This window comes from Rutidosis leptorrhynchoides, chromosome 1 (assembly GCF_046630445.1).
Source record: "Rutidosis leptorrhynchoides isolate AG116_Rl617_1_P2 chromosome 1, CSIRO_AGI_Rlap_v1, whole genome shotgun sequence".
Taxonomy (NCBI): domain Eukaryota; kingdom Viridiplantae; phylum Streptophyta; class Magnoliopsida; order Asterales; family Asteraceae; genus Rutidosis; species Rutidosis leptorrhynchoides.
In genome coordinates this window covers 136,198,437-136,270,525 of record NC_092333.1, presented here as the reverse complement: position 1 = coordinate 136,270,525, position 72,089 = coordinate 136,198,437, and the positions used below count along the sequence as shown (strand labels likewise).

Genomic DNA, 72,089 nt, shown 5'->3' with positions numbered 1-72,089 from the left:
TTGATGAAGGAACTACCTCAAAAACGATTTTCTAAAAAGAGTTGCCCCAGACCGGGCTCGAACCCGAGACCTCTCATATATCTCAACACCCTCACAACCATTCCTCTACCTTTCCATTTCTAATTTAATTACCCTTATAAATTTATTTAACCCTTTTCTGTTTCATTGCTTCTTCTTCTTCTCAAACTCAACATGGAATCAATCAGGGATTAAAACTCGTAAACCAGATGAAGAATTAAGATTGGAATTTTATTGAAATCACAACATCTTGCATTTGTTGTTTCCATTTATAAAACGCAAAAAAAAAAATAAACACAAGAACAGCAGCTGTTCCTGTCGCTGCAGAAAATAAAAAAAAATTGAATTTGATTTTTAAAACATTTTTAGATCATACTTCCTTCATGAAATGTTTTCCAAATCACTCCTAGGAACTATTGGATTCGTTGATTTAACTTGAAACACGAGAATGAATTCAAATTTTAATGAAGAACAAAAGTTGACTTTTTACTCTCAAAACTTTGACTCAAAAATTAGAATTCGATATCAAAAATTGGAACTCGAAACTTTGCAGATAGTTTAAAGACATGATTTTTAACCAAACTGCATTTTTAGATTTTAAAATGAATTCAAATTCGAGTTTTTGACTATAAAGTTGAAGAACGGAGGTTTTGTGTAGATATATTGAAATTAAATTTGATTTTTGCTGTTCTAATTCGATTTGCACTTACAGTGTATTATATAAAGACTAATAGATATGATTGCAGCTCAATTTACTAAATTACCATTTGTTATGTAGCCGCAGTTGTCGACACACATAGTTGATCAAGTACAGAAATATAAAAAAAAATATAAAAAGAGGAATTTGATAGCTAGTAGATTTTGGATATATATGTAACTGAATTTGTTGTAGTAGCAGATTTTCAAAGACAGGAGAATTAGATTACGAAGAAAAAAAGTAAAGCTGATAGATATGTGTAACAACTTGTACCATTTTTCTATTTGTTTATAAATTAAATATGATTAATATTAATAATCAATAAATATATTAATAATATTAATAATAATAATAATAATAATAATAATAATAATAATAATAATAATAATAATAATAATAATAATAATAATAATAATAATAATAATAATAATAATAATAATAATAATAATAGATATCATAAAAATAATAAAAATGATAATTTTTAATAGTTATGTCAAAAATGATAATTTTTACTAATAATATTTAATATCATAACTAAATTATAATCTTAATTATTCTTGTAATAATCCTTATATTTAGTATCTTTTATTTTGATAAATCATAATCTTAAAGTTATTAAAAGTTTATAATTCTAATGATAATAATAATAAAAATTTAATAATACTAATATTGATAATAGTATTAATGAAAGTAGTAATAGCATTTAATAATAGTATTAGTAATAATAAAGATATACATGTTACACGTATCAAATTTTACATCTACGTATTCATTATTGAAAACAATAACATTACTAATACCGATACTATCATTAATTTTAATTTTAACAATAATAATGAAAGTAGTAGTATTGATATAGTAATTATATTTTAACTTGTAAGTTAATATTTTAGTATTACATATCACTGATTATGTAATATTTAGTAATTATATTACGTATATTATATAATAATCTATATTGAGTATTAAATCTTTATATATTTTAATATACATCACAATATACATAAGTTAATAAATATGTATAGAGATCATATATGTTTATATTTAGTTTTACATAATAACAACATTATTATCTTGCATATTATTTTACATACCTGATTCTAATGTTTCAGTTATATCTTATTATTTCTAATTATTATTTATACATACATTTATATACACATATACATCTTTATCTACAAACAATTGTTCGTGAATCGTCGGAAATGGTCAAAAGGGCAAATGCATTCATGTAACTGTTCCAAAGTTTTCGAGACTCAACATTACAGATTTTGCTTATCGTGCCAAATTCATATAAAGATCATATAAAGATCAAGTTAAAATTTGGTCGGAAATTTCCGGGTCGTCACAGTACCTACCCGTTAAAGAAATTCCGTCCCGAAATTTGAGTGTGGTCGTCATGGTTAACAATAAAAATGTTTTCATGACGAATATGAGTTGATAATTAGAGTTTTATCATCATTGAGTAAAATAGATGAAACAATTCGAGTACGCGAAGAGTATAAGTGAAACTATCACAAAAGATTGAGATAGGATTTGGCTTTTGACATAGTCACGGTGAATTTCGAAATAAGGTGCGTCTTAACTTTTGACGTTGTCTTGCTTGAATTCTGGAATTCAAGGGATTTAAAGAAAATCTTCGTAATCTAAAAGATTTGACTCTTCGGCGAGTAAGGAAATTAAGAACTCTATAATTAAATACGGTGATCTGCCTCGATTAATCTGTCTGATATTTCCATTCTAAATTAAGCTCTTCCGTTCCATTATTCTCACCATTCTTATACTTTCTTTCTTAGTTCATACATCCAAAAGATTTTGCAATTGCTTAATCCTGTTCTAATCCTTGATATTTTCCTAACTATCATTTCTGTCATCCTTCTTTTCAATCTTCCATTAGAAAAATCTGTTTACTTCTACTATTACCTTAGGGTGATAATATTCTTAGTTCTATCGTGTCTTTATGTTGCTATTCGTATTAATATCCACGGTTTGTAACCTTCATGTTGTTATTGGGCTTTATATTTTCTCTTATATTTTGGATCTCTTTGCCTTTTTATTCTACTCTCGACCTCTAGTAAAGCGAGTAATAGTCCAGAATTCGTAAGTATGGAGTTTCAAATGAACTTAATGTTCTAAACAAGAAGGAACGTAATGGCACGATTTGATTTGTTAAATTACCAGAATCACTGAGAATAGAACTATCAAGAATATATTTTCTTGATATGTTCAGAAGTTACTCATAATGAAAGAGTTATGTAACATGACACATGATGACGTTATAATCTGTGAATCATCATGTTCCATTTAGAAACTCAGCATGATTTACATAATATAATCACGTTGATCAAGTGTCATTATATTATACTAACTCATGCATCAGTTCTCAACATTACTTCAATAACATTCATATTTTAAGCTCGAAAGTTTACAGAATATAGAAATTAACAGTTTCTATATGATGTAACACTGATAGTACGAAGAGATTAATGATTTCAGATAAGAGTAGTTATAAAAATATCTTCAGAAATATGGTGGATATTTATAATGGAAGATACGATGATATCTTGGAATTTATAATATCGAAGGATGGTGAAGAAAATTTGTCCGCAAGAGTTTGGAGTCAGAAGCAAGGTATTCGCTAAATATTTCATCAGAAACAGAATCATTAGGATTTTTAATGTACAAGTTTAGTCCTTGTGATTCGTTCAGAGACTCCTTCATGGTTTGCTCAATCTGTTTTTCAGTACCAAATTTTCTATCGAGCGTTCTTAACACTCCCTTCTTTATCATCAAACTTTTTGCCGTTTAGACTATCTATAATTTTTCTATTTCCTCTACATTTAATGCTACCATATCTGAGTCATCGATTATCAATCCGAGGTGGTTTCAAGAGAATTGTGTTTTTAAATGATTAAACGATGAGGGTAACATGGTGGAATATAAAAGGTTCCCCGGTAACAATAAAAGAGTACGCATATATATCATGGTTATAATAAGGTTGTTTCGAACAAAAAGTCGAAGTTGATTTGCTGGAGCTGTGATAAAATTTTCTAATTTGAAAAGGAATTGCAAAGTTATTTTCGGTAATAATTACGCTAAGGGAAATAGCACAGCTACGCGTTAAAGGTTTACTCAATTTCTGAGAGTTTTCAGGTGCATAACTATATGCATCAATCTTTTTTTCTGTAGCTGAAGTGTGGTTGGTTCATCCTCTCGATTGAGGTGTTTTCAAGAATCATGAAAGGTTTGCACGCAGATTGTAATCGTCGAGATACAAATGAGGTTTGAGATGAAATCAAGTGGCAAACTTGAAGAATTGTTTAGTTTCATATGTTATAATCAATATTTTAATTCATTTTAATTGTCCAATGTTATTAGTCCTCAGTCGATAGTCCACAGTTGACAGTCCAATATTTCATATATAGTTTAATATATAATATTCGAATTAATTAATACATATCGTGACCCGTGTACATGTCTCAGACTCGATCACAACTCAAACTATATATATTATTGTAGAATCAACCTCAACCCTGTATAGAGAACTAAATCATTACTGCATATAGAGTGCATATAGTTATTCCAAATAATATATATAGATGCATCGATATGATATGTCAAAACCTTGTATACGTGTCCCGATATTTAAAGTGCGTAAAATAAATAACAGAAATTAAATAACAATAAATAAAATTGCGAGAATTAAAATAGATAAATAAAATGCGATAAATAAATTGCGATAAATAAAATGTAATACGAAAATAACAGTTAGCTAGGAACATTTAGCTAGGATTTTGTTAGCGTGGATTCTTAGCAAAATTTCTCATAGTTAATTAGTTTGTTTCTAACAAATTTTATTTTGTCAAATGTTTTCTTCTTTATGCCACTTGTTGGATTCTGATAGGTCAAAATCCAAATATGAAATTGAATGAAAATGGTTATTCTGTGGTGAACGGATAAGTATATCTGTGGATGTAAGTAGGATAGTAAACGACTGTTGAATAAGATTCGAAGAATGTACAATGTAACTTATTAATGTGAAATCTAAATATTCCTCGGGTATTACCTAACCGTTAAAATATTTTCATCATTAACGGTTTGTACAAAAGAATTTTTAATTACAATCTTTATGAAAACATATATACATATATATTTTCTCCAGATGTAATTATGAATTTAATGAGTTAATATGATATTAATCTCATTTGATTTTCAGTTTGAGCTAGAATAAATAATCTCTAAGACTTTAGAGATTACATAATCGCCATGAAGAACGAAGATAATTGATATAGAACGATTCGTAGAACGATGATTATACTCGAGGTACAGACTGAGATGTTGAGGCATGGATTGTTGAAACTTGGGTTATTGGTGGTACTGGTGCCATTGGTGCTGAGGTTGGTGATGTTACTGGTGTTGGTGATATTGATGGTGCTTGCAAATTGTATACCGTGCTCTCTAAAGTTAATACTCAAGCTCGGAGTTCTCTAACTTCTTCTACTAATCCTGGTTGATTATCAGTGTGAGGTAGAGTTCAGATATCTTCTCTAGTTCCGTTATTGGTAACTTCAAGACGAAAAATTCTTGCAAAAAGGGTATAAACGGTGTTGCGAACGGGTTCGCCGGTGAGCGGGTCAAGTACTCCAAGGTTAGGTGGTAGATTCGGTTCATGATATGGACTACCTTCTTCCCTTCTCCATAGGGTGAGTATGTCGCGAACCCACCCCCATTTTCTCCAGTAATCACGGTAGTTGATTGGTTGATGTGCTCCTGTCACGCTGTCTTCGGAGTCAGAGGAACTTGGTCGATTCGTAGAGGCCATCTTACGCGATCACAGAAGAGATTCTTGGTATGAAGAGTTTAGTGACAGCATTTGATAGTTGGATGTATTCTCAATGCATAATATGCATATATATATATATATATATATATATATATATATATATATATATATATATATATATATATATATATATATATATATATATATATATATATACATATATATATATATATATATATATATATACACATATATATATATATAGTACCAGGATCCCTTAAATTACGGAAAAATTTACGAGAGATATCAGGCAAAGTCTATAGTAACAGATACGCTAAGATATGAATTGTCAGATACGCTAAGATATGAATTGTCTATACACTATTCATTCAGTCAATGCAGTAAAACGTATCTAGACTAAGAATAATGAGCAGGTAATTTCCTAAGGATGATAAGCAGATGATTTTCGACAAAAACGATAAGCAAAACATTTGACATGCAGACACGGTCGAAGTCCAGACTCACTAATGCATCTAAACAACTATCAGTTAGACACACTAATGCAAGACCTGGTTCGCTAAGACCACCGCTCTGATACCAACTGAAATGCCCGTCCTAATCCATCTGGACGAAGTACATATCGATTACAAACGATTCACAATAGTTGATTACATCGCGAGGTACTTGACCTCTATATGATACATTTTACAAACATTGCATTCGTTTTTAAAAGACAAACTTGCTTTACATCGAAAGTTGACGGCATGCATACTATTTCATAATATATTCAACTATAATTGACTTAGTAATAATCTTGATGAACTCAACGACTCGAATGCAACGTCTTTTGAAATATGCCATGAATGACTCCAAGTAATATCTCTAATATGAGCAAATGCACAGCGAAAGATTTCTTTCATACCTGAGAATAAACATGCTTTCAAGTGTCAACCAAAAGGTTGGTGAGTTCATTAGTTTAACATAAATAATCATTTCCATCATTTTAATAGACCACAAGATTTTCAATTCTCATAAATATATGTCCCATGCATAGAGACAAAAATAATCATTCATATGGATTGAACACCTGGTAACCTGCGTTAACTTAATGCATAGAATATCCCCAAAATAGAACCTCTTGTCTGTATAATAATCTCGAAGTACTAAAGCATTCGTACCCCGAATGGGACTTGTCAAGGTCCATAGATCTATCTTTAGGATTCGCGTCAATCAGGGGCCATTTCCCTAAATTCTTAGGTTACCAGACTTGAAGGACGATATTCAGTTAATAATCCAACCATAAAATGTAATTTTAAGTACTTGTGTCTATTTCGTAAAACATTTATAAAAGCAGCGCATGTATTCTCAGTCCCAAAAATATATATTGCAAAAGTACTTAAAAAGGGAGCAAATGAAACTCACAATACTGTATTTTGTAGTAAAAATACATATGACGATATTGAACAACTGAACAATGCAGAGTTGGCCTCGGATTCACGAACCTATATCATTTATATATTTATTAATATTCATAGTTGTAATTGAACACACACACACACACACACACACACACATATATATATATATATATATATATATATATATATATATATATATATATATATATATATATATATATATATATATACATATACATATATATATACATATATATATATATATACATATATATATATATAAATGTATTAGTTATATCATTTTTATGTTAATAATATATATATACGTATGTTTTATATGTTCATTTTGTATATATATAAAAATATTAAATTTGGTTATGTTATATGTGTTAAATATATATATTTATGTATGTAGTTAATTTGTTTATCAAAACAGTAGTTCTATTATACTAAGTTAATATTAGCAAAAATAATTAATGTTAATAACATTAATAATATACATATGTATATCTGCTTAGTGTTATATTATGAATACCTAAATTGTTATATATGAATATTTCTAAGAATAATTTGTTATTATATACTTATAATCTTAACAATGTCGTTAGAACATTTATTTTCATAGTTATAATTATTTTGAATAATAATACTTACATTAATCTAGTTAATATTAATAACAATGATAATAATAATAATAATAATAATAATAATAATAATAATAATAATAATAATAATAATAATAATAATAATAATAATAATAATAATAATAATGCATAATACATAATGATAATACAAATAATAATCATAATCATAATAATGTTAATAATACTAAAATGACACATTTTATAATAATCTTACCTATAAAAATATATTAATGATAAATAATGTTCCTAATACTTATAGCTTTTAAATACGATATTATAATACTAACAATATCCATAATAATAATTAATAATAATAATAATAATAATAATAATAATAATAATAATAATAATAATAATAATAATAATAATAATAATAATAATAATAATAATAATAATAATAATCCTAAAGTTAATACTTTGTAGGTAATAATAATATCAGTAACAATTTACTTAGCCTAATCATAATAATAATGTTAATAAGTGTTAATTAATAATACTAATAAAAATTATAATTCTAATACTTAATGATAATAATAATAATAATAATAACAATAATATTAATAATCATAATAATAACAATAATTAAAATTTATATTAATAATAACAATAATAAAAATTAATATTAATATTAATAATAATAATAATAATTTGATGAAGGAACTACCTCAAAAACGATTTTCTAAAAAGAGTTGCCCCAAACCAGGCTCGAACCCGAGACCTCTCGTATATCTCAACACCCTCACAACCATTCCTCTACCTTTCCATTTCTGATTTAATTACCCTTATAAATTTATTTAACCCTTTTCTGTTTCATTGCTTCTTCTTCTTCTCAAACTCAACATGAAATCAACCAGGGATCAAAACTCGTAAACCAGATGAAGAATTAAGATTGGAATTTTATTGAAATCACAACATCTTGTATTTGTTGTTTCCATTTATAAAACGCAAAAAAAAAAACAAAATTAACACAAGAACAGCAGCTGTTCCTGTCGCTGCAGAAACTAAAAACAAAAATTGAATTTGATTTTTAAAATGTTTTTAGATCATACTTCCTTCATGAAATGTTTTCCAAATCACTCCTAGGAACTATTGGATTCATTGATTTAACTTGAAACACGAGAATGAATTCAAATTTTAATGAAGAATAACAGTTGACTTTTTACTCTCAAAACTTTGACTCAAAAATTAGAATTCGATATCAAAAATTGGAACTCGAAACTTTGCAGATAGTTTAAAGACATGATTTTTAACCAAACTGCATTTTTAGATTTTAAAATGAATTCAAATTTGAGTTTTTGACTATAAAGTTGAAGAACAGAGGTTTTGTGTAGATATATTGAAATTAAATTTGATTTTTGCTGTTCTAATTCGATTTGCACTTACAGTGTATTATATAAAGACTAATAGATATGATTGCAGCTCAATTTACTAAATTACCATTTGTTATGTAGCTGCAGTTATCGACACACATTGTTGATCAAGTACAGAAATATAAAAAATATATAAAAAGAGGAATTTGATAGCTAGTAGATTTTGGATATATATGTAACTGAATTTGTTGTAGTAGCAGATTTTCAAAGATAGGAGAATCAGATGACGAAGAAAAAAAATAAAGCTGATAGATATGTGTAACAACTTGTACCATTTTTCTATTTGTTTATAAATTAAATATGATTAATATTAATAATCAATAAATATATTAATAATATTAATAATAATAATAATAATAATAATAATAATAATAATAATAATAATAGATATAATAAAAATATAAAAAAATGATAATTTTTAATAGTTATGTCAAAAATGATAATTTTTACTAATAATATTTAATATCATAACTAAATTATAATCTTAATTATTCTTGTAATAATCCTTATATTTAGTATCTTTTATTTTGATAAATCATAATATTAAAGTTATTAAAAGTTTATAATTTTAATGATAATAATAATAAAAATTTAATAATACTAATATTGATAATAGTATTAATGAAAGTAGTAATAGCATTTAATAATAGTATTAGTAATAATAAAGATATACATGTTACACGTATCAAATTTTACATCTACGTATTCATTATTGAAAACAATAACATTACTAATACCGATACTATCATTAATTTTAATTTTAACAATAATAATGAAAGTAGTAGTATTGATATAGTAATTATATTTTAACTTGTAAGTTAATATTTTAGTATTACATATCACTGATTATGTAATATTTAGTAATTATATTACGTATATTATATAATAATCTATATTGAGTATTAAATCTTTATATATTTTAATATACATCACAATATACATAAGTTAATAAATATGTATAAAGATCATATATGTTTATATTTAGTTTTACATAATAACAACATTATTATCTTGCATATTATTTTATATACCTGATTCTAATGTTTTAGTTATATCTTATTATTTCTAATTATTATTTATACATACATTTATATACACATATACATCTTTATCTACAAACAATTGTTCGTGAATCGTCGGGAATGGTCAAAAGGGCAAATGCATTCATGTAACTGTTCCAAAGTTTTCAAGACTCAACATTACAGATTTTGCTTATCGTGCCGAATTCATATAAAGATCAAGTTTAAATTTGGACGGAAATTTCCGGGTCGTCACATAGGGTGTATGTTCCCTAATTCTTAGATTACCAGACTAAAAAGGAGCATATTCGGTTTAATAATCCAGCCATAGAATGTAGTTTTCGATTACTTGTGTCTATTTCATAAAACATTTATAAAAGCAGCGCATGTATTCTCAGTCTAAAAAATATATATTGAAAAAGCATTTAAAAAGGGAGCAAATGAAACTCACAATACTGTATTTCATAGTAAAAATACATATAACGGCATTGAACAAATGCAAGGTTGGCCTCGGATTCACGAACCTATATCAAATATATATATTAACACATATATTTGTAATCGGACAAATTCACATATAATTATTAGTGATATAAATTATATGTTTCATATATATATATATATATATATATATATATATATATATATATATATATATATATATATATATATATACATATATATATATTATTAAATTGTAATTTATTATAATGTATTCAAATTAATATTATATTTATATATATGTTATTATTACTGATGTGCGTAGAGGTGTATACGAAATAGTTATATATTTATTATGAAAAACTATTAAATACGATACAATTTTACACAAGTTATAGGCAGTGTACCTAATCGTATAGTAGTGTAGTTTTTAGTAAGTCTGGTTCGTTCCACAGGGAGCTAGCCAAGTTTAACGCTATATTTTTAAAACTATATTTGTATAAATATAAATATATGTATATAAATATTATTATTATTATAAAAGGGGGTTTTTACCCTTTAATGACCGGTTTGTCGATTTTAAAACTTTAGTCGCAGTTAAAACCTAATGTGAAATATTATATATATAAAAGACTTAATTTAAAGCGTAAAGTAAATGACAATAATTAAAGTGCGATAAATTAAAATGCGAAAGATAAAATGACAATAAATAAAGTTGCGATAATTAAAAAGTACGATAATTAAAAGTGCAATTAAATAAAATGACAGTAAATAAAAGTGCGATAATTAAAAGTGCAATTAAATATGAAATAAAGGAATTATGCTTATTTAAACTTCCGTAATCATGATGTTTGACGTGTTGATTTTAGTTTATTACCATGGGTTAATTGTCCTTTGTCCTGGATTATTCAATATGTCCATCTGGTTTTTGTCCATAACAGTCCATCAATCATAAATATAAAGTGCGAGTGTCCTCGTCAAATTATCCTTATATCCGAAGTCAAATATTCCAACTAATTGGGGACTTAAACTATAATTACACCAATTTTCCTTGTATATAATTCACCCCTATTTTAATAAGTCCATTGACTATTAATCCATCACCGTGTCCGGTTAAATGAACGATTATTAATACTTATAAATATCCCGCCCATCGTGTCCGATCGAGTGTATATGGTTATTTATAGGTACGTCCAATTGTAAATCTTTATATTAAATTAACAAACTATCATTTAATTAAAAAAATATAAAGCTCATTAATAGCCCATAGTCTAATTTCCACAAGTGTCGTTCTTTTGTCCAAACCCCAATTATGGTACAAAGCCTAATTACCCCGTCTTTAATATTTAGCCCAACATCATGATTACTTCAATTTAAATAAGCATAATAATAACTTACCTACGAGACATTAATTTAACAACAAAATTAAACATAACTTACAGTGGGTGTTATTAGCGTAGCGGTACACGGACATAGTTTCGACTTACAAAACCTAACATCCGACTAACCTAACCTTATTATTATCACTAACTTAAAATTAAAATTACAAATTGAGATTAATATTTGGAGTGATAATTGATACATATATTATGTATATAGAGTAGGAAATAGAAAAAGATGTCGATGCCTGTTCTCTGCATGTGGTATTTATAGCCATATAAATTACTGTACCAAGTTTGAAATTTGGTAAAGTTGAATAAATCAACTTGTTCATATGCACGTTCCTAATTCTCAATTTGTAAATTGAGATATTATTATATATTATTATTATATTATTATTATTATTATGAATTATTTAAATATTATATTATATTCTTGTGCATAGTTAACTTGTACTTTCAGCTCCGTTGCGTCGCGCGTTGAAAGTTGGTTCATATCTCAGTTCCGGATTTTCGAACGCCTTTTCGTATGCTTAGATATCTTGTACTTTATGTTTCACGGCTTGTACTCTTGTCAATTTTAGATGTTATTCATCAATAAATTGAACCACTTGGATTGTATCTTGTACTTTTTAGCGTTTTGGACCTTTGCGTCTTCAAATAGTCGAATCTGTCTTTTGTCTTCACCTTTTATTATTTAAACGAATATCACTTGTAAATAGAACAATTGTAACCAAAAGCTTGTCTTTCTTGAAGGATAATGCTATTAAATGTATGTTCGTTTTTAGCATTATCAAATATTCCCACACTTGAGCGTTGCTTGTCCTCAAGCAATATAGTCTTGAAATAAAAATACTAGAATCACTTCCTTATTCTTCACACTTTGTACATCAGTGATTTCTATACGGCGGTATGAACAATGGTAGTAACGATGTGGTTTACAGTCCCACATGACTATGAAAATTTAGATCCTTTAGGAAATTGGATCTTTATGAAAATATTTGATCTTTTAAAAATTTAATCTAGTTTTTACCCTAGATAAGTTTTCCGGAATAACCCTTCACCGGTGTTTGCAAATTGTTTTTGTGGGTTTGGTGGGTTTCAGATTTGAAAATTTTAGCTCAACACTTGCGGTTTTGTGTCACCCACTTGCTAACCTTGTATTGGGAAAGCAACACGTCCAGTTTACTTACTCTGTATATTACCTTTCGGTAAACTACCGTCCGGTTGTAAAGGAAAGCGTTGAACAAGTAACTGTTAAGGCAATGTCCCGTGACATGCTTTTGATTATGGTCTATAATGTATCGGATGCAATTACTATCCTTGGTAGGAGCAATAGTAAAGATCACCCTATAGTTTTTCGGTCTGGCACAAGGTCCTGTCTTTGACCATGCTATGCAACCACCGTTCTTACGGTTGACACCCGATTTGGTTCAGGTGACCTAATGAATTCCAGGTGAATTCCTAGGATTTTTCGTTCAATGGTAATGAACGCATTAAAAATGGGTTTTCAGAAAACAAATCGGTTTGTAATTTTGATCAAAATATTTTCTCGTTCAAGCTCGAGTTTAGATATCATCGAATTCCATGAGTTTGTAATTCTCAATCTTTAAAGTCAGTCTCAAGGATTGAGTAATATCAGGCTTAAAAGCTGATTTTTAATCTTTAAGGAGATTATCCTTTCTGGGGGTCTGATTCATTAGTCTTATCAAGCTAATTTGCACGACGCCCTCCCCATTTTACGAGACAGATCCTCTCATGGTTAGGATAAGTCTGACCACTTGGCGACCCTGTTTGATGCTGAGGTCCATAGATTTTCAGCTGATTTTCGAGAAAACTTTTCAAGGTTTTTCGTAGACTCTACAACTGGTCTGGACGACAACTTCCTGACCTAAATCAAGAAGCGCGTGTCTTTTTCGAAAGACTTTACTTCCTTTTAATGATGGAATTGATTCATCGTGTAGATCCATCTTTCTTTCAAATATCTTACAATTTACCGGGTAAAACGGTTAATTTTGTCCAAAACAAAAGTATCTTCAATTATTTGTACAAAAATATGTGATATATGTTTTTAAATAACTTGGTAAATTTTTCTCACACTTGGCTTTTATTTTCGTTTTTATTGTTCTCTATTCCATTTTAAATGAATTCTAACATTTTGGTTTGTTTCTCAATTTATGTCCTTTCCTAGGTAACAATAATTTCGGTGTTAACACCTAGTTTTATCGTTCATAAATATGTATAAACATAATTTTGAGTTCATTTAGTTGAAAATTTTCCAAATTTTCACAAAATTTGGAAAATAAACTAAGTGTATAAATTAAATATTTAAACCGAAAGAATTTAACCCCTTCCCACACTTGAGATCTTGCAATGCCCTCATTTGCAAGAAATCAGTAAAAATTTAAATTCATGAGGGTGATTAGTGTAGAAAAATGATTAAAAATACCGAGTTTGCAAACCTATTATTTTAAATCACATTTGATATTTTACGTCTTGTCGTTAAAATTAGTAGCTTTTGCTGAACTTAATGCCAGTTTTTGAAAGTGTGCTATTTTACCCTGTTTTGTACATAATATAAACTACAAACAAATATATATATAATATTTTCTTTTTATAAAACCTTTATTTATTAAAACAATTTAAATGAATAATTTTTAAAATTTTGTTTGCTTTTACTTTAGGTAGAGGTAGTTTCGGTACTTTTACCTAGTCCGTCCCTCAACAAAATTTAAAATTTGTCATTTTAAAGTGATTGTTTTAAAAGCAAAGATTTTCAGGTTTTTAATGTTTTTGGCATACTTTAGATCAATAAGATTAAAAATAATGATAACAAAATTTCTCGTCCCGCCCTCGGGTAAAGCAATTTCGGTTCAACGACCTAGTCTTCAACTTACGACGAATTTTTAGAAATCAATTTTTAACTTAGTGAAATAAAGTAAATTTTTGTTTTTAAATTCTCACCAACTTAAATTTAAAATGCATAAAATTAAAAATTCATATTAATATTATTAAAAATTCACACCAAATTCATATTATATTTTTGTTTTTAAACATACAAACTTATATTAAAAATATTAATTTTTCAAATATTTACAAACTTAAATATATTGATTTTAAAAAGTTTACAATATTAATTTAATATTTATTTTAAAAACAAAGTAAAAATAAAAATTAAAAATCTTTTTGGTCTTTTATCCCACTTTAATCAATCAAATATTATCAAAAATATACACCCCTCTTTTCGGTAAAGTAATTTCGGTTCCATAACCTAGTTTTACTCCTGACGAATTTCTGAAATATTTTGGGTTGATTGATTAAAGATATTTATACCTTATGAATAAACGGTAAATTTCGCAGTGATGTAATAAATTTTTGTATGATATCAATAATTTCGATTGCAAAACCTAATTTTATTGAATATTAATTTAATACTTTATAGCGAACAATTTAGCGTTTAATATCAAAAGGTTGAAAGCAATAAAAATAAAAATAAAAACTGTACATACTTACATGTAAGATAGAATTCTCAGTGACCTGCTTTAGCCGACTCGTAGTATAGTCGGAGTAATTGGTTTTCCATAGCTACGTAGGCATAACCTCGAGCATTCAATAACTTTTCTTCTAAACATATGTACGGTCCTTCTCTGCATAAAGTAACGAACTCGGTATTGGAATATGTCTGATTCGTCGAGCATTTTCCTTCGTGTGACCATTTTCCGCATTTATTACATCTTTCAAGGTGTCATGCTCTTCTTTTCACTGCGGATTTCGATTTTCCTTTACCAAAATGTGTCTTATTATGATTGTTCCTGAGTTCTTTTCTTACTTCGTCACATCTGGCTCTTATTACTGACACCAAGTCACTTGGGAGGGTGTCATTATTACGTTTAGTAATCAAAGCGTGTAGCATTATACCATGGTTTAAATCAAAGGAATTCTTCATCTCGTAAAACCTAAATAAAAATAAAAATTCAGAATGGGGGGAGAAGACTAGTTCTTTAGGTTCTGCTAGGGAAAGACCATTCGGATTCCATTCTCGAGAACTACACGAAAACAGAACATCTAACTCTAACAGAAATACATACTACCCTAAAAAGATTCGAACCTTCCCACACTTAATTAGCTGTGGTGTCGAAATTGTGATTAACTTCGTTGTCAACTTCCATCGGACTATCTATGTAATGTTTAACTCTGTGACCATTAACTTTAAATTCAATCCCATTTGAATTTATTAACTCTACTGTTCCGTACGGGAAAACTCTTTTGACTATGAATGGTCCAGACCATCTTGATTTCAATTTTCCAGGAAATAGCTTGAATCGTGAATTGAAAAGAAGAAGTATGTCTCCTTCCTTAAATTCTTTTGAACTTCTGATTCTTTTATCATGTCATTTCTTCATTTTTTCCTTATAGGTTAACGAATTTTCATATGCCTCATGTCTTAATTCTTCTAATTCATTTAATTAACTTAATCGTAGACGTCCAGCTTCATGCAAATAAAGATTACATGTCTTCAAAGCCCAAAATGCTTTGTGCTCAATTTCTACTGGAAGGTGACATGCTTTTTCATAAACGAGTCTAAAAGGTGTGGTTCCAATTGGAGTTTTGTAGGCTGTTCTAAAAGCCCAGAGTGCATCCTCCAATTTCATGGACCATTCCTTCGGATTTGATCCTACGATTTTCTCAAGAATACGTTTTAATGCTCGGTTGGTATTTTCAACTTGTCCACTTGTTTGTGGATGATAATCGGTAGAGATTTTATGAGTTACTCCATATCTTTTGAGAACTTTCTCAAGTTGATTATTACAAAAATGAGTACCCGATCACTTATTAAAGCTTTCGGTGTTCCAAACCTAGCAAAAAGACGTTTTAAGAAGTTAACTACAACTCGTGCATCGTTAGTTGGGAGAGCTTGTGCTTCCGCCCATTTAGATACATAATCAATGGCAACGAGAATATAGAGATTATTATGAGATTTTGGAAATGGACCCATAAAGTCAATACCCCAAACGTCAAATACTTCACATACTTGAATGACATTTTGTGGCATTTCATCACGTTGAATTATTTTTCCGGCCCTTTGACAAGCATCACAGGATTTGCAAAGAAGGTGTGCGTCTTTGAAAATTGTAGGCCAATAGAATCCAGCATCATAAACTTTTATTGCTGTGAGTTGAGGCCCATAATGCCCTCCTGTTGGTCCTGTGTGACAATGGTTTAAGATTTGACTGGCTTCATCCCTAAATACACATCGGCGTATTATTCCATCGGGACAACTTTTAAACAAATGTGAATCTTCCCAGAAATAGTGTTTTATATCACTAAAGAATTTCTTTCGTTTTTGGTACGATAATCCTTTTTCAAGGAATCCACATACTAAGTAGTTTGCATAGTCTGCAAACCATGGAATTTCATTATAATCGATTTTCAAGAGATATTCATCAGGAAAGCTATCTTGTATGGCCGATTCATTTAGAACTTCTAATTCGGGATTTTCAAGACGAAAAAGATGATCAGCTGCGAGATTTTCTGCTCCCTTTTTATCTCGGATTTCAATATCGAATTCTTGTAAGAGTAAGATCCAACGGATTAATCTTGGTTTAGCATCTTGTTTTGAAAATAGGTATCTAAGAGCAAAATGATCGGTATAGACCATCGTTTTAGCTAGAACGAGATATGAACGAAATTTGTCAAAAGCAAAGACAATGGCAAGGAGTTCTTTTTCAGTAGTTGTGTAATTTGTTTATGCTCCTTGTAATATCTTACTAGCATAATAAATAGGTTGAAATCGTTTTTCAATCCTTTGTCCTAAAACGGCTCCCATTACAAAATCACTTGCATCGCACATAAGTTCAAACGGTAGATTCCAATTTGGAGTTATCATGATTGGCGCATTAGTGAGTTTCTCTTTAAGAATATTAAAAGATTTGATGCATTCATCTGAAAAGATAAATGGAGCATCTTTTTCAAGGAGTTTGTTCATAGGAGTGGCAATTTTAGAAAAATCTTTTATGAAACGTCGGTAAAAACCGGCATGCCCTAGAAAACTCCTAACTCCTCTAACATTAGTGGGATGTGGAAGTTTAGCAATTACATCTACTTTAGCTCTATCCACTTCAATTCCTTCCTTTGAAATTTTATGACCAAGAACGATAGCTTCTTTAACCATGAAATGGCATTTCTCCCAATTAAGTACTAGATTTGATTGCTCGCATCTAATAAGCATTCGTTCAAGATTAACTAGACATGATTCAAATGTATCACCGAAGACTGAAAAGTTATCCATGAAAACTTCCATGCATTCTTCTATCATGTCGTGAAACATCGCCATCATGCACCTTTGAAAGGTTGCAGGGGCGTTGCAAAGTCCAAATAGCATGCGTTTGTAAGCAAAAGTACCATAAGGACACGTGAACGTGGTTTTCTCTTGATCCTCGGGTGCGATTAGAATTTGAAAATATCCGGAGAAACCGTCAAGAAAACAATAGTAACTGTTTCCGGCTAATCTTTACAACATTTGATCAATGAAAGGTAAGGGAAAGTGATCTTTTCTGGTGGCGTCATTTAATTTTCTATAATCAATACAAACACGCCATCCTGTTACAGTCCTAGTAGGAATAAGCTCATTTTTTTCATTTGTGATGACAGTCATTCCACCATTCTTAGGTACGCATTAAACTGGGCTTACCCATGGACTATCAGAAATTGGATAAATTAAACCTGCATCTAGCAGTTTAATTATTTTTTTCTTAACAACATCTTGCATACTTGGATTTAGTCTTCGTTGGTGTTGTACATAGGTTTTATGATCTTCTTCCATAAGGATTTTATGTGTGCAATACGAAGGACTTATTCCTTTAATGTCATGAATCTTCCATGCAATAGCTGGTTTATGAGCTTTTAGCACAGAAATGAGTTGAGATTTTTCATTTTCAGTAAGAGAAGACGATATTATTACAGGTAATTCATATTCACCATGTAAATAAGCATATTCCAAATGGTTTGGAAGTGGCTTTAACTCTAATGTCGGTGGTTCTTCTATCGATGATTTGTATCGATATCTGTCTTCCTCTTTTAGCATTTGAAGTTCTTCTCTTGTTGGTTCATAATTATTAGCCATGAGTGTAGCTAACATTTCAACTTCATCAATTGGTTCAGTTCCTTCTCCTAAAGAACATTCTCCTGTTCCTTGTAATTCTGGAAATTCTTCTAACAATTCTGCATGTTAATCTATAGTTTGAATATAATAACATGTATCATCTGCAGATTGCGATTGTTGCATGGCTCTATCAATAGAAAAGGTAACACTCTCGTCCTCTATACTTAGGGTCAGTTTCTTACCAAACACGTCTATTATTGCTTTGGCCGTGTTTAAGAATGGTCTTCCTAATATGAGAGGAACTCGAGAATCTTCTTCCATATCCAGAATAACAAAATCTACTGAAAATACTAAAGCACCAACTTTAACTAGCATGTTCTCCATTATCCCTCTAGGATATTTTACTGATCGATCGGCTAGTTGTATACTTATTCGTGTTGGTTTCAATTCTCCAAGGTCTAGTTTAGTATATAATGAATACGTCATTAAATTTATACTAGCACCTAAATCTGCCAATGCTTCTATTGAACTAAGACTACACAGAAAACATGGAATTGTGAAACTTCCTGGATCAGATAATTTTTCTGGTATCTTATTCAACAGTACTGCAGAACAATTAGCATTCATAGTAACAGCCGAGAGTTCTTCCATTTTCTTTCTATTTGTGATTAAATCTTTCAAGAATTTAGCATATCTAGGCATTCCTGAAATCACATCAATGAAAGGAAGATTGACATTTATCTGTTTAAACATATCTAAGAATTTGAATTGCTCGGCTTCAAGTCTTTCTTTTCTCATTTTACTCGGGTAAGGAAGTGGTGGTTGGTATGGTTTAACATAAGGTTTAGCTTTAACTGTGTTATCTTCATTAACCTTTTCAACTACCGGTTCTGTTTCCTTATCTTGCTCAGGTTGTGGTTCTTGTGGAGTAGGAATAGCTTCATCAGAAATTACAGGTATTTCAGGTGGTTTAAGTGTAATACCACTTCTTGTGGTAATGGCTTTAGCTGTTTCATTCCGGGGGTTAGCATTTGTATCGCTAGGTAGACTTCCCGGTTTTCTTTCACCTATTAACCTTGCTAGGTTGCTCACTTCTTGTTTCAAATTTTGAATAGAAGCTTGTTGATTTCTAAATGCTTAAGCATTTTGTTCATTCGTTTGTTTCTGAGATGTGAAAAACTGCGTTTGGGATTCAACTAGCTTCGACATCATATCTTCTAAATTTGGATTTTTATCATCGGTTTGTGGCGGTTTGTTTTGAAAAATAGGTCTTTGCTGATTGTAAGTATTATTAGATACTTGTTGATTGCTAGGACCTTGTTGATTGTTGTATGGAACATTTCGGTTATAATTCTGATTTTGATTGTAGATTGGTCTTGGCGGTTGATAATTATTCTGATAATTATTTCCAGGCCTTTGGTTCATGTATGAAAAATTCTCTCTTTGTTCCATCATTTGTTCAATACTGAGACAATCTTTTGTCAAATGTGGTCCTCCACACTGCTCACAACTAATTCGTATTGAGTGAATATCCTTAGTCATCTTTTCCATTCGTCTCTCGACAGCATCTATCTTTGCAGAAATGGAATCGAAGTCATGGCTAGAATCGGCTCTAGCCGCTTTAGATGATCTAACGATATCTTTTTCTTGGTGCCACTCATGTGAGTGGGATGCTGTGTTATCAATAATTTTGTAAGCTTCAGTTGCGGTTTTCTTCATAATGGAACCACCAGCTGCTATATCGATGTCTTTTCGTGTAGTGATGTCGCATCCTTGGTAGAATATTTGTACTATTTGATAAGTGTCTAAACCATGTTGCGGACATCCTCTTAACAACTTTCCAAATCTTGTCCACGCCTCATATAGAGTTTCATTTGGATTTTGTGTGAAAGTAATAATTTCTCCTTGAAGTCTCACGGCTTTAGATGCCGGAAAGAATTGTTTAAGAAATTTTTCAACTAAAACATCCCATGTATCAATCGCCCCTTCAGGTAACGATTCTAACCAATCTTTGGCTTCTCCCTTTAAAGTCCAGGGAAATAACATGAGATAGATCTGTTCATCCTCCACTTCCCTTATTTTAAATAGAGTACAGATCCTATTAAAGGTTCGAAGATGTTCGTTTGGATCTTCCTTCGGCGCACCACTAAATTGGCATTGATTAGTTACCATGTGTAGGATTTGCCCTTTGATTTCATAATCTGGCGCATTAATGTCTGGTTGAGTAATTGTGTGACCTTGGCCAGTGCGTTTAGCTCTCATTCGGTCTTCAATACTTAGAGGTTCCAGATTTTCCATGATTGAGTTTGTTGAATCTGAATCACTAAAGGATTGTGACTTAATGGTTTCTTCCTCGACAATCTCTGGATGAGTGATTTGTGGTTCAGGAGGAATGATTAGTGGTTCAGGATCTCTGAATTGTCCTTGAATATCCTCCGGATTCTCAATTGTGTGGTCGGGTTCAAAAAATAGATTATCAGAAATTTGAATTCGTGTACTTGGTCGACTTGATGACGATTCTAAAGAAAAATCAACGGCGACAATATTGGCTTGATGTCTTGATCGAGTTATAGGTGGTGAACGTATAAAAGGTGGTGAACGTTTTGCTCGGTGCATTCACTGAATATCCTATTAGTTATAAAAGATAAAAATTATATAAGTTATTAAATTAATAGACTTTTCTGATTTTGCCCACGTTTCGAATAGCCAATAGATGCAGCAGGTAGCCAGGACCCTTTAAATCGGAAGCCCACAACTCGCCACTAACAAATCCAACTATTACTACAAACCAGAAAATTTAGGATGTCTATCAATTTAACCACTTAAAATAATTTTTCGTTGAAATTTTAAGAAATTTTAGAGAAGAAAAATAAAATTCTATGTCCTAAAAACTAGAGCGTCGAAAAATAAGAAAGAAAAAGAGCGCGTTGAAAAATGTTGAAAAATAAAAGGCCGAAAAATAAGAAAATTGTAGCGCGTCGAAAATTAAAAAGGGATTCTAAACGAAAAACAAAAATTACTTAAAAAGATACTAAAATTTTAACACGGCGTCGCAAAATTTTAAGGCACCTAAATCTTAGTCTAAAGAAAAAGCACTTAAGGAATTTTACGGCAAAGCCTAAAAATCTAAAAGTATATATAAATAACTATGGCAAAACTAAACTTAACACTAAAAGTTGTGACTAGAGTCTAAAAATTTAAAGGTAATAAAACTTAAAATAAAAACTTTTTTTTATAGACAAAATCTTAAAAATATATATATTTTTTTAAAATTTTTTTTTTAAATTTGGAATTGCATGTGTATATTTTTTTTAATTTTTTTTTAAATTTGGAATTGCATGTTCAAAACCGAAATTGGGTGTGTAAAATCTGAAATTGCGTGTTCAAAAACTGAAATTGCGTGTTGAAAATATGAAATTGCGTGTTTAAAACTGGAATTGCATGTGTAAAATCTGAAATTGCATGTTTAAAATCTGAAATTGCATGTGTAAAATCCGAAATTGCATGTTCAAAACTGAAATTGCGTGTGTAAAATCCGAAATTGCATGTTCAAAAACTGAAATTGCGTGTTGAAAATATGAAATTGCGTGTTTAAAACTGGAATTGCATGTTTAAAATCTGAAATTGCATGTGTAAAATCTGAAATTGCATGTTTAAATTCTGAAATTGCGTGTTGAAAATATGAAATTGCGTGTTCATAACCGAAATTGCGTGTGTAAAATCTGAAATTGCATATTCAAAACTGAAATTGCGTGTTCAAAAACTGAAATTGAATGTTTAAAACTGAAATTGCGTGTTCAAAAGCTGAAATTGCGTGTTGAAATTTTTTTTTTTAAAATTATTATTATTATTTTGTTACGTTTTAATTTTTTTTAAAAATTTTTATTTTTTTTATTTTTTATTTTAAAAAAAACACGAGCTCCCCGGCAGCGGCGCCAAAAATACTTGATGTGCGTAGAGGTGTATACGAAATAGTTATATATTTATTATGAAAAACTATTAAATACGATACAATTTTACACAAGTTATTTATTTATTTATAGAGTGGATATACCTAAACCTTGCTACAACACTTATAGGCAGTGTACCTAATCGTATAGTAGTGTAGTTTTTAGTAAGTCCGGTTCGTTCCACAGGGAGCTAGCCAAGTTTAACGCTATATTTTTAAAACTATATTTGTATAAATATAAATATATGTATATAAATATTATTATTATTATAAAAGGAGGTTTTTACCGTTTAATTACCGGTTTGTCGATTTTAAAACTTTAGTCGCAGTTAAAACCTAATGTAAAATATTATATATATATAAAAGACTTAATTTAAAGCGTAAAGTAAATGACAATAATTAAAGTGCGATAAATTAAAATGCGAAAGATAAAATGACAATAAATAAAGTTGCGATAATTAAAAAGTACGATAATTAAAAGTGCAATTAAATAAAATGACAGTAAATAAAAGTGCGATAATTAAAAGTGCAATTAAATATGAAATAAAGGAATTATGCTTATTTAAACTTCCGTAATCATGATGTTTGACGTGTTGATTTTAGTTTATTACCATGGGTTAATTGTCCTTTGTCCTAGATTATTCAATATGTCCATCTGATTTTTGTCCATAACAGTCCATCAGTCATAAATATAAAGTGCGAGTGTCATCGTCAAATTATCCTTATATCCGAAGTCAAATATTCCAACTAATTAGGGACTTAAACTATAATTACACCAATTTTCCTTGTATATAATTTACCCCTATTTTAATAAGTCCATTGACTATTAATCCATCCCCGTGTTCGGTTAAATAAACGATTATTAGTACTTATAAATATCCCGCCCATCGTGTCTGATCGAGTGTATATGGTTATTTATAGGTACGTCCAATTGTAAATTTTTATATTAAATTAACAAACTATCATTTAATTAAACAAATATAAAGCTCATTAATAGCCCATAGTCTAATTTCCGCAAGTGTCGTTCTTTTGTCCAAACCCCAATTATGGTACAAAGCCCAATTACCCCGTCTTTAATATTTAGCCCAACATCATGATTACTTCAATTTAAATAAGCATAATAATAACTTAGCTACGAGACATTAATTTAACAACAAAATTAAACATAACTTACAGTAGGTGTTATTAGCGTAGCGGTACACGGACAGAGTTTCGACTTACAAAACCTTAAAACATTCGACTAACCTAACCTTATTATTATCACTAACTTAAAATTAAAAATACAAATTGAGATTAATATTTGGAGTGATAATTGATACATATATTATGTATATAGAGTAGGAAATAGAAAAAGATGTCGATGCTTGTTCTCTGCATGTGGTATTTATAGCCATATAAATTACTGTACCAAGTTTGAAATTTGGTAAAGTTGAATAAATCAACTTGTTCATATGCACGTTCCTAATTCTCAATTTGTAAATTGAGATATTATTATATATTATTATTATTATATTATTATTATTATTATTATTATGAATTATTTAAATATTATATTATATTCTTGTGCATAGTTGACTTGTACTTTTAGCTCCGTTGCGTCGCGCGTTGAAAGTTGGTTCATGTCTCAGTTCCGGATTTTTGAACGCCTTTTCGTATGCTTAGATATCTTGTACTTTATGTTTCGCGGCTTGTACTCTTGTCAATTTTTGACGTTATTCATCAATAAATTGAACCACTTGGATTGTATCTTGTACTTTTTAGCGTTTTGGACCTTTGCGTCTTCAAATAGTCGAATCTGTCTTTTGTCTTCACCTTTTATTATTTAAACGAATATCACTTGTAAATAGAACAATTGCAACCAAAAGCTTGTCTTTCTTGAAGGATAATGCTATGAAATATATGTTCGTTTTTAGCATTATCAATTACTTATAATTTTTAAGATATATTTATACACTAGATGTAATTTAGTTATTATTATAGTTAACAAAAATATAATATGTAATATACTTTTTATATATAAATCTCTTTTGTTTATAAGATCAATAATTATAATAATACTAAAATATAGATAATAATACTAATAATAATAAAAATTATAATTTCTATAAAAAATGATATGATAATAATAATAATGATAATAATATTAATGATTCTATTAATGATAATAATAATAATGATAGTAATAATTTTAAAAATAAAATGTTAACTTTTATAATGATAATTTTAATAGTATCTTTAATAAAAAATGATAACTTTACTAAAAATGATTCTTTAAATAAAATAGTTGTAATAATGATAATAATGATACTAATAGTAAAAATGATAATAATAATAACATAGTTGTAAAAATAATAATTTTTAATAATAACAATACTAATAATGATGATAATAATGTTATTAATAATAATAATACTTATAATGATAATGATAATAAAGATAATAATACTAAATACTTAATAATAATAATAATAATAATAATAATAATAATAATAATAATAATAATAATAATAATAATAATAATAATAATAATAATAGTAATAATAATAATCATAATTGTAATGATAATAATAATAATAATAAATGATAACTAATACTTATGTTAGTAATTATAATAATAATAATGATTATAATTCAAGTAATAATATCAATAATTAATAATAATAATAATAATAATAATAATAATAATAATAATAATAATAATAATACTAATAATAATAATAATGATAATAATAATAATAATAATAATAATAATAATAATAATAATAATAATAATAATAATAATAATAATAATAATAATAATAACAATAAAAAAAATAAGAGTGTATACCCCTTTGAAATATTTTCCTAAAAATAAATGCCCTTGACCGGGCTCGAACCCTCGACCTCTCGCATACCCGTCAAACACCCAAAACCATCAGGCTACTGCCCGTTTTTCTGTTTTGTAATACCACTCAATTTATATAAATCGTATATCTGTGTATCCTATTTCTTCTTCCCCCTTTCAAAATCTTCAGTCGACCAAAGTGATCAATTGACAATAATAATAAATCAATTGTTTGGTTTTAGGATTTATAGTCAAAACAAAATTCATTTGTGGTGATTGGGATTTAACAGAAACAAGTAGAAACAACAGCAGCCCCTCATGAACACCGTATGAACTCCAAGATTGAAGTCGATCTTCTGAACATTTTTAGCTTATGACTATAACATGAAATACATTGTAATTCACCTCTAGAAGCTTTCTGGTTCCTCAATTGATCTTGAAACTCCAAAACAAATTCAAATTTTGCAAAGACAACCTGTTTGATTTTTTAAACTCAAAACTTTTACTTGAAAATTCGAAGTCGATAGAAAGAATTGGTACTTGAAATTTTGAAGAAAGTTTGTGTAATGGATTCCTAATAAGACTACATTAATAGATTTTGATAATGAATTCGAAATTAAGCTGATGTAATCTGAGTTCAAGAACAGGGGAAACAAACGGTTTTTACTTTTTCTATCTAATTTTTCTGTTTTAGTTTTCAATATGAATCAATTGCAGGTTGTTTATAAACTATAATAATGTTGTTAGACGAATCTTTGGAGCGGTAAATCGGTTTTTATTTTGTGATAAGTCACGGTTTGGAGAAGGACAGGGAAGAAAAAAGAGAACAGACAGGATATGAAGAAATCTGATAATTGATATAATGACGCGTATGATTTTGTATTTAGTATAAATATATAACTGTATTTATATATAAATATACATATATCTGTATATACATTTACATTTATGTATATTGTAACACCGGCCATTTTTTTTTAAATACACAGCGGAAGACTTTACTAATAAACACAACATAAGACACGTTATTACATTAATCCGTGTAATTAAGTTTAAGTTTGCACAACGGTGTTACGTTATTACAAAACATCATTTAAACAAAAGTCCACATCAGAGTAAGGTTGTTAAACATGTCTTCTGCGTCAATACCCATCCCGACTAACAGTACCTAGACCTGCAAGGGGGAAAACATGTGGGGGATTAGCGCACCGCTAAGTGAATGGAATCTATCTAACAGATATAGCTTAAGCCACACACAAGCTATTTACATCAACAATACCTGCTAACTACCAACTAGCATACAATAAGACAATACAAGGATCGGCGGCTTGTACGAGCACACGACTCTCAGCTGATCGGGCATGAGTCTACCGATAGTCCTTGCTACTCAATTCACAGTATAGTTATCCAGATGCAGGGGATGCATCATTCACACTATACTCCACAATCAGTAGCCTATGGACCCAACCTCCCCTAGGCACGGTTGACCTCATACGGACTCTAACCTCTCCTAGGCACGGTCTCGAGTCCCCAGTCTCCCTAGGCCCGACTGGTGCCATTCACACAGTGTACACATAATTCACATACAACATCAGGCATAATATATTATTCTAACATGGCAATTTCTACACTATGCATGGTAAAAGAGTCAACCACAGTAGCATGATATGCTACTTAAACTCTATCCGGAGATAGACCCACTCACCGAATACCAGCAACTAGCTCATATAATCTATCACTGAGCGGCTTCCTTATCCTTATCACCTGAATATAAGGCAAATCAAGTTAGTTTCTGTCTGATAACATAAAACAACACATTAAAGAAATCAGTCACAAAAAGCGCCACAAAAGGTCTACTTAACACTTATGCATTTTCAGAATTTACATCCTGAAAATCATAAAAACATACGGACAGCATAACAGCTATAATTCAACACTTAGTAAAAATTTCACTGCCTTAGACCATCGGTCGATGGTCCCATCCATCGGTCAATCGTCAACACACCATCGGTCGATGGTCTCCCCCCATCGGCCGATCGTCAAAATTACATCAGCTGGTAAGAAGTCATACACCATCGGTCGATGGTCCTATCCACCGGTCGATCGTCCCTCACCATCGGTCGAGGGTCAACGACCATCGGCCGAAGGTAGTTCATCAGCTGCAACAGCAGCAAAGTGACGGGTTTCAACCCAAAATCACCAAATCTCGACTTTGGACACGTTTTTGACCTCAAAACTGAACACAACTCGTACAATAAACTTTTTGGAACATAAACCCACAACATTCAAACATAAACAACATCAATTTCTACCAATTTGACACAAAACCCCATTTTAACAAAAACTAACTTAAAAACCCATTTAATCACAGATTTGATCATGAAATCTTACAAATCTTACCTTGTTAGAATCACAATGACACAAGGAACGTTTTGACACCAAAATCAAGCTTCAATTCGAGATCAAATGATTTAGGGTTTGAGATGGTGAGGTTAGGTTTAGTGAGAGAGAGTGAAATGAAAAATCAGGATACTTCAAGAAGGGAGCTGGTCACCAGCTCTTATTTGTGTTAAAACACAATACCCCATCACACACGGGTATTTGCCAGTTATCTGATATCTTTCGCACAAGATTTGGTAACCCAAACGAGGTCCAATTAAAATAAACAAACCTGTTCTGGGACCCTTGTCACAAACTGGTCACAACAAAAATATAATAAAACACTAATTAAATAATTAAAATAAAAGCACTTAAGACTAAGCACAAACCCTAAGGGCAAAATAGGCCACTTACAACTAGCCCGGGTTTCAGTCTGTTACAAATCCACCCCCTTAAGAAGATTCCGTCCTCGGAATCTGGTCTTGGTCAAATAAACGATGGTAACGAGTCTTCATCAACTCTTCTGTCTCCCACGTAAGATTAGATCCTGATTGACCAGATACTTGCCCACCTTGTTGTAGCACATTACCAAACATTCTGTTTCTGGCGGCCTGAACATCACTTTCTACCATCTTAGCCATCACAACAGCTTGAGACAACGATGTAGCTGTTCTAACAAAAGTGCGGCACTCTGGCAAAATGATATTAACAAAATGTTGGATACGAGACGCTTCGTCTGGTACCCATTGTTGTACAAACCACAGTTTATCTATATACTTTTCTACTACCTCATCGATCGTCATTTGAGGGGTCATCTTCATTTCAAGAAACTCAGTCTTGATTCGGTTCATATCAAACGGGTTACAATACTGTTCACACACCTTCCCATAAAACTGCTCCCATGTGATCATACTCACTTCCTCTTTCGGTATACTGGAAATCAAAGAATCCCACCAAATCATAGCTCTACCTTTCAACATTCGACTAGCATATGTTACTTTCAGTTCAGGTTCACACTGACATGCTTCAAATACCCTTTCAATTTCTCGCAACCAATTAAGAGTTACAGTCAGATCAGTACTTCCAGAAAACTCGGAGGGTTTGCAATCACAGAAGTTCTTATAAGTACATCTTTTGGGTGGTTGCATGTAAGGTTGTTGGAACATTTGCATTTGGTATGGGTTCATCATCATGAGATTTTGGTAAGTAAAAGTGTTTTGCGGTGGCATATAGTATTGGTTAGGTATTTGATTCTGAAACTGGTTCTGGTGCACATTAGGTATCATTTGAGATTGCGCGGTTGGGAATTCAGGTGGTGTATCATCATTTCCAGAATGCCTCGCCAATTCAAGCTCATTAATTTGTCTTCAGCCTCTTTTAGCTTACTTTCTAACTGAAGGATGTAACTATTCTGATCATCATCAGACTCAACACCCTCTTCTGGTGCTCTGAATGTTCCGGGGTTGGATGGACCAGTTGCGTTTCTATCAACCATACCTGTGCTACAAAACAGCTCACACAAAAGCTTAGTGGATAACAGTTAGTTCAATAACAACTAACACAAGTATATCCTATTTGAACTTAGCCACCACTCCCACAGACATGTTTGACTTGCCTCAGGGTTTGGGAATAATGTACGCGCACGTACTTTCTGCCAAACCATGCTCTGATACCAACTTGTAACACCGGCCATTTTTTTTTAAATACACAGCGGAAGACTTTACTAATAAACACAACATAAGACACGTTATTACATTAATCCGTGTAATTAAGTTTAAGTTTACACAACGGTGTTACGTTATTACAAAACATCATTTAAACAAAAGTCCACATCAGAGTAGGGTTGTTAAACATGTCTTCTGCATCAATACCCATCCCGACTAACAGTACCTAAACCTGCAAGGGGAAAACATGTGGGGGATTAGCGCACCGCTAAGTGAATGGAATCTATCTAACAGATATAGCTTAAGCCACACACAAGCTATTTACATCAACAATACCTGCTAACTACCAACTAGCATACAATAAGACAATACGAGGATCGGCGGCTTGTACGAGCACACGAATCTCAGCTGATCGGTCATGAGTCTACCGATAGTCCTTGCTACTCAATTCACAGTATAGTTATCCAGATGCAGGGGATGCATCATTCACACTATACTCCACAATCAGTAGCCTATGGACCCAACCTCCCCTAGGCACGGTTGACCTCATACGGACTCTAACCTCTCCTAGGCACGGTCTCGAGTCCCCAGTCTCCCTAGGCCCGACTGGTGCCATTCACACAGTGTACACATAATTCACATACAACATCAGGCATAATATATTATTCTAACATGGCAATTTCTACACTATGCATAGTAAAAGAGTCAACTACAGCAGCATGATATGCTACTTAAACTTTATTCGGAGATAGACCCACTCACCGAATACCAGCAACTAGCTCAGATAATCTATCACTGAGCGGCTTCCTTATCCTTATCACCTGAATATAAGGCAAATCAAGTTAGTTTCTGTCTGATAACATAAAACAACACATTACAGAAATCAGTCACAAAAAGCGCCACAATAGGTCTACTTAACACTTATGCATTTTCAGAATTTAAATCCTGAAAATCATAAAAACACACGGACAACATAACAGCTATAATTCAACACTTAGTAAAAATTTCACTGCCTAAGACCATCGGTCGATGGTCCCATCCATCGGTCGATAGTCAATACACCATCGGTCGATGGTCTCCCCCAATCGGCCGATCTTCAAATTACATCAGCTGGTCAGAAATCATACACCATCGGTCGATGGTCCTGTCCACCGGCCGATCGTCCCTCACCATCGGTCGAGGGTCAACGACCATCGGCCGAAGGTAGTTCATCAGCTGCAACAGCAGCAAAGTGACGGGTTTCAACCCAAAATCACCAAATCTCGACTTTGGACACGTTTTTGACCTCAAAACTGAACACAACTCGTACACTAAACTTTTTGGAACATAAACCCACAACATTCAAACACAAACAACATCAATTTCTACCAATTTGACACAAAACCCCATTTTAACAAAAACTAACTTAAAAACCCATTTAATTACAGATTTGATCATGAAATCTTACAAACCTTACCTTGTTAGAATCACAATGACACAAGGAACGTTTTGACACCAAAATCAAGCTTCAATTCGAGATCAAATGATTTAGGGTTTGAGATGGTGAGGTTAGGTTTAGTGAGAGAGAGTGAAATGAAAAATCAGGAAATTTCAAGAAGGGAGCTGGTCACCAGCTCTTATTTGTGTTAAAACACAATACCCCATCACACACGGGTATTTACCAGTTATCTGATATCTTTCGCACAAGATTAGGTAACCCAAACGAGGTCCAATTAAAATAAACAAACCTGTTCTGGGACCCTTGTCACAAACTGGTCACAACAAAAATATAATAAAACACTAATTAAATAATTAAAATAAAAGCACTTAAGACTAAGCACAAACTCTAAGGGCAAAATAGGAAACTTACAACTAGCCCGGGTTTCAGTCTGTTACATATATATCATATTAAATTTTGTATTTTTACTTAATAATATAAAACTATTAATGACTTTAAGAATTTTATTAATTTTAACAAAAATACTAATACCAATAATAATAGAAATATTAATAATACTATTAATAATAATTTTATCGAGATTATACTAACAATAATAATAATAATAATAATAAAAGTAATTATAAAATGATAATAATAATATTATTTATGATACTAATAATAATACTAATTAGAGTAATATTAGTAATAATAATATAACAATTTATTTATATATATCTATTTTCATATTTATATTACTAATATAGATGTTAATATTGAAAAGTAACAATAATATTATTATTACAACTATAACTTATAATTAAACTTATTATATTAAATATCTATATTACATATTATCAATTATGTAATATATATACACTTAATATTTAACATTCAAACATAGAAACTTATATATATATATATATATATATATATATATATATATATATATATATATATATATATATATATATATATATATATATATATACTCATTTTGATAACAACTTGATAATTCTATATATTATTTTACATTTTTAATTTAAATGATTTATTTAAAATATTATATACATATCTATACACCTATGTTTATATTTATATATATGCACATTTATTTACAAATAATCGTATCGTGAGTCGTTGGGAATAGTCGAAGGTCAATTGAATATATGAAACAGTTCAAAATTTTCGAGACTCAACATTACAACTTTGCTTATCTTGTCGAAATCATATCAAGATTAAGTTTAAATTTGGTAAAAAAATTTCGGGTCGTCACATTTGAAAGGATTAATCGGCAATTCGGAGATTGATCGGGGATTAATCGGACTGTACTTTATGCATTTAAATATTAAATTTTAAAAATTATATGTGTATATATAGAACAAAATCATCAACATGAACATAAACTATAACATAATTGTCTAAATTTGTTCATTTTGTTCAAAAATTATAAATTTCCACTTTAAGTACATGTTAAAATGCTGACCAAATTTGACTTTGACCGACTTTGATTACCAAATTTGATTTTGACCAATCAATTGACGTTGACCGATTAATTAAATGAATTTTGAAAAATCGGAACGGATTGCTCTTAAAAATGATTAATTGGGGATTAATCGACGAGTAATCGGGTTTTTTTACAACACTGCGTGTATGTATATGTATAAAAAATAGCCCGAAATATTTAGTGGTTTTTAAAAAGCGCTCATTTCGCGTATAGTTAATTGCATTGTGTTCGTTAAATTATTTCGAGTTGAACGGTGATGTCGGAAAAATTTCACGTATGGCGAGCGGGCATATACGGACCGCTAAAAATTTAGGTGAAGTTTGTTTAAGTTTTTTAATAAAATTAAAAAATTAAATTTCTTACCCTTGAGACGTTGACAAACATAGAAATGTTGGGTCAATTTTGTAAATTTATTGTTGTTGTCGTTTGAAAAGTATAGAATGGCAAATACGACTTAAATCCCCATCTCATTTAGTAATGTAGGAGTAATGTGAAGTAATGTGAAGGGGAAAAAGGAAAGGTAAATTGCCATAAATGTTTAAAAATGAATATTTTGACTACTTTACCTATATTAGTTCTTTAACTATGTTCGTACAAAATCGAAGTATCAACCGTCATAGTTAGATGCAAGTCTTCGCCAAATTAAACAACTACCATTATGTAGGTATTAACTTCGACATTTAATCAGTGAATTGAAAAAAAGTCGTATATTATTTTATTTAAACAAATTACAAATTGTTATTGTTGAAGAACAGTTGTTAGATTAATTTGCTATTTCGTATACTGTAATTTGTACGAGTAATATGTATTTGTATGATATATATAATCAAACTTAAAACTAATATGAATAAAGCTAACAAACATGCGATTATTTATGCCTTAAAATAAACACATGGGATTATTTATGTATTACGATTACGATTAAAGTAAAAATAAAAAATAAGATGAAATAAAAGATAAAAATTAACAAGGTTAGTCAAAGAAGGAAAAACAACTCGTTCATCCAAACGGCGCAACATACTCCTTTGCAACTTGGATAACGTCATATGACGCATTCCGCACGTGAACCTATTATTGTTCTTGTCGTTCTTTTCACCCTCACGTGTGATAATTTTTTATAGCCTACTAATATTTTCACAACTAAAACTACAAATGTAGTAATATTTATACTCAGTTACGGAGTAAAACATATGTATCTTTTATTCTGGCAAAAATAATTTTTAACAATGAAGTTAGGAGTCAGTGTCGGTGATCATCATAGGAACTCTCATCACCCGATTATATCTGTTTCACCTGTCAAGAAATTTTTACCGAACAATATCATAGGACAGATTGACCTTCACCTTGTGTGTTGGGGCTGAGGCTTAGGTCATGGGTTCGAGCCTCGCTCTGCCCATCCTATTAATTAATCTGCCTGAAATATGGATATACAGATTGACCTCAGAGGGGTTTTCTCCCGGATCCATTCAGGATTCAAACCCGGTCCGCCTGCCCCTCGGGATGGTTAAAGGATCGGGTTCCTGTAATGCTATTCGGGTTTCCTCCCGAACGCGCGTGTGTGTGCAAATGATGAGTGTCGTTGAAATAAATGATACACTGATGCAAGCTTGCCGTTCAAAAAAAAAAATATATCATAGGACAGACTCTGCGTGTAATCACCATTGAGAAGCACCCCCTAAACAACTGCTTATAGGACAGACTTAGACTGAAACTCCGCCAACGTTTTGCACCATGAACCCGGATATCCGAGGTACCAATGTCTACTTGATTTTTTTTAATAAAATAATGAGAATTAATACAAATTAGAAAATCAATAGTTACAAAGTGATACAAAATAATTCAAAAAGAGCCATAAATAAACTAAACAAACCACAACTAAACAGTCTCGCCACCATGGTGAAGACACGTTCTCCTAGATTTCATAGCAAAACTAAAGCTATAACAAACAGAATTTAGAGTACCGATTATACTCAACAAAGCAACAACTCAAAGAAAGCTGAGCGGTTACCGGAAGAACATCGTACACCACCGCAATAAGTACAAAGAGGAACCAGATCGCCACAAGCCAACACAAATAGCCACACAAAGGAATCCGTCTACAAAATACCCGTCCCACCCCGAGGAAGAAACCTGATCCCCAACAGGAAGATCTTCGACTGGCTCATCCTCGATCGTATAATCGGAAAAAACTGAATTAGTCAAGAGAACCACGACTATAGCACCACCACCACCCACAACCAAAACTTGCCTACCACTGTCGTGCATTGCCCTCAATTGACAATGGAGATACACACCAACGACGTAGTGGATAGATCCATTAAATCAACGGAAAGAGACAATCATCGCAACCACCGCAACCACAACAACCGGCCGCCTTATAAGTTTTACAAGTATTTAAAGCATTCTAATTTATCTCTCCCGATTACCGGATCATTCTATTTTTCTAATTTTCAGTTTTGAGACAAAAAGTTAAATTCGTTCAAATTTAAAATGTATTGAATTTAATGATAAAAATATTATTGTTCTCTAAAATATTCCCATAAATTTATTCACTATATATATGCTTCCGAACTTTTTTTTTTTTTTTTTTTTTTTTTTTTTTTTTTAAGACTATTTCTATATAAAAGTTGAATGACATAGTTATATCATCAAGTTTATCATTTTGGTAATTAGAAAATGAGCGTTATATTGTTCGTGGACGTTTAGAATTTGAGCGGCCATATTCCCAATGGCGAATTTAGCTTATGTTCATGGAGTCACGGGACAACGCTAATTAAAATTTTTATACAGAAAATACGCTTTAAATTGTACTCCAACCGTCCCATATTAGTAGTCCAGTATTCCATTTTGAGATTTCTCAAATTAATAGTCCACTTTCATAAATAGAATAGAACAAGAAGGTGGGTCACGCGCTTCGCGGCTAAGAAACTTTTGGAAGTGTTTCATTGCGTATTCATTAAGAATTAAGTTGAAATTGGCAAAACATCCTACGCTTCAAAAACTAAGACCATAAGCTACATTGCTAAATATTTCATAGCCAACATTGTTGGAGAATTTACAGATCAAATTGTTTAACAATCACAAAGTTAACTTACGTAAAATACACGGTTTAAAATATCTCTTAATTATAGTTTACTTTTTTAGAAATTAGAATCAAGAAAAAAGAGTGAAAAATAGATATAGGATTTAAAAATAAAAAAAACAAACATGAATATGTGTGCGCTGCTGCGGATTTGTAAACCATTGAAATGTAGGTTCGGTGCAGTCGTATTTACATTACAAAATATATCTAAATTTGCATGGTGTGGTCGAGTAAACCTGAATTATTAGCGGGAATAGTTTGTCAGTCAAGCATGGTGTGGTCGAGTAATTCAGCTACCTGCAAATAATATCAATTACTTTTTAAAACACGAATCATAAAACGTGCAAGATTATCGTATAGCATGGACCACTTAAACATAAGCAACATTCAGAATATTTATATGAAGCTACAAACAACACATTATAATCCTGGAATAGAGTTGTTGAAACATCAATTACATACTTCATACTTAATTTTGTAGCTAATACCAATTTTAACTTAAACGTTGTAAAAAGACAAAATAGAATACCTCCAGGTTTAAACACGGCATCAGAAAACACGGAAACAGGAAGTTTGTTTTTATTTATTTGATATTTATTAAATGATTTTTTTTCATATATCAGTCAAGTATCTGTATTTTTTTTTATTAAAGCCTCACGAAAAAGAAAGAAAGAAATCACCAAAATGACATGCAAAACATGAATAGTAGCTGTTGACCAATCAGAGGGCACGATTTCCTACTACAAATAGATGAAGTTTGTTTTTATTTATTTGATATTTATTAAATGTTTTTTTTTCATATATCAGTCAAGTATCTGTATTTTTTTTTATTAAAGCCTCACGAAAAAGAAAGAAAGAAATCACCAAAATGACATGCAAAACATGAATAGTAGGTGTTGACCAATCAGAGGGCACGATTTCCTACTACAAATAGATAGTTGGTAATTAGGGTTTGCAGCTGACTCGTGTACCCACTTACATCCATCACAGTTGAAATGAAATAACCACATGATAAAAACATATAAAAAACTAAAGATTAATCAGAACTTCTAAACAATAAAACAAAGAATCTAATTTCACAAAAGTTAAAAGTTGAGTGACAGATAAATCATACCAGGGGAGGCAACTACAACATTATCCATCCATCGTTCATCCAAATTACTGATTTTTAACAGGATCGTAATTGTTATGCGCTAGCTGATGCGGACAGGCTGCTGCATTTTCAAATTAGCAGACTTACCGACTTACCGTAAGTCGGTAATACATAAAAAAAAACAATGAACAAAATCCATACTATAAATAATAAAACTTTTAAATAAAAATTACCAAATGGTATGAACTAATCACCAAGCAAGAGAAATACAAAATATACACTTTTTAATTGCTGTAATGTGAATCCATATAGTATGTGATATTGTAAATGAATAAACTTACTCTCTGGTATCTCCTATTATTAAAAACTCAACAAACAAAAGTCACATGTACAATGGTTCGGTAGGATGTGGATCTACAAATGTCAGTTCTGCTAATATTTATTACTAAACTTGAGAATTACACTTTCTATTATAATAAAATTAGAGAAAATCTAATTATACTTTCTATTAACTATTTGAAATAAAAACATTATCGGGACTCATCTTCAACATTATCATCAGCTCGAAGGACTATGAACACGTATTTCAATAACGGGCCGAGTGTTAAATTCCAAAAAATGAATGAAAGTACACTGAAAATCTCTTCGTTTGTTTCCGAGTGATGAATATCTTCAGGAAATGTGCTTTTGTAAACATAAAGTGGTGAAATGCTGAGGTCACCATAGATCACACCAAGACTTTGATAAGCCAACAACAAAGTCGTTCTCCATGAGTCCTAGAGAAATTTAACAAACACGGCATCAGGAATGGCTCTAAACATGGCATCAGGAAACACGGAAACAGGAAGTTTGTTTTTATTTATTTGATATTTATTAAATGAATTTTTTTCATATATCAGTCAAGTATGTGTATTTTTTTTTTATTAAAGCCTCATAAAAAAGAAAGAAGGAAATCACCAAAATGACATTCAAAAGATGAATAGTAGGTTTTGACCAATCGCAGGCCACGATTTTGCACTACAAATAGATAGTGTATACAAATAGATAGTGTATAATAAGAAGCTTAAGTTTTATTATGCACTTAATGTATGTGGATAGGATTAAAGGAGAAAGAAAAGGTAAGACTAAAACTGGAAAGTAACAAAAAGTACATTACTTTTATAACATTTCTTTAAACCTTATTTTTTTGTCTGTGGACTAATAATATGGGAGGGAGAGAGTATAAGACACCACTAAACTTAACTACAGGACCCCATATATTTAGATTTATAATTTTTCTTTTAAATTGTATACGACATCGTTGAATTTAACTACTCGACCACATATATTTATCGAATTTGTAGCTTAATGAAGGTAAATAACGACTAAAATAACATTAAAATATTATTAGTACTGAAAAAAAATTTGAGACCCCATTAAGACCTGATCTTAAAATCGCCACTGCATGTTCCATTAGTAGAATATTAGATGGGTTATCCCGCTTCGATTGTTGATTTTTCATATGACTGGTATTATGGCATGGGCGTTAACAACAATAAGTTTTGAAGGATGATTGGGCCGGTCACTCTTTGGGCTATCTGGCTCGCTATAAACGATTTTATCTTCAACGGAAAATTCACTTGTCGACGGCTATAGTGCGGAACATCAAACTTACGGTCTTTCTTTGGGCGAATACTATTTATGTTTTACTCATCATTTTTATGTATGGGAATATAATCCAAACTTATTATTGTATTTGGCGAAGTTTGCTTCAATTATTGTTAGCGGTTTGCTAGTTAGATGATAGTTAGTCGATTTAATGTTTTTATTTCTATAATTTGTTAATGATATCCTTCATTTTTTGGTGAACTTACTTTTTAATATGATTATGTTTTCTCGCAATAGGAAAAGAGTATAAGTATGTATGTTTATAAGGTTAATTCAGAAAGTATAATACAGTAATTAATACATCATGCTGTAGAAGTTAGATGCTAATGTTAATATTACCCATATATACTACTACCGATTAAGAACGTCATTGTTTGTATGTGAGATTTTTTTTTTTTTTTTTTTTCTCTCTCTCTCTCTCTCTTTATTCTACCCTATTCGCATTTTTTCATCAACGCTTTTTTGTTTCGATGTAGATATCGAGTATTATTTTTAAATATTTTTACATTATCTATATATGAAACAACAACAAAAATATTATTCAATCTCAAGTATGCCAGGCAAGGTTGCAAAATTCGCTATTCGTGGATTAATCGGTTAGGACTTTAGAGGGATTAATCGGTAATTCGGGGATTAATCGGATTGTACTTTAAACATTTAAATATTAAATTTTAAAAATTATATGTGTAAATATAAAAAAACCATAAATATAAAAATATAGTTTAACATAATTGTTTAAAATTATTCATTTTGCTCAAAACTATACAGTTCTAGCTTAAATAAATGTTAAAATGTTAACTATTTTTTACTTTGACCGACTTTGATTACTAAATTTGATTTTGATACGTCAATCAGATTTTTAAAAATCGGTACGGATTGCTTTTAAAAATGATTAATCGAGGATTCATCTGCGAGTAATCGGGTTTTTTACAACACTGATGCTAGGTATTTATATATGAAAGTTAATGTTAATAAACCAATTAAATCAATATATATATATATATGTATGTATATATATATATATATATATATATGTATATATATATATATATGTATATACATATATATATATATATATATATATATATATATATATATATATATATATATATATATATATATATATATATATATGTATATATGGGTGAGGATCCAGTGAGAACTGTTTTGGTGTGAGAACTCAAGGAACTCAAAAATACACTGAAATTCGAACAAAAAGGGACACGGACGGAAAAAAATACGAAATTTAAGCAAAAATAAAAACACGGAAGAACAAAAAAATGTTTTTTTGTTCAAATTACAAAAATGTAGAACACATTTTGTTCGACTATGATGTGTTCTACATTTTTTTGTTCGAATTCAAAAATGTAGAACACATTTTTGTTCAAATTTCACATTTTTGTTCAGCCGCCTTTTTTTTTGTTCGAATTACAAAAATGTAGAACACATTTTTGTTCAACTATCAATGTGTTCTACATTTTTTTGTTCGAATTTCAAAAATGTATAACACATTTTTGTTCGACTTTCGCAATTTTTGTTCGAATTTCAAGATTTTGTTCGGCCGCCAACTTTTTTTTGCTCGCCTTTGTTGTTTTTTGCTCGAATTCCCCTTTTTTTGCTCGCACGCCACTTTTTTTTTTATTGTTCGAATTTCAATGTATTTTTGAGTTCTCAGGGTTCTCACACCAAAAAAGTTCTCATTTGATCTATCTAATATATATATATATATATATATATATATATATATATATATATATATATATATATATATATATATATATATATATATATATAGTGGTAGGATCAAGAGGGAAGTAACCATTCTGGGGGAAGCGGGGGGAAGCAAAAACTTTTTTTTTTCTTCATTTTTTGAAAAAACTTTGTTCACGAACATTATAGATGAGATGAAAATATGAACATTTAGTAGAGACACTTTGTGATAAATGTTTTTATTTTGGCGGAAAAATGCTCGAAGAAGTAATATATAACAATTGTCGTGTTTTTCGAGCGTATTTTGAGGTTTTAGCTATTGGGGTTTAGTTATTAGGGTTTAGATATTAGGGTTTATAGGGTTTAGATATTAGGGTTTAGAAATTTAGGGTTTAGGGTTTAGATTTAGGGTTTAGATTTAGGATTTAGATTGAGTTTTTAACACGGGCGGTTTAGAGTTTAGGGTTTAAGGTTTAGGGTTTAGGGTTTGGTGTTTTGGGTTTATGGAATAAACCCAAAACACCAAACCCTAAACCCTAAACTCTAAATCGGGCTAAATTTTACTTCACAAAACATGAAAAAAAAACGTTCATATTCTTCACGAACAATATTATCTTGAATGTTATTTTTGTCGATCGTTTTCCCGCCTAAATAATAACATTCATCACGAAGTGTCTCTTCTAAATGTTCATATTTTCGTGTAATCTTGATGCCGGGAAAAAAAATTCAAAAAAATGAAAAAAAAATTTTTTTTGCTTCCCTCCGCTTCCCCCCGATTGGTTACTTCCTCATTGATCCTGCCCCTATATATTATATATTATATATATATATATATATATATATATATATATATATATATATATATATATATATATATATATATATATATATATATATATATATATATATATATGTATTTGAAAATGATTTTTCACCGTAATATATGTCCTATCTATCCTATCTACAAAAAAATAATATTTAAGATGTAAAGTAAAATCATTTTTCGTTATAATATGTTACCACGGAGTATATTTTTGCTAGTAACTATAGTTTCCAGCTTGTTGTTGACTTTATGTTTGGTAATGTTCAGAAATTGAGGAAAGAAATTGAATATTTGTGTTGTAAATTTGTAATCCCGATACTATGTACTGGTTAAGTTAAATTGATTAATAATTAATTAATTGTTTATTAATACGGAGTACTAAATAGCATGGATTCAAAACAAGGCCAACTCTTGCGGCACTTTAATGGGACGCTCTTTCAATGTTTGGAACAATATTTGGTCTACCATGTGACCTTTGCCACTTCTTTATTTATCTACACTCCCTTTCACTTCTACTTACTTTCAAAATACCTCCTTCAACTTTATTATTCTTATGTAGTTACAAAATTTATCACACCTTACTCTTATAGTTATTGTTCTAGGACAATATACATATTTTCTTGTTCTTACTAATAATATATATATAAAATATATATATTTTTTAAAAGCCAAAATTCTTATTCATATAAACAAATTTTCTTATTTAATTTAGCCATTGCTAATAATCTCCAATACTAACAAATAGAATTCCGTTTTTATTAATATTATATTTAGAATCCCTTTTTAGAGAGTGCAAGTAAGGTATTGTTAGTTTTTAAGATGTTTTTATTTGAAGATCTGCGAACCAAGTCTGTAGAGAAGATGTGGTATAAAGGTATGTATGTTGAATAATGAAGACTGTTTGTTTTTTATGTCTCCAACATAACTTAATCATGTCTCCAGCATGTAGAAGCATATTTCTAAGTCTGCGATATTGAAGACATAATAAGACGTTATTTTATCTTACATCCTCATAAAAACAAAACAGTCTGTGGTGAAAACGCCTACAAACGTGCAAACATAAGACATAATAAAGTCTACATAAAAACAAACACAACCTAAGTTTGAGAACAATAGTGATTTTTGACTACAAAAAATGAAGTAACACTATTATGTGATAAAAGTGGGATTCTAATCTTCTATTAATCTATTAAACTTAAAAAGAAATACCCCCTTAAAGGTTTTATTCATCATGCTTATGTCTAAAAATCCTGTTCTTATTTTTCACTATACAAGTTGTCTTATGTTTAAATTAGAACAAATAAATTTACTCATGTATACAGTTTAACCAAATTATTCATAGACAAAATTACCCATTTCGTCCCTGTATATTTCACTTTTTGCCCGTTTCATCCATGTATTTTATTTTCTGCATTTTTCATCCTTAATAGCATTTTAAAGTCTCAATTTCATCCCTTAGCCTAACGAAGTTTAACTGAGTTCGTTAAAACTATTCACATGGACTATCCACGTAATCTTTAACTAACTAAATTAAAAAATAGAAATGCCCTAGTGTGTTACGGGTAATTTACCAATCTTATTGAAGACTTGTTTGTATAATGTTCCATTTGACTTTTTTTAATCTAAATAAAAAGTGTACGCTAGGATCAGTATAATATTTTGTTAAATAATAAAAACTACATTCAAATGAGAAACCTGCTTGTTTTTATTAAAGAAATCATCTCTTAAAAAATCAAGAGGTCGGTTTTTCTAGTGATGTGTAACTTGCCCTAGAGCAACCATCAAATCAAGCTTAGTAAACCATAACATCAGGTCATTAGAGTTCTCTTATTAGGGGCATAATATTCCTCTTATGTTAAATTAAGCTTTGAAAACTTTCATTGTCTTTTTCTCATGTTTCTTATTTGTTCGTAACCCAGGTGATAGGATACTAGGAATGTCTTGTTTCATATCGATGGTGTGCACATCACTTTTAGACTTTGTGGATCTACTGATTGTAACGCTTTTCATATTTTTAGGTGTTTGTAAAGGATATTTGTTGATTTGAACCATTATTTGTATGTGCAGTATTATATATTCACCGGGATAGGTTTGGTTTAAACATATGTGCCAAATAACGATCATTTGAAGGTTTTGAGATGCCACACAGGAAGAATGAATTGATTTTTGTAGTTTAATTAGTTGAAGATTACGTAGATAGTCCATATGAATAGTTTTAACGGACTCAGTTAACCTTCGTTAGGATGAAGGATGAAATTGAGACTTTAAAATGCTTTTAAGGATGAAAAATGCAGAAAATAAAATATATGGATAAAACGGGCAAAAAGTGAAAAATACATGGACAAAATGAGCAATTTTATCTTATTCATAGATAGTTTACCTTTCTATAACCACTAGGCCACTACAAGTACAGTATCATGTTCTTATGTATCATGTAAAACGTTTTTTATACAATTAACCAAGTGTTTTCTAGCCTTAACACAAGTTTATAACTAGGTTAGTTTCTGGTAAGTGAATATGTTGGAACCTAATCGATGATTAGTTGTCAATTTGTCTGACTATTTATTTATTACTATGAAATTCCTTTTTTGGCTTTTCCTGCTTTTCCCATGCGTGCACGAAATACCAACTTTATATTTTTATATAACTTTACTTATTCCTTCAACAACTTTTGCTGCTTCTAATAGTGACTTTTTAACAGTAGCATATATACAGTCATAAGTTTTATGTATTTATTTATTTCAATATATGTTACACATCTAAAATTAAGTAATACTCGAGTTGATTTCCTTCGACTTAGTGAACTCAACACCCATAAATATAACCAAAACATGTCTTAACAAAATCCAAACCAAAGAGATCGATGCTGTACATTTATATAAAATTTAAATCAAGAATCCACAATTCGATCGTTGTTTTCGCTGCTCGAGTCTGCTAAAATCGTCAATCTTTTTGCCGTCTTTATGAACTCGCTGTTATCAAATAACGAATATGGTTAGTTTAATTTGTTTGCCAGAATAAAAACATTTGAATTTGCAAAGAGAAACACAAATCTTGAACTCACCTAAATGGTTCGCCACCAATCTTTTTAAGGGTTCCGGTTGCATCCCAATAACGGACATGGTTCATCATTATTAGGCTTTCGATCTTGAACATGTTGGTTAGTTTCTTGCATAATTCGTCATATGAATCAAGCAAAGAAAGATCAAAAGTCCGACCAACGTCTTCTGATTCCAAGAAAACCTTACAATGCCCAGTCTCTAAGTTCATGTCTGTTTCCCGGCCCGATCCGTATCCGGATCCTGACCCAGAAAGATTCCTGCTTTGAGAGATCTGTTCCTCGGTTAGAATCGGCTGACCAAAGAGTAAAAACTGAGACGTTTTAGGGGTTTCGGGTTCTTTTACAGACGTGTTTGAATTCCCGATTGTTAACAGACAGGAAACGGGCTCGGATCTGGTAGGTTTGTTAGTTAACGGGCTGAGGTGCGAGGGTTTTGTAGTGGTTGGAAAAAAACCCGAATTGAGTTTATTATTTAGTTGGATATCTAAGAGAGATAAACCGTAACGTGTTTGCCTGGCTCCCTGCATGCTAGCAGGAGGATGAAGGTTCAAATTATCGGGGAGATGGTAACCGAACGGTCCGATAGTGGGCGCGTTATATAGGTGAGTATGTGGCCCGCATAACGCAGGAATTGGGATCGGGATTTGGGATTCCATTGGGTAATCAGGGTGTTGTGATGGTCTACATTTCTTTCTAGGTGGTGAGAAAGGCGACATGTGTATTGCTGGCATTGTTGATACTAATTCTACGAGCCACGGGTTGACCCGTTTCACGTTTTGAAGCAAATCGGGCTCGTCCCATGTCACCTGAATCGCATTACATCAAAACAAAATATATCATACAAAAAATACTACGTACAATACGATCTAAATGCATAAATGTGTAAACGGGTAAACGATAATGTTCTCTCTTTCATATATTACCTGTAAAAGTCTCCAAGGTGAATCGGGCCAACGAATCGGGTCAGCAACTTGGATCGAAGAAATCGTTCCCATAAACCAACTGATTCGAGATGAATCTTCGGTTTCAAACGGCATCTTAAACCTCATCCCGGGTGACCACCGGATCTGCATTGCGTTCTTAACAAGCGCAGACTTAACACAAAACTCGGGCGTACTAGCTCTCGGGTAAAACAACACTTCAAACGGCTGCCCACTCATCGCTTGTTTCACCGCTTGAATCACCGATTCGGCTTCCACTTTCGCCTTCTCAATCGAAATGACACAATTACCCCCACCACCATTATTACCGTTTCTCAAATACCCACCATATGGAATGACACAATTACCCCCTGCCGGGTTCCAACCGGACGACATTTCTTGGGACCCGCCAATTCCCCTTTTCGCTCGTCGAATTCCTACACAAAGATCACCGTTTTCAGCCCTAAGAAACACAATCGAGTCTCCGGCCACAAGCTTCTTATGGTTAACAAACGTACTCCATCCCGTTGTAAGCAAATGCCGCCGCGGAGTACCTCGGTAAATATGCCGAAACTTCCACGTGTCACCATGAACATCTTTCACTAAAATCGTTTGAACCGGTGGGTCCGCAGAGTAATCAAGCCGAGGAAATATCGTCTCGGCGCAATACCTCGGAACAGAAAACCCGCCACCGTTATTCGCATCAGATTGCGTTAATGTCTTTGCAAACGACGTCGGTTTAACCTGACCGTCCGATGACCCACCGTTTTCCGAACCCGCATCTTCATCATCAAAAGTGCTAAGTTCGCCGGAACCACTCACCGGAATCAACCTAATTTTAGCGTAAACCTCATCAGTATCCACATCAGCCAAGAACTTAATATCCCAAACTCGACATGGGATCCATGCCGGAACCCTAGACTGAATGTTTCTGTCCCGGAAATCGACATTTCCGGCAGTATGTTCGGCGTGACCTTGTGGGAAATAAAACACTTTTGAATTTACCGGTGGCATTTGAATCATACTTCCGGCACAAGCATGCCATAACTGTGAATCTAAATATTTTTCACCTTCTTTCAATTTCTCCTTTGTATTTGAATCCATAAAAGTAATCATTTTTTTTTTCCTATCAAAAGCAGGAATTATCAGCCTCTATAAATTCCTTTTAACAGCAACTCTTCAGTTCATATGATTTTATATAACCCCTAAATATATAGTATCTTCTTTTTAATGCTTCAGTTCGGAGTAAATGCTGTAATCAAATAATATAAACGTTAAATAAGATTAGATTAAATAACACAACAATAAATTCAGGTATATTCAATAATAATAAAGCAATAAACTTTATAACTATTTTGTCACTTACCTTTCAAAATTTTGAGATAAACCCTGGAAATTTGCATGAACATAGGCTCAAATTCAACAAATCTTCAAAGTAGACTCTCATTTTCTTTCTTGAATTCACATCTTGCATCCCCGAATTCATAATTTTTAGGGTGCAAAATCTTGAATTTTTGAAACCCCTTAATTCAGAAATAGATTTGGGGAAAACCCTCAAGAAAAATAATTAAATTCTTGAATTTTTTCTTTCAAGTCAAATTCTTGATAGAATTTTCACATTAGTCAAGAACAAGTCCATCATCATCAAGATACACACACTTTCACACACACACACACACACACACACACAAAGAGAGACTCGTGTATTCAAACCAACAACAAAGATTTCACAAGAAAAAGATTCATTCAATGTTTTTAGTTTTCTCTCTCTTATTTTGTTTTTTGTTTTTTAACATTAGGACTCTTTTGGATCACTACAAAAAGTCCAAGCTTTATACACACAGATATCTCTCTCTATATATATAAATATACGTTATTATATCTATATACTCCAATAAAAATAATTTAAATAAATAAATAATATTATATTAGTATTGCATAACCAGTAGTACTCTTACACACAGTGAGGGTGTGAGAATTTAATTTTATTTATAAAAAATATAAAGAAAATAATTGTTTAGTTATTTTAATTTATTTCTAACCTTTTTCTTCGGATCTGAAGAAACTCTGTTGTATCTTCAGAAGCCAGCATAACAACAAAGATCTTAAAGGAAGCAATCCTTTTTTCCTTTTTAAACTGGTTTTAATTTTACAAGTCTATTTTTAATCATTTTATTTATTCTCTGTCATGAGCTGAGCAGAGGTCTAAAATCTTTATTTATTTTACGAGTTTATCGTGACAATTTGAATATCTCATGAGATATGAAGAGACATTGTAATTCGTAAAGTTGAAAGTCAAGTGAGAGAGCTCTAAAAGCAAGGTAAACATTTTTTTTTTTTTTTTTTAACAAATAATGAAATGTTCTAAGAAATGGTTCTGAACAAGGTTGCAAAATTCGCTATTCGAAGATTAATCAGTCGGGACTTTGAAAGAAGTAATCAGAAATTTGGAGATTAATCGGAGTTTAATCGGATTGTAGTTTAACATTTAAATATTAAATTTCAAGTAAATATAGAAGAAAACCATATATACAAATATAAACTTTAACATAATTTTCTAAAATTATTCATTTTGTTCGAAAACTCAAAAGTTCTAACTTATATTTATGTTAAAATTGTGACCAATTTTGACTTTGATCAACTTTGATTACCAAATTCGATTTTGACCCATCAATCGACGTTGACCGATTAACTAAATTTTGGAAATTCGGAACGGATTGCTCTTATAAATGAGTATTCGGGATTAATCGGGATTTGGGTTTTTTTACAATAGTGGTTGTGAGTGTGGATTTTATAATGTGAGTTTTTTTTTTTTTTGTTTCATTTTTTGGCTAATTAAATAGTGTGAGTTTTTAATTTGAATTAATGGTAGTGTGGATTTAAGTGTGTGTTGAAAATAAAATGCCGATGTGACATTTAAATTTTTTTGTGATATATTAATATATTTTATATTGATTATGTAAAAAAACTTGAAAATAAAAAATGTCACATAATTTGAAATAAATAAAAATACTCTTAATTAATACCATTGAAACTAAAAAAATACTTAATTATAAATCTTTATAAAAGGTTACACAATTTAAATGTATAAAATAAAAGTCTTTAAAACATAAATTAATCCTCCTCATCCGAATGAACGATGTTATCAATGTTCTAGTCATTTTTCAACTTGCGACGAATCACTTTTTTTTTTTTAAATTTTGAACACGTATCGCATCTTCCGTGTCTTACATTTGAGCTAACGATCTCCCAAACACACATACATAATAGTTAGAGCGGCCAGCCTGGTAACATACTCTTTGCAATTTTAAAGCGCGCTAGACCTTTGTGAGGCCACTACATCCTTAATATTATCCATAAATTCATCCACCATTGATGAACCCGAACTCTTACCACAAGAAGACGCTCATACGTACGAGGAAGCGATACTTTTAGCCGTTTTCTTTGCCATATTACGTCCAATGGGACGTGGTATCGGCACATACCCAAACAACTCTCTTTCAAAGTCTTGAGAGAGACTGATTAAGTCTTGTTGAGTTTCAGTAAGAAACTCAACATCATCGTAACCTTTCTGAACTCTAGCAACCAGATACGCCGGAAAGTTCTACTTTGGATGTTGAATCAAGAAAAAGAACATTTCCTTCAAAGTAAATTTCATGGTGTATTGATTAAAATAGGATTGCAACGTGATTTTATAAACGTCATCGTCATTTGCTCCACTACGCCAATTATCCTTTATATCCTCGTAGATCGAAAAAAACACAGTACATGCGTTGTTCAGATCTCGTCATTTTTAAGATAACTAATCTTCGGCGCGTTCTCATCCAAATTCGTTATCATTAAACATTTCTCTTACCGACCCCCAAAAATTATTCATCCTTTGCGATTTTCCAACTATTGAATTCTCCGAAGCGTCACAAAAACATTCCGCTAAACACAAAATATCTTTTGCGGACCACGCTTTTTGGTCCTTGAAGTGCCTTCGTCTGTCGCATTTCCTACAAAACGTATTTAATTAACATATTTATAATAAATACGGATTAATATTTACCTATATACACATATTAATATATATATATATATACATATTTACATATATACACATATTAATATATATTTACATACACGCACACACACACGCACACGCACACGCGCGCGCGCACACACACACACACACACACACACACACACACACATATATATATATATTGGGGCAGGTTCAAACGAGAATCACAAAAAGTGCGAGATTATGCAATCTATTGGGGGAGAATGTGGGTTAACACGAGATTATACTTAATGACTATATTAATCTTAACCCATAACAATAAGTGTTTTGATGATGCCATATGCACATAACTAAAGGTGATGATAGACATCTTGACATAAATATACAAGTTCACTAGTCCATACTTACTCTAGCAAAAGACCAAAACCAAACAAAGCTTAAAAAGGAAAACGTAAACTACACGGTTAGGTACACGATCGACCGCAGGTCAGACCGTGGATCCTTGCATTATGAAATCAGGGATGCACGGTCGACTTCACGGTCAACCGTGGGTCGACCGTACAAGCTTCTGTCCTAACTTCCATCGATTTTAATTCGACTACTTTGGGGCATCTATAATTTATGAAACATGTTCAAACATGCTTAGAATAGTTGCATCCTTCATACTCAAAGGAGTTTTGGTCACTAGAACACTAATCTTGGTTAATCACGCTTAATGACACCTTAATGACGATTAAAACTTGATTAAGGATAAAACGTAAGTGTTATAGGAAAACATGTACATCTAAAGTGTATCTAGACATACCTAGGATGGTCACCAAGTCCCAACTAAGATGTAAGACCCTAATATTTATTGTACATAGAGTATAAATGGCGTACATGAAGTGTATGATGCAGGGCGTAAATTATAAGCTCAGAAACTGCCCAGACCAGTGTGCGCGCCGCGCACCATAAGGTGAGCGCGCCACGCACTATGCCTGCGACAGTTTCGTGCCTTTTTCTATTTTGAGTTAAATGAGGGGCAATTTGGTCTTTTAACTTGAGGTCGGATCTCAGGCCTTATCAGCTGGTTTGGATCCACTTTTGGATCATATTTCACATCCACAAACACTCTCAACTATCTAGAGAGAGGGAGATTTCTAGAGAGAGAATTGGGATTTTGGAGAAGAAGAAGCTTGGTTTGATCAAAAGTTCAAGTGTTAAAGTTGTTCACCTCGTTCCTAGCTACGTTTTAGTTGTTGTGGTAAGTTCTAACACCGAATTTCAATGTTTAATTTTGATATTCAAGTTAGGGTTTGAACTTAAATTGTTGAGATACCCATTTAAACTCTTGAAGTGAGTTTATTGATGCTAGTAATCGGGTTATTGGTTGTTGTTGGTGGGTTTTGGGTTGGTGAACAAATTGGCCATGATTAGAACTTGTAATTGGGTTTAATCACTAGGTTTAGTGATTATGGAAGTGTTAGAACCCATTTTGTGTGTTTGAAAGACTAATTTTGAAATGAGTCAAAATTAGGGTTTATTGGGTGATTTTGAGATTGATAAGTGTTTAACACTTATGATTGGGTTTAATTGGCTTACTAAGACCATTTTCACTTGTGTCAGTGATTATTGGTTAGTTTGGACGCGTTTTGTGTTTGTAAGTGCAATTGGTCAAATTTGCACTAAGTGTCGAACTGAGTTGGTTTGTAAATCCACTCTAAGTGTGTTGTTGTATTTGTGATAATGGAATAGGTACTTTCCATTGACGGGTTGCGGATTATTCGGTAGCATTCATCAAGGCGACAAGGTGAGTGCTAATATCCTATGCGCATATGTATGTGTAGGATGGGTGCGGGTCGGGTGAAGTGGTTCTCGGTTATATAGCTCACTTCACATATAGGTGGATTTGATAAGCTTGTGTATAGGTCTAATTGGCACGGTTGTGCGTTTTGGTTGACCACCTTTGGTGAAGTGTACATCTTGTGTGTACGTTATCACACGTGGTTGTGATGTGGATGATATAACCCCAATGGCGAAGGGTTTCGATATTGAGAAGTGAGTCATGTGTGGATGCAGATTCACGATGATGCGTGTAGTTTTCGGTCATCTTATTGAGTTGTGAAGTGGATCACGTGTGGATGCAGATTTACGATGACGCGTGTAGTTCGGTCATCTTATTGAGGTAGTGATCTCGTGTGGTTGCGGATTCATTAAGGCTCGTGTAGTTCGGCCAACCTCGATGTTGTTGTGGCATTGAAGATAGTAATCTCGTGTAGATGCGGATTTACTAAGGCTCGTGTAGTTCGGCCAATCTTCATGTTGGTAATTGGTAGTCGGTTCCGGTATTGGGTTAAGGGGTTAACCTTCGACGTTTGTATATTATATATTGTCGTATTGTTGTTATGTAGCTAACTCTTCAAGTGTAGCTTATTGGAGTTGTTCACATCATCGTTGGTGAACTTATGTTTGTTGATGTATCCTTAACTTGTTGCTTAGTGATCGTACGGTATGCTTAGCTTAGCTTGCCTTTATGCTTGGATGCTCTGGTATGCAGTATTTGATTATTTGTGTGGCGTGTCCATTTTATGCATATATATGTATGTAGTATATTTTCACTCACTAAGCGTTAGCTTACCCTCTCGTTGTTTACATTTTTATAGATTTGCATGGATGCAGTGGCTCGGGTAAGCGTGGGGACTAGTGGACTTGCGTAGTTGCTTAGAAGATCTTGCTTTTGGATTTGATTAGGATTGGGTAGCATATTCCCAATCACCATGCTCGATCTTTATATTGTATCAAAAGTCATGTGGTCGAAACTTGTACTTTGTACTTAAAGGATAATTTGGGCATATGTGGGCCCGGTGTCGTAAAACTCTTTTTATTATTGGAACGTATTAGTTTTACCTAATATAACATGTGGTTAAAAGCGTTTCGTTCAAAAGTGTCGGGAAGCAAGAGATCTTTTTACGAAAATTGGAAAAAGTGGACAGCGGGCTGCCAGGCCCTGTGCACGCCGCGCACAGGTGGGGCTGCGCGCCGCGCACCCCATCTGGACAGTTCAGTTAAATTTTTTTTTTATTTCGCATTTTTGGTTGGTTAACGGGTTAGGTTGTTACACAAGAGTTGTTCTCTCCTTGTACACATGTTGGACATTAATGTATACTACTTATACATTAATCTTGCAAATGTTACTTTCCAAGTAAAACTTACATAGCCTTAGTTTATTGCTATGTTATCACTATATGTTTAATTCTAGATTAATTAGCGATCTCTTGCTAGTCATTACTTGAATATTACTTGACTACTTGTTATTAATATATGTGTATTATTTGACTACGTGCTAAGTGTTAAATGTTAAGTAGTTATTTAATATGTGTATGTATGAACCTTCTCTTGATATGTGTTACAAGTTGGATTCCACCAACTAGTATTTGGACTACTTCAATATATGCTACTTGGATAATACTTAAAATGTCATAATTTAGTGATCTTAAAAGACAATGAATCATTAACACACATAGGTTTGCAACATGTTTAATTGATATTACTTGCTTAATTTGTCAAGACATCATTAACACACTTAATTAATTATAAACAAGTTCAAATTTAAATACTAGCATGCTTTGTGATTAAAGTGGGTTTTTGTCATCAATGACATGTTGACCAACCAATAGGAATTTAGAAAATGTGTTAATTACAAATAAAGGATTATGACAAAACTGAGATTGCCTCAAATGATTAGTATGACTTGTATCCAAGAATGTTAGACTTTCCACTTTGAGCATGACAAGTCACTATCAAGGCAATACATCTAAGGTAAATGGACATTTAATGCATATAGTACTTGTATAGGATGCTGGGTATCTTTTGCATGTGTTAAATGAAGCAAAGAGTCCAAAGATTTATGTCCAAAACTGATTCAAACGGCTATACAACGGATAAGTATTTTGGACTGGACCACGTACGGTCGACCCACGGTTAACCATGGTTCAAGCTGTAGGGACGGCTGATTTGTTTATCTCTCCATATAAATAGCAAGGCTTGGAGAACTTTGAAGACTTGGACCTCTTGCATGCTACAACTCAAAATCATCAGAGAATCACAAGAACATAACGCTTATGCATATGTTTGTGATTAGCAAGAGAAGTTCTATAATATCATAGGTTATAGAAGGGGTTTCGTAAACTTGCTTTTATATTTCTATCTTTGTAAGTTTACATAGTGTTGTAGTAATCCTTAGAATTGTCTTAGGATTGTCATCACTAGAAAGGATGAGTCTTTGTACTTTGTAATTAGGAGCATATGCTAGCTTAGCTATCATCTTCCTTAAAGGGAACTAGGTGGTTGATTAATCTCATTGGAGAATAATACTTGTCCAAGGTGAAGACAAGTTGATCTAAGTTGGAGGTAATCTTTCAAATGGATAAAAGGATTAGGTTTGTTGTCTAAGAAGAAGTACAAGGCTTGTAAATCGGATCTCTACCGAATTTGAATAAAGGAAGCAAAAGTCCCGATTAGTGAATCGGGGAATGGATTAAGGTGGATTAGTTAACATCCACCCGAACCACTATAATTCCTTTTGTTTATGTTATTTACTTTACATTCCGCATCATTACAAATATAAATGCGCCACACATTGGTTTGATTTGATTAAAGTTATCAAGGATTGTTCTAATCTTGTTGATCATCGAAAAAGTTTTAAAAATCGTATTACGTAACTATTCACCCCCTCTAGTTACTTACAATTGGTATCAGAGCTGTTGCTCGAATAATTGCTCTAGAAACGTTTTTTTGATTGCGTCAAAAATCATTTTGGGCAAAAACTCGAGTTAAACGTTCTTGGGATCAACTCAAACAATGACATACCTTGAAAGATTGGCTAATGAAGCGCCAATCTTTGATAGAGAGGATGTCTACGTGTGAAAGATAAGATTCGAGATCTATGTCAAATCAAAGGATTACAACATGTGGAGAATAATCAAGGAAGGAAACCTTGTTTCTAAAGAATCTTCAAACATGGTGAAATCAACATTCCAAGATGATGAAGCAGTCAAAGGCTGAGTAATCTTAGGATTAATGAGAATCAATGATCAAACAAATAAGAAAAGGGGAGTGTGTGCACACATTCTCTAAATGATTAAAAGAATTTCTCAATAAGATTATGTTTAACTTAGGAATAAACGTTTGCTTGAAATGATTGCATGCTAGGTGTAGGACAATGTGGTTTATGTGTATAATATATGAGTATATATATATATATATATATATATATATATATATATATATATATATATATATATATATATATATATATATATATATATATATAAGCATGCCTACATATGTGTCATTGATGATAAAACATCGGTTGGATGTGATCATACAATGTTAAGCAAAGGAAACTTGTCCTCAAGTATTCTATAGAAACGATAAAATCGTCAAAACGCGCTCGACGTGAAGAATCGGACAAAAAGTTCACTATCCCAAGCTGCACGGTCGAACCACAGCAGACCGCAGGGTCAACCGCTGAAAATCTCCACGGCTTACCCCACGGTCGATCGTAGATCGACCGTACAGGTTCTGATGGGCTTTTTAATCTATCTCTTGACTTCATTCCTCATTCTATTCAAAATCGTTTTTCTTTCCCTCTCCTCCACGGCTCAAGATCTCCAACCGCACACCGACGAATTTGCTCCTTCTCATCCTTAATCTTCAATCTCGGTAAGATTAATCTATGAATTCCTTTCATTCAATTGTATGGGTATGATTAAATCTTCAAACATTGCTTGAAGAAACCCTATTTCGAAAATCTTACTCAGATTGATGCTAATAATCAATAATGTTCATAAAAACTTCTAAAAACTTTGAAATCATGATTAACATTGCATCAATATAAGAATGAGAATTCTAGGGTTCATCATACAACTAGATTAGATTTTTATAAGTTCATTATTCACATGATTCAAGTACATTGTCACTAATGAATAGTAATAATGTAGAAATTAAAACACTTGTGTATTGATTTTAAAAAACATGAATTCATGTGAACATTGTGAAAACCACTAATAATCTAAAGTGCAAACTCATTGTCACCAAAAGAGAGTGAGAACGTTAAGAACGTTAACATCAGAAAACTAGGTATTGATGATAACCAAGTTTACAAATCATTGTGTTATATGAATATTGTGAAAACATGTTCATATATTTGCAAATACATTCTTACCAAAAGAGCATAAGAATGTGAAGAAAGTTAATACTAGAACACACTTGTGCTTATGTTAACTAAGTCTGCAAAACATTGATTATACAATTGAGTCATTTGCATGTTCACTGATATGGCCAAAACGGGGTCGTTTCTATGGCTATACATAGCAAAACTATAGAGTACTACAGTCGTTGTGCCTCCTCGATATACGTGCTATGTTTATATATGTATTAACTACTCTAGCATAGCCTAAGGTCGGCCTTGTACTCCTAGTATCAATTAGGGTTTCCATTATGAAAGAACCTCTGTCGGAATTCGTAGGGTAGGTTGCCTTACTACAATCGTTGTGCCGTTAACAAACGTCCTATGTATCTGGCAGAGGTGTCTTACCAAGGGGTGACACAGATAGTGTACTCTGAATTGGGGTTCACGACTTCCCAATCACAGAGCCGATAACCACGTTCTATTAGTCGGAAAAGCAATTGAGTTTAATCATAATCGGAAAGTATCTCAACAGTGATCATTACACAATTTTATATATTCAGACAACGTAACAGCTACATCACATCATGCACAAAATATAACTACTCGCTAATCATGGCAATAATATCATCTATCAAAGTAATAAAAGACATTATAACAAGATAGAGGAAAGATAAAAGTACCAGTATATTAATCGTGTTCCGCAAGTACAAAAGTGACAAATCCGACTCTAGACAGCTTCTTAGTACAATCTTCGGCGTTCGCCTCCGGTACTTAATTTCCTGCTCGGAGGTGAGAAGGCCTCGAAAGACTATTCTCGAACTAGACTAAATTTGAGAGTGAATTGAAGAAGTGAAAAGTGGAGAGTGTGTTGAAATGGACACAAATGAGATCTATTTATACTAGTTTCTGGCCTGACAGGCCGTTTGTGGCAGGCCGTCCAGAATCATGGCAGGCCGTCTAAAATCATGGCATGCCGTTTAATTGGCCCGTCCATAATCCTGTTGGGCCGTTTGCTAGGCTGGCAGCCCGTTTAATAGGGTCGTTTGCTGGGCCACTCATTTTTAATTGGGCAGGCCGTCCACATAGTATGGCAGGCCGTTTGTTTCTAGAAACTTTCCAGGTTTTTGCCGTTTTCACTCTAGATTCTTCGTTTTAAGTCCGTTTTTGCTGATTCTTTTTATATTGCCTTCGTAATTACCAAATGTACCAATATAAGTAAATAGATGCATATTTTTACAATAAAGTTGATTACTTTATTAAATATGGGCCTGATATCGGGGGTAAAAACGTGACTTTTTAGCCGATATCAAAATATCCCACACTTAGGCTTTGCTTATCCTCAAACAAATTTCTCGTTTTTAACTTCAAGAAATCTTCCAAAGTTTCCTTTTTAGTCAACTAAGCTGTTTGATTTTTATTATAAGAGCGTAACATAAAATAATCGTTTTGTTAAGATTTGAAGCTATCTCTGCAAGCATGAGGGGAGGTTACATGACTTTTGGCTATCTTTCATGAGTCACTCATTCACACAAGTGTATGGGGTTCCATATAGATCTAGAATTATGCTCGCTCATAGCCAGTCATATTTTTACCTTTCGTCATAGGCTTGGTTGAGACTAAAATCCTTCGCGTGCTAGGTATGACGGTGGTGATACCTATATCTTCTAGCTCATTTGTCAAAAAGGGTTAATGAAGGTGTTTGGAGCGTGAAGTTTTTGACTTTTGGTGGTGAAAAAAGTTAAAAGGGTAGAATAGTCTTTTTAAAGACTTTATCGATATATTTGAAAAAGGAATAGATATGAGTGCGACTAATTTTGTGAAGCACTTGAGTTCTTTTGAACTTCTTTCTAGGAGTTTCTCCTTTGAATTGGGCTCTTGGAACTCTAGCGGTTTTTATAAATTCTGCTATCTTTTTTTTCAGAATTTTTGAATCGAGATGTATCATAACTATTTTTTTTTCGAATACCATCTCGAGGAGCTTCCGCTGGTAGTTTTTCAAGATTTTTGCCATAATCTTTTTAGTGACTATTTTTTGGAATTTCGTACGAGATGATTTTCATTTTCTGGGTAGAGTAGGTGGTCAAGGTGGATGATGGATGATAAAGGGAAATGAACGGAGGGGTGCGAGTGATTTCTTGACAAACAGCTAGCTCTTCCGGTGTATACCAATATCACACTTTGCTGCTCGAAAATGTTGATCAGGAGCAAGTTCTGATTCCCAGCACAAACATCGGCACAATCAACGGAAAATAGTGAAGCATTAAAAATGAATGTTTTTCATGGTCTTATTTGGGTGCCTCACCATAATCAATTTAGGTCGAATATGCCAAGTCATGCAATGCTCTTTTAGAGAATCGGTTCACCCTAAAAAGATTCTTATTTTAGCTAACCCTTACTTTTATTTACAGACGTTTTAGTTTTTCGAAAGTACTTTTTCGTAAAGGCTTTCTTTTTGGTTAAAAAATTTAAAATTTGGATTAAAAACACAGAATCTTGATAACAAACTTAATACGATGAAACATTACATCGCTATCCCACACTTAGACGAACATTGTCCCTATTGTTCCTACTGTGGAATCCCACACTTAGGGTTTTTAATAAAGATTGTTTTAGGAAACATTTGTCTTAGTGGTTAGTTGGGATGGAATCCCACACTTAGTGATAAGCAAGGATGCGATTTATTTGTCTAGAAAATATAGCTAATGCGGTAAAAACAAGAAACGAGTACCCTTTGTCGGCTGCTGAGAAAGCGGATTAAGAAGCTGGCTGACTTTGAAGAGGCAGAAGGCTTCGGAAATCTCTCGGCTCTTGGTCTCTAATAGGTTCTTTGTCATCTTTATTCCTTTATTGTCTTCTACTCTACTTTATTCATGGGTTGCCTCCCAAGAAGCGCTTTTTTTTAACGTCGTTGGCTTGATCAATACCTTGTCTACCATGGTAAAGTGGACAAATCCCTTCTGATGATGTCTTCATTAAGCTGAGGGTGAACATATCTTGGTGGGTAGATCATGAGAAAGTGACGGACCAAAAGGTGGAGATGGTCCGAAATATTGCGTGTCGATCTTCTGAAGGAGAGGTAGTGGGTAGTGATAGCTCTGGATAAGTCCTAAAGTCCGACGAGGATGTACTCCACAGCTATAACGACCCGACTTTTTCGACTTGCTTTTGTGCTTTGTGTTTTCACGAAACTGTGTATTTGTGCATACTATTCTACTTTATACTCTGGAACCTTTATATACATGGTTTACTTTCATTTATATGTTGAAACGTGCCTTAGAGTACGTAGGATACTTAACTTGATCACCGGAAGCCTTATTGACCGTTAATGTCACTTGACGTTACGAACAAACTGCGAACCGCGCACACGTTTAACTTTTGTCGTAATCGGAATATTATGACTACAAAATATTAATTATTATTTTATAATAATAATTACTTGGGTTTTTGGATGCTTAATTACGCGTAGTAATTTAATTATGCTTACAAGTTAGTTTTGTTGGACTTTCTACCTTGTTGGACTTAAGCTCACCCTACTCTAGCTAGTAGCCCATTTATTTAGCCCACTTATTAATTACTAGTGACCCAATAATATGTAAGACAAATACCCATTTATTAGAGGGAACATGCTAGCATTTATGTCAAGTATTATCCTTAATGTTGCATGGGATCCTAACATAAGCACCAACTTTAGACAACCATTAAACAAAAAGCAAACTTTTGTCCCCCTTGTCCCCCCTCCAAATTTTGGCCAACTCACCCCACCCTCACCCTCATTTCCTATAAATACCACCCTTATTCCATCCATTTAACACTTGCTCTCATTTGTATTTCACACACACTTACTCTCTTATTTCCTTTCTAGTCTTTTTCACTCTAAAACTTGTAAGTTTTTGATTTTTCTTCTTCTTCTTCTCCTTTCCTTTTCGTGATCATTATCATTCTTTAAAAGATCAAGCTTTTTTGCTTTGATCTTGATTACATCTTGTAGATTCAAGTATGAATCCTTCAAGAACATGGAAGATTCAAGCTTTCTAGCTTTGAATCTTCACCTACTTTATAGATCTACATCTTTTAGCTTTAATCTTGTTATTTTATTGTAAAGATTCAAACTTTTGTTTGTAATCTTCATGTAACTTAAAGATCCAAGCTTTATGCTTCAAGATCTTCAAGAACAACCAAGATACAAGCTTTCTAGCTTGAATCTTCATATCTTTTGATGGATCTAAGTTTTCTAACTTATGATCTTATTATGTTGTTATAAAGATCAAAACTTGTGTTTGTGGTCTTCATGTAACTTAAAGATCCAAGCTTTATGCTTCAAGATCTTCAAGAACACCAAAGGTTCAAGCTTTCTAGCTTTGTAACCTTGCAACTTGTGTGAAAAGGATCCAAGCTCTCTAGCTTAGGGTTCCATCACCTCATTTGACTTAGATTATGTTTATACTTGTTTGATTGATGTAAAGTTTGTAGCTTTAGTTGTAAATGGAACTTGTAATTGTGTTAAGACTAAGGATATGATGTAACTTTGGTTCATCATCCATCTAAGACTCTTAATTGAGTTGTGTTCTTACTTGGTCTTGACTTATTGTGTTTTGATGGTGGAATATTGGCCAAGGTGATGCTAACCCATCAACGAGTTGTACACTTGAAGCTACAAGCATCAAGGATGAGAACCGTGATGAGCATCAAGCACCAAGAACCCCACCGGAGCACTTGTTTACTATTTTTCGGGATCTTATCTGTAACCTGGGCTACTGTAAAGTTGATTTTCAGTTATTTCGGTTCGAGTAGATGATTTTCCGTTTAAGTCTCGTCTTAATCCGAGTTACGGTTTAGGATTTATGGCCCTCCGAAAGTCACTACGCCCTTGTAACGTTGTGCTGAAATTTCCGACCTACTCGCACTTAAACCGTCGCCATAGTCAAATGAAGAAGATTTAGGTTCTGAAAATTGGTCAGCGGTTAGTGGACTCACATACGGAGCCATAGCCACTGACTACGCGTCTTTTCAATTTACGTAGAGGTCGTAGCATCTGATCCAATTCAGCCTATTGTTTTGACCTTTATACTTGTTAAACTTACTTAGCTTTTACAATGATGAATGATGATGATGATGACACTTTAACTTATTTTATGCACTAATAGAAATTATAAAGACAACCTACTGACCTAGTAACCTTTAATTTAGGTTGACGACCTTTCGGACTGACATACTACTTGAACACTTTCGTATCGACTTGTATTGCTTTTTCACTGTGAGTTATAGCTTCCCTTTTTACTTTACTATTTTTGGGACTGAGAATACATGCGCTTTTTATGTTTTACTTATTTGACATGAGTACTTAAACTTTGCATATGTGTGGGTTATATAACGGCATAAACTTTCCCCTTAGCACGGTAACGTTTAACTATTAGTTTTTGAACGGGTAAATGCGAATCTTAGATATGGATCCATAGGGTTTGACATCCCCACTCGGGCTAGTCGCTCTAGCATTTAACGAGTGTTTAATACTTCGAGGACATACGCACTCGCAGGTGTACTTTAAGGGGGTGATATTTATATTTACGTTAAGTCTAGTTACCATGTGCCCACGGTTATACATGAAATGTCCCGTTCTTATTGATTAAAAACGTTCCATATTAATTGATTTCGTTGCGAGGTTTTGACCTCTATATGAGACGTTTTTCAAAGACTGCATTCATTTTTAAAACAAACCATAACCTTTATTTCATAAATAAAGGTTTAAAAAGCTTTACGTAGATTATCAAATAATGATAATCTAAAATATCCTGTTTACACACGACCATTACATAATGGTTTACAATACAAATATGTTACATCGAAATCAGTTTCTTGAATGCAGTTTTTACACAATATCATACAAACATGGACTCCAAATCTTGTCCTTATTTTAGTATGCAACAGCGGAAGCTCTTAATATTCACCTGAGAATAAACATGCTTTAAACGTCAACAAAAATGTTGGTGAGTTATAGGTTTAACCTATATATATCAAATCGTAACAATAGACCACAAGATTTCATATTTCAATACACATCCCATACATAGAGATAAAAATCATTCATATGGTGAACACCTGGTAACCGACATTAACAAGATGCATATATAAGAATATCCCCATCATTCCGGGACACCCTTCGGATATGATATAAATTTCGAAGTACTAAAGCATCCGGTACTTTGGATGGGGTTTGTTAGGCCCAATAGATCTATCTTTAGGATTCGCGTCAATTAGGGTGTCTGTTCCCTAATTCTTAGATTACCAGACTTAATAAAAAGGGGCATATTCGATTTCGATAATTCAACCATAGAATGTAGTTTGACGTACTTGTGTCTATTTTGTAAATCATTTATAAAACCTGCATGTATTCTCATCCTAAAAATATTAGATTTTAAAAGTGGGACTATAACTCACTTTCACAGATTTTTACTTCGTCGGGAAGTAAGACTTGGCCACTGGTTGATTCACGAACCTATAACAATATATACATATATATCAAAGTATGTTCAAAATATATTTACAACACTTTTAGTATATTTTGATGTTTTAAGTTTATTAAGTCAGCTGTCCTCGTTAGTAACCTACAACTAGTTGTCCACAGTTAGATGTACAAAAATAAATCGATAAATATTATCTTAAATCAATCCACGACCCAGTGTATACGTATCTCAGTATTGATCACAACTCAAACTATATATATTTTGGAATCAACCTCAACCCTGTATAGCTAACTCCAACATTCACATATAGAGTGTCTATGGTTGTTCCGAAATATATATAGATGTGTCGACATGATAGGTCGAAACATTGTATACGTGTCTATGGTATCTCAAGATTACATAATATACAATACAAGTTGATTAAGTTATGGTTGGAATAGATTTATTACCAATTTTCACGTAGCTAAAATGAGAAAAATTATCCAATCTTGTTTTACCCATAACTTCTTCATTTTAAATCCGTTTTGAGTGAATCAAATTGCTATGGTTTCATATTGAACTCTATTTTATGAATCTAAACAGAAAAAGTATAGGTTTATAGTCGAAAAAATAAGTTACAAGTCGTTTTTGTAAAGGTAGTCATTTCAGTCGAAAGAACGACGTCTAGATGACCATTTTAGAAAACATACTTCCACTTTGAGTTTAACCATAATTTTTGGATATAGTTTCATGTTCATAATAAAAATCATTTTCTCAGAATAACAACTTTTAAATCAAAGTTTATCATAGTTTTTAATTAACTAACCCAAAACAGCCCGCGGTGTTACTACGACGGCGTAAATCCGGTTTTACGGTGTTTTTCGTGTTTCCAGGTTTTAAATCATTAAGTTAGCATATCATATAGATATAGAACATGTGTGTAGTTAATTTTAAAAGTCAAGTTAGAAGGATTAACTTTTGTTTGCGAACAAGTTTAGAATTAACTAAACTATGTTCTAGTGATTACAAGTTTAAACCTTCGAATAAGATAGCTTTATATGTGTGAATCGAATGATGTTATGAACATCATTACTACCTTAAGTTCCTTGGATAAACCTACTGGAAAAGAGAAAAATGGATCTAGCTTCAACGGATCCTTGGATGGCTCGAAGTTCTTGAAGCAGAATCATGACACGAAAACAAGTTCAAGTAAGATCATCACTTGAAATAAGATTGTTATAGTTATAGAAATTGAACCAAAGTTTGAATATGATTATTACCTTGTATTAGAATGATAACCTACTGTAAGAAACAAAGATTTCTTGAGGTTGGATGATCACCTTACAAGATTGGAAGTGAGCTAGCAAACTTGAAAGTATTCTTGATTTTATGTAACTAGAACTTGTAAAATATATGAAGAACACTTAGAACTTGAAGATAGAACTTGAGAGAGATCAATTAGATGAAGAAAATTGAAGAATGAAAGTGTTTGTAGGTGTTTTTGGTCGTTGGTGTATGGATTAGATATAAAGGATATGTAATTTTGTTTTCATGTAAATAAGTCATGAATGATTACTCATATTTTTGTAATTTTATGAGATATTTCATGCTAGTTGCCAAATGATGGTTCCCACATGTGTTAGGTGACTCACATAGGCTGATAAGAGCTGATCATTGGAGTGTATATACCAATAGTACATACATCTAAAAGCTGTGTATTGTACGAGTACGAATACGGGTGCATACGAGTAGAATTGTTGATGAAACTGAACGAGGATGTAATTGTAAGAATTTTTGTTAAGTAGAAGTATTTTGATAAGTGTCTTGAAGTCTTTCAAAAGTGTATGAATACATATTAAAACACTACATGTATATACATTTTAACTGAGTCGTTAAGTCATCGTTAGTCGTTACATGTAAATGTTGTTTTGAAACCTTTAGGTTAACGATCTTGTTGAATGTTGTTAACCCATTGTTTATTATAACAAATGAGATGTTAAATTGTTATATTATCATGATATTATGATATATAATATATCTTAGTATGATGTATATACAGTTAAATGTCGTTACAACGATAATCGTTACATATATGTCTCGTTTCGAAATCATTAAGTTAGTAGTCTTATTTTTACATATGTATTTCATTGTTAATACACTTAATAATATATTTACTTATCATTTAACATAATTAACCAAGTGTATCAATATCTTAATATGATTCATATGTACCTAGTAAGACGTTGTTATAACGATAATCGTTATATATATCGTTTTCGAGTTTCTTAAATTAATAGTCTCATTTTTATGTATATAACTCATTGTTAAAATACCTAATGAGAAACATACTTATAATAAAAACATGTTAACTATATATATATAACCATATATATGTCATCGTATAGTTTTTACAAGTTTTAACGTTCGTGAATCACCGGTTAACTTGGGTGGTCAATTGTCTATATGAAACATATTTCAATTAATCAAGTCTTAACAAGTTTGATTGCTTAACATGTTGGAAACATTTAATCATGTAAATATCAATCTCAACTAATATATATAAATATGGAAAAGTTCGGGTCACTACAGTACCTACCCGTTAAATAAATTTCGTCCCGAAATTTTAAGCTGTTGAAGGTGTTGACGAATCTTCTAGAAATAGATGCGGGTATTTCTTATTCATCTGATCTTCACGCTCCCAGGTGAACTCGGGTCCTCTACGAGCATTCCATCGAACCTTAACAATTGGTATCTTGTTTTGCTTAAGTCTTTTAACCTCACGATCCATTATTTCGACGGGTTCTTCGATGAATTGGAGTTTTTCGTTGATTTGGATTTCATCTAACGGAATAGTGAGATCTTCTTTAGCAAAACATTTCTTCAAATTCGAGACGTGGAAAGTGTTATGTACAGCCGCGAGTTGTTGAGGTAACTCAAGTCGGTAAGCTACTGGTCCGACACGATCAATAATCTTGAATGGTCCAATATACCTTGGATTTAATTTCCCTCGTTTACCAAATCGAACAACGCCTTTCCAAGGTGCAACTTTAAGCATGACCATCTCTCCAATTTTAAATTCTATATCTTTTCTTTTAATGTCAGCGTAGCTCTTTTGTCGACTTTGGGCGGTTTTCAACCGTTGTTGAATTTGGATGATCTTCTCGGTAGTTTCTTGTATAATCTCCGGACCCGTAATCTGTCTATCCCCCACTTCACTCCAACAAATCGGAGACCTGAACTTTCTACCATAAAGTGCTTCAAACGGCGCCATCTCAATGCTTGAATGGTAGCTGTTGTTGTAGGAAAATTCTGCTAACGGTAGATGTCGATCCCAACTGTTTCCGAAATCAATAACACATGCTCGTAGCATGTCTTCAAGCGTTTGTATCGTCCTTTCGCTCTGCCCATCAGTTTGTGGATGATAGGCAGTACTCATGTCTAGACGAGTTCCTAATGCTTGCTGTAATGTCTGCCAGAATCTTGAAATAAATCTGCCATCCCTATCAGAGATAATAGAGATTGGTATTCCATGTCTGGAGACGACTTCCTTCAAATACAATCGTGCTAACTTCTCCATCTTGTCATCTTCTCTTATTGGCAGGAAGTGTGCTGACTTGGTGAGACGATCAACTATTACCCAAATAGTATCAAAACCACTTGCAGTCCTTGGAAATTTAGTGATGAAATCCATGGTAATGTTTTCCCATTTCCATTCCGGGATTTCGGGTTGTTGAAGTAGACCTGATGGTTTCTGATGCTCAGCTTTGACCTTAGAACACGTCAAACATTCTCCTACGTATTTAGCAACATCGGCTTTCATACCCAGCCACCAAAAATGTTTCTTGAGATCCTTGTACATCTTCCCCGTTCCAGGATGTATTGAGTATCTGGTTTTATGAGCTTCTCTAAGTACCATTTCTCTCATATCTCCAAATTTTGGTACCCAAATCCTTTCAGCCCTATACCGGGTTCCGTCTTCTCGAATATTAAGATGCTTCTCCGATCCTTTGGGTATTTCATCCTTTAAATTTCCCTCTTTTAAAACTCCTTGTTGCGCCTCCTTTATTTGAGTAGTAAGGTTATTATGAATCATTATATTCATAGATTTTACTCAAATGGGTTCTCTGTCCTTCCTGCTCAAGGCATCGGCTACCACATTTGCCTTCCCCGGGTGGTAACGAATCTCAAAGTCGTAATCATTCAATAATTCAATCCACCTACGCTGCCTCATATTCAGTTGTTTCTGATTAAATATGTGTTGAAGACTTTTGCGGTCTGTATATATAATACTTTTGACCCCATATAAGTAGTGCCTCCAAGTCTTTAATGCAAAAACAACCGCGCCTAATTCCAAATCATGCGTCGTATAATTTTGCTCGTGAATCTTCAATTGTCTAGACGCATAAGCAATCACCTTCGTCCGTTGCATTAATACACAACCGAGACCTTGCTTTGATGCATCACAATAAATCACAAAATCATCATTCCCTTCAGGCAATGACAATATAGGTGCCGTAGTTAGCTTTTTCTTCAATAATTGAAACGCCTTCTCTTGTTCATCCTTCCATTCAAATTTCTTCCCTTTATGCGTTAATGCAGTCAAGGGTTTTGCTATTTTGGAGAAATCTTGGATGAATCTTCTGTAGTAACCAGCCAATCCTAAAAATTGACGTATATGCTTCGGAGTTTTTGGGGTTTCCCACTTTTCAACGGTTTCGATCTTTGTCGGGTCCACCTGGATACCTTCTTTGTTCACTATGTGACCGAGGAATTGAACTTCTTCCAACCAAAATGCACACTTTGAAAACTTAGCGTACAGTTTTTCTTTCCTCAATACTTCTAGCACTTTTCTCAAATGTTCTTCGTGCTCTTGATCATTCTTTGAGTAAATAAGTATGTCATCGATGAAAACAATGACAAACTTGTCAAGATATGGCCCACACACTCGGTTCATAAGGTCCATGAACACAGCTGGTGCGTTAGTCAATCCAAACGGCATAACCATAAACTCGTAATGACCATAACGCGTCCTAAAAGCAGTTTTTGGAATATCATCTTCTTTCACCCGCATTTGATGATACCCGGAACGTAAGTCAATCTTTGAATAAACAGACGAGCCTTGTAGTTGATCAAATAAGTCGTCGATTCTCGGTAGTGGGTAGCGGTTCTTGATGGTAAGTTTGTTCAACTCTCGGTAGTCGATACACAACCTGAATGTACCATCTTTCTTCTTGACAAACAAAACAGGAGCTCCCCACGGTGATGTGCTTGGTCGAATGAAACCACGCTCTAAAAGTTCTTGTAATTGGCTTTGCAGTTCTTTCATCTCACTGGGTGCAAGTCTGTAAGGAGCACGAGCTATTGGTGCAGCTCTTGGTACAAGATCTATTTGAAATTCAACGGATCGATGTGGGGGTAATCCCGGTAATTCTTTCGGAAATACATCGGGAAATTCTTTTGCAATGGGAACATCATTGATGCTCTTTTCTTCAGTTTGTACTTTCTCGATGTGTGCTAGAACAGCATAGCAACCTTTTCTTACTAGTTTTTGTGCCTTCAAATTACTAATAAGATGTAGCTTCGTGTTGCCCTTTTCTCCGTACACCATTAAGGGTTTTCCTTTTTCTCGTATAATGCGAATTGCATTTTTGTAACAAACGATCTCTGCTTTCACTTCTTTCAACCAGTCCATACCGATTATCACATCAAAACTCCCTAACTCTACTGGTATCAAATCAATCTTAAATGTTTCGCTAACCAGTTTAATTTCTCGGTTCCGACATATATTATCTGGTGAAATTAATTTACCATTTGCTAATTCGAGTAAAAATTTACTATCCAAAGGCGTCAATGGACAACTTAATTTAGCACAAAAATCTCTACTCATATAGCTTCTATCCGCACCCGAATCAAATAAAACGTAAGCAGATTTATTGTCAATAAGAAACGTACCCGTAACAAGCTCCGGGTCTTCTTGTGCCTCTGCCGCATTAATATTGAAAACTCTTCCGCGGCCTTGTCCATTCGTGTTCTCCTGGTTCGGGCAATTTCTAATAATGTGGGCCGGTTTTCCACATTTATAACAAACTACATTGGCATAACTTGCTCCGACACTACTTGCTCCGCCATTACTCGTTCCGACACCATTTGTTCCTTTCATTCTATTAACCCCTGGTCCGTAGACCTCACACTTCACCGCGCTATGACCATTTCTTTTACACTTGTTGCAAAATTTGGTGCAGAACCCCGAGTGATACTTTTCACACCTTTGGCATAGCTGCTTCTGATTGTTGTTGTTGTTGCGGTTATTATTATTGTTGAGATGATTGTTGTAGTTGTTGTTGCTGCTGTTGTTGTTGTTGTTGTTGTTGTTGTTGTTGTTGTTGTTGTTATTTTTGTTGTTGTTGTTGGGCCGTTTGTTATAGTTGCGATTGATGTTGCGATTGTTGGGATAATTGTTGCGATTGCTGTTGTTGTTGTATTGGTGATTCTTATCACCGTTTTCCTCCCACTTTCTTTTGACTTGCTTCACATTGGCCTCTTCAGCAGTCTGTTCTTTAATTCTTTCTTCAATCTGGTTCACTAGTTTGTGAGCCATTCTACATGCCTGTTGTATGGAGGCGGGCTCGTGTGAACTTATATCTTCTTGGATTCTTTCCGGTAATCCTTTCACAAACGCGTCGATCTTCTCTTCCTCATCTTCGAATGCTCCCGGACACAATAGGCACAACTCCGTGAATCGTCTTTCGTACGTGGTAATATCAAATCCTTGGGTTCGTAACCCTCTAAGTTCTGTCTTGAGCTTATTGACCTCGGTTCTGGGACGGTACTTCTCGTTCATCAAGTGCTTGAATGATGACCACGGTAGTGCGTATGCATCATCTTGTCCCACTTGCTCTAGATAGGTATTCCACCATGTTAACGCAGAACCTGTGAAGGTATGCGTAGCGTACTTCACTTTATCCTCTTCAGTACACTTACTTATGGCAAACACCGATTCGACCTTCTCGGTCCACCGTTTCAATCCTATCGGTCCTTCGGTTCCATCAAATTCCAAAGGTTTGCAGGCAGTGAATTCTTTGTAGGTGCATCCTACACGATTTCCTGTACTGCCAGATCCAAGGTTATTGTTGGTATGTAGCGCAGCCTGTACTGCGGCTATGTTTGAAGCTAGAAAAGTACGGAATTCCTCTTCATTCATATTCACGGTGTGTCGAGTAGTCGGTGCCATTTCCTTCAAAATAGTCAAATGGAACAAGTTAATCATACAAAATATTAAGAGTAGTTAATAGTATTTCGTAGCATAATATGAACTCATTTATAAAAGCTTTTTCTTCATATTAGCATTTTATAAGTTTAAATTCGGGTAGTACCTACCCGTTAAGTTCATACTTAGTAGCTAATATACAATTCAACTACTACAATTCTATATGAAAAACTGATTATAATAATATTTTGCGTTCAAACTTTTTCACAATATTTTACAAACTTACAATACCGCTTATTTTACATATAGCATGAAATATAGCACACAATAAATTTGATACAAGATGGTTGTGAAGATAATTCTAGCTAGTACACAAGTCGTTCAGCAAAGGCAATAAAGACACGTAATTCATACGTCCAGAAACAAGTCATGCATTCTGGTTTTACTAGGATTAATTCCCATCCTTGGTCTTGTGGAACATAACCGTTATGGCCGTTGATAAGACAGCGTGTTGTAACGTCGTCAAAGGGACGAGGGTTACGTAATGTCCAACAGTCCCGTAACAATCTAAAAACCTCATTTCTTACCCCAATTACCGACTCCGTCACTTGTGGGAACGTTTTGTTTAATAGTTGTAGCCCGATGTTCTTGTTCTCACTTTGGTGAGAAGCGAACATTACTAATCCGTAAGCATAACATGCTTCTTTATGTTGCATGTTAGCCGCTTTTTCTAAATCACGAAGTCCAATATTCGGATATATTGAGTCAAAATAATTTCTTAACCCATTGCGTAAAATAGCATTTGGGTTCCCCGCAATATATGCGTCAAAGTAAACACATCATAACTTATGGGTTTCCCAATGTGATATCCCCCATCTTTCAAACGAATTCCTTTTATAAACCAAGGCATTCTTGGAACGTTCTTCGAATGTCTTACAAACTGATCTCGCCTTAAATAGTTGTGCCGAGGAATTCTGGCCGATTCTAGACAAGATTTCATCAATCATGTCTCCGGGTAGGTCTCTTAAAATATTGGGTTGTCTATCCATTTTGTGTTTTTAAACTGTAAAATAGACAAGAGTTAGATTCATAAAAAAATACTTATTAATACAAGCAATTTTTACATATATCATAAAGCATAAGCACACTATATTACATATATTACACCACACGAATACAACTATCTTATTCCGACTCGCTTGTTTCTTCTTCTTCAGTTTTGGTTCGTTTTGCCAAGTTTCTAGGGATATATGATGTTCCCCTAATACGAGCCGTAATTTTCCACATTGGTTTAGAAAAACCTGGTGGTTTAGAGGTTCCCGGGTCATTGTTACAACTTAAGGACTTCGGAGGTTGACGATACATATAAAGTTGATCGGGGTTGGAATTAGATTTCTCTATTTTTATGCCCTTTCCCTTATTATTTTCTTTTGCCTTTTTAAATTCAGTTGGGGTAATTTCTATAACATCATCGGAATTCTCGTCGGAATCCGATTCATCGGAGAATTGGTAATCCTCCCAATATTTTGCTTCCTTGGCGGAAACACCATTGACCATAATTAACCTTGGTCGGTTGGTTGAGGATTTTCTTTTACTTAACTGTTTTATTATTTCCCCCACCGGTTCTATTTCTTCTTCCGGTTCCGATTCTTCTTCCGGTTCCGATTCTTCTTCCGGTTCCGACTCTTCTTCCGGTTCCTCTTCGGGAACTTGTGAATCAGTCCACGAATCATTCCAATTTACATTTGACTCTTCATTATTATTAGGTGAGTCAATGGGACTTGTTCTAGAGGTAGACATCTATTACATAATATCAAACACGTTAAGAGATTAATATATCACATAATATTCACATGTTAAAAATATATAGTTTCCAACAAAATTTGTTAAGCAATCATTTTTCAAGTAAACACGGTCGAAGTCCAGACTCACTAATTCATCCTAACAAACTCGATAAGACACACTAATGCAAAATTCTGGTTCTCTAAGACCAACGCTCGGATACCAACTGAAATGTCCCGTTCTTATTGATTAAAAACGTTCCATATTAATTGATTTCGTTGCGAGGTTTTGACCTCTATATGAGACGTTTTTCAAAGACTGCATTCATTTTTAAAACAAACCATAACCTTTATTTCATAAATAAAGGTTTAAAAAGCTTTACGTAGATTATCAAATAATGATAATCTAAAATATCCTGTTTACACACGACCATTACATAATGGTTTACAATACAAATATGTTACATCGAAATCAGTTTCTTGAATGCAGTTTTTACACAATATCATACAAACATGGACTCCAAATCTTGTCCTTATTTTAGTATGCAACAGCGGAAGCTCTTAATATTCACCTGAGAATAAACATGCTTTAAACGTCAACAAAAATGTTGGTGAGTTATAGGTTTAACCTATATATATCAAATCGTAACAATAGACCACAAGATTTCATATTTCAATACACATCCCATACATAGAGATAAAAATCATTCATATGGTGAACACCTGGTAACCGACATTAACAAGATGCATATATAAGAATATCCCCATCATTCCGGGACACCCTTCGGATATGATATAAATTTCGAAGTACTAAAGCATCCGGTACTTTGGATGGGGTTTGTTAGGCCCAATAGATCTATCTTTAGGATTCGCGTCAATTAGGGTGTCTGTTTCCTAATTCTTAGATTACCAGACTTAATAAAAAGGGGCATATTCGATTTCGATAATTCAACCATAGAATGTAGTTTCACGTACTTGTGTCTATTTTGTAAATCATTTATAAAACCTGCATGTATTCTCATCCCAAAAATATTAGATTTTAAAAGTGGGACTATAACTCACTTTCACAGATTTTTACTTCGTCGAGAAGTAAGACTTGGCCACTGGTTGATTCACGAACCTATAACAATATATACATATATATCAAAGTATGTTCAAAATATATTTACAACACTTTTAGTATATTTTGATGTTTTAAGTTTATTAAGTCTGCTGTCCTCGTTAGTAACCTACAACTAGTTGTCCACAGTTAGATGTACAGAAATAAATCGATAAATATTATCTTGAATCAATCCACGACCCAGTGTATACGTATCTCAGTATTGATCACAACTCAAACTATATATATTTTGGAATCAACCTCAACCCTGTATAGCTAACTCCAACATTCACATATAGAGTGTCTATGGTTGTTCCGAAATATATATAGATGTGTCGACATGATAGGTCGAAACATTGTATACGTGTCTATGGTATCTCAAGATTACATAATATACAATACAAGTTGATTAAGTTATGGTTGGAATAGATTTGTTA

General features: G+C 32.5%; 1 protein-coding gene across 1 annotated transcript; it reads right to left on the bottom strand.

The window, feature by feature from the left end:
* Positions 1-43,709: 43,709 nt before the first annotated feature.
* LOC139865537 (auxin response factor 18-like) lies at positions 43,710-46,758 on the bottom strand. The gene is made up of 4 exons (XM_071853636.1): positions 46,314-46,758; positions 44,951-46,199; positions 44,031-44,833; positions 43,710-43,938 (listed from the first exon to the last, which is right to left on the bottom strand). The coding sequence occupies exons 2-4, from the start codon at positions 46,061-46,063 to the stop codon at positions 43,857-43,859; spliced, it is 1,998 nt and encodes a 665-aa protein (XP_071709737.1). The 5' UTR covers positions 46,064-46,199; positions 46,314-46,758; the 3' UTR covers positions 43,710-43,856.
* Positions 46,759-72,089: the final 25,331 nt, after the last annotated feature.

Excerpts from the sequence above, each read along its gene's own strand:
- LOC139865537 (XM_071853636.1), bottom strand. The coding sequence starts at position 46,063 with ATGATTACTTTTATGGATTCAAATACAAAGGAGAAATTGAAAGAAGGT. Across the intron at positions 44,834-44,950 it reads CACCTTGGAGACTTTTACAG|GTGACATGGGACGAGCCCGA; the intron begins GTAATATATGAA and ends AATGCGATTCAG. Across the intron at positions 43,939-44,030 it reads ATTGGTGGCGAACCATTTAG|CGAGTTCATAAAGACGGCAA; the intron begins GTGAGTTCAAGA and ends ATTTGATAACAG.